Source organism: Sinohyriopsis cumingii, chromosome 11 (assembly GCF_028554795.1).
Source record: "Sinohyriopsis cumingii isolate HCF-2022 chromosome 11, ASM2855479v2, whole genome shotgun sequence".
In the NCBI taxonomy this organism is placed as follows: domain Eukaryota; kingdom Metazoa; phylum Mollusca; class Bivalvia; order Unionida; family Unionidae; genus Sinohyriopsis; species Sinohyriopsis cumingii.
Window position 1 is genome coordinate 72359604 of NC_142971.1, and position 72089 is coordinate 72431692.

General features: G+C 34.2%; 2 protein-coding genes across 14 annotated transcripts; one reads left to right on the forward strand and one right to left on the reverse strand.

Annotated features, from left to right (window-relative positions):
- The first annotated feature begins 17542 nt into the window (after positions 1 to 17542).
- On the forward strand, positions 17543 to 32899 carry LOC149788715 (uncharacterized). 13 transcript variants are annotated; one of them, XR_016424230.1, is made up of 6 exons: positions 17764 to 18312; positions 18735 to 19361; positions 22709 to 23717; positions 27441 to 27542; positions 29113 to 29189; positions 29433 to 32899. XR_016424230.1 is itself a non-coding variant. In XM_089974815.1 (5 exons), the coding sequence occupies exons 3-5, from the start codon at positions 23706 to 23708 to the stop codon at positions 29484 to 29486; spliced, it is 168 nt and encodes a 55-aa protein (XP_089830941.1). In that variant the 5' UTR covers positions 17764 to 18312; positions 18735 to 19361; positions 22709 to 23705; the 3' UTR covers positions 29487 to 32899. The 13 variants fall into 12 exon arrangements, 5 of the variants coding, with proteins under 5 accessions (XP_089830941.1, XP_089830936.1, XP_089830940.1 ...); XR_016424228.1 differs by lacking the exon at positions 29113 to 29189; XR_016424229.1 differs by having other exon boundaries at positions 27441 to 29189.
- A 7079-nt stretch (positions 32900 to 39978) lies between these two features.
- Positions 39979 to 44777, reverse strand: LOC149788716 (uncharacterized). The gene has a single exon (XM_089974809.1). It carries the CDS (start codon positions 44671 to 44673, stop codon positions 42706 to 42708), a length of 1968 nt encoding a protein of 655 aa, XP_089830935.1. The 5' UTR covers positions 44674 to 44777; the 3' UTR covers positions 39979 to 42705.
- Positions 44778 to 72089: the final 27312 nt, after the last annotated feature.

The following is a 72089-nucleotide window of genomic DNA, read 5'->3' on the forward strand; positions in this document are numbered from 1 at the left end:
AATTACAAGTTAATTAGTTTGGTTTAATAATAAGGTATGCACATATGAAAAATCGGTATAATATATAGGTGGCCAAACAAAGCAACGATAATAATATACATGTTTCATAGGTACTTCTAATTAGCAAACAAAACTATCTCTCTAAGTAGTTTTATCTTTATAATTCAAGTAAGATTTATTAGGTAAAATAGAAAGATAAATAAGTCTACCAACAATAAGAAGGTTCATAATAAGACTTGGCAATCATTACTTATATTTGTTTTTACTAACAAAATGAACAGGCACAGTATGGATCGATGACTATACCAGGAGAAAATGGGGTCCATTCCAATGTGGTGAGTGTGCCCATGAGGACTCAAATTCAGAAAAAAACAGTAACAACTTCAGGAGAATAAAATACAACTTTCATTTATTATAACAGAACCTGAGTATGCAAGACTGTTTTCATTATTGCAAGACCTTGAATAATTACCTTTCACTGTAACAAGGCATGGAATAATCAATTCAGCAATCGCTGTAACAAGGTCTTGAATAATCATGTCAGTAATCACTGTAACAAGGCATGGAATAATCAATTCAGCAATCGCTGTAACAAGGTCTTGAATAATCATGTCAGTAATCACTGCAACAAAGCCTGGAATAATCAAGTCAGCAATCACTGCAACAAGGCCTGGAATAATCAAGTCCGTAATTACTCTATCATAGCCTGGAAGCATTATATTGTATTGGAGGAGGGATGAGGAAGAGACAGGTCACTTACTGCACTGTTATGTTTATTTAAATTTGTGTGCTGATCAGTATATGATATGTATATTTATTTTCATGGGGTGACTGACCCTTGTCCATGACTGGGGGTAACAAGTTGGGCCTACCTGACGAATGTCTTTGTGATAAACAACATATTACATAACTAATTGTGGTCTGTGGTTGCAGGTTATATATTAAAATTATTATTATTTGTGTATATACATATTTATTTGGTTCTGAGTTCAAGACACAGCCTTGATTCTGATCTCACTAATTCTAAAGCACATTTTACAGCTTGATGGAAAATTTGCACTAAGATAACCCCCATTTTGGGCCTCATATTGTGTCTGGTGTATTTTTGTAAAAGGTAGAAGTAGGCAGAAATTCTTAATTCCCATCTTTGACTTAAGTTGTTTTCAGTTTTAATATAAGGATTTATTGTCGAAATTATTAACTGGAATTACAGAGTGCTCAATAATATTGTCAAACTAAATTACTATTTAGAGATTATTGTGAATTCATGTGGAGACATTTTTGGATTATATATGTGCGATACATCATGATTGATAGCACATAAATATAATTTTAGGCTATTAAAGGCAGTCGGTACATCAGCACTTTCAAGATTGGAAATCATTTGGAACATCACTGGAATTCATTTGCAATACTTTTAAACATTTGATATAACTGTTTGGCCCATTTGCAATTTACTGACAATAAAGTAAAGTTTTTTTTTTTAATTTTAAGTGTGTATTTTAGGAAAATAAATTTGTGTTTGAATTTTACAGAACTGTTGGTTTTCACTCTTTTCTGTTACTGACTTTAAGACTACAGAGTCCTAACAGTACATCTTGGCATGTATATGGATATATCCTGAACGCAGTACTTTGACACCTTAAATCACCTTCTCATGTTTGATAAAATATTTTCAAGCAGCTATTATTTCTTCATTAGCTTCAAGGTACTGATACATATGATATAAAATGCTGAAGGCATCCCCATCTTGAGGCTGAGGTCATCATACTGGAAAGTTGTAAACACAGAATTATCTCATAATATGTGGATTTCTTGTTCGTTTGATATTTACAGAACTATATATAAAAAAACACACACAAAACTGGCATTCAGAAAATGAAAACCGTAAATGGGAAATATAGCCCTACTGGATGATAGTTAGAGTTATTTGAGTTATTTAATATCTTCAAGATATTCATTGCATATGCAAAATACTCCCTTCAGGACCGTTCCTACCTTTACGACAGTCTTTTTAGTACTACATTCCAGAATATGCCATGCTGCAACTTGGGATAATCTCCATCGGGAAATGGAACTCTATAGGGCAATAAAAATAACACCTACATACCTTTAATATCTTAAAGATATTCCTATTCGGCAACAACTATCTTGAAGACGTTTCATAGCTTTACAATATGAATAGTATTTAAGATAATTAAGTTTGTAAAATATGGCATGTATGCATCGTGCAACATCCACTGGAACAATCCTAATAAGTGTGGAATACAAGTCTACGGAGCATAAGTATAATTCATTTTAGACAATTAATAAATTCCTACTAGTCATATCATTCGACATATCTCCTATAGGTCTATCTACCTTGAAAATGGTCTTATTTAGAGCTAAATGTTTAAAATACGGTATGCCGGCATAATGCAACAAACACCCTAGGCTGTGAAATATAACTCCACGGGGCAACAGTAACAGTCCCTTTAGATTTGCAATATGTTACATATATTCATTTTGTGCTACATCTCCCTTATGGGCCTTTCCTACCTTTAAATCCATCGTTCCAATAATAATTCTAAAATGTTGCATGCAAGCATCATGCAACAACGTGGAATAACCCAACTACACTGTGTTGGATAATAGTAATATGATACATGACCTTTAATATCTTCCAAATATCCATTTTCTGTAACAACTACCTTGAATAATTATCCTACCTTTGCAATGGTTTTAACATTCCGTGTATTAAAGTTCCAAACTTGGTGTGCATGCATTTTGCTGCAACTCATAATAACCCTCATAGCTGTGAAATATATGTTATGTTGGGCAATAGTAAAAATACATTTTAAAGTTTAATATCTTTTAAATATTCATTTTATGCAAGAACTCCCTCAAGATCTTTCTTACCTATAAAATTGTCTTTTCTACAAAATTCCAATATAGCATGAAAGCATAATGCAACAACTTAGAATAACCCCCATAACAATGAAATATAACTCAGAATGGAAATTTTCAAAATCCATTTAGACCTTTTAGAGCTTCCATATATTCAATCTCTGCATCAAATCCCTTGAATTTCTCGAATCCCTTTCTTACCTTTAAAATGGTCTTTAAATAATTAAATCTCCGAACAGTTCACCGATGCATCCTGCAACAACTTGGAAAATAATCTTCATGAAACGATTCTCTTTAAGACATCAGACAAAATTTTGTAGCATGTTTCATAGTGGTAAAACTTTGCAATGGTCCAATTATATCTTTCCTACATTCAAGCTATTCTTCTGGGTCTGAAAGTTTCCTTACGACATCATTGAACAGATAGGTGTAACCTTCATTACTGTTAAATATTTACCTACCATCTGATAAAAAGTTTCCTCATTGACTTTCACATTGCACCAACATGTCATGAACATATGCAAGGTTGCATATCTTGAGCTGAGATGCATCAGCTCAATTCGCAAATATCTTTCAGCTGATGCCACCAAAACACTTGTGTGTTCATTAGTACTTTCAAGACTGGCCTATTGTAACTCAATGCTGGCTGGTTCATCTCAATATCTGCTCCAGAAATATCAAGAAGTTCAAAACACAGCTGCTCGGATCATGCTTAGAGTACCACGATCAGAACACACCTTACCGCTGCTCTGTACCCTACACTGGCAATCCATTCCATCCAGAATCAAACACAAAATTTGTTCTCTGTGCTACGTTTCACTGTCAGACTCTTGTCCAACATAGTTATTCGACCTCACCTATGTGTACACACCAGCAAGATATTTACGCTCTTCTTGTGACAATCGTATAATCATTATTCCCACTATGAAAACAAAGTCATATGGACAGCGTTCTTTTGCATACCAGGGCCCAGCCACGTGGAATGAGTTGCCCACTGAACTTAGACACAAATACACATTGATCCCATTTACATGTGCTCTCATAACTCACTTATTTCGACTGCAAGAACAAACTTAAAGACCTAATAATGTTTCTTACCTTAAGTATTCTCAGCATGTTTTTTTATGTTTTCTAATTTATTGGTGTTTGTTGTTTTTTTTTGTAATCATATCATTATATGTTTGTTTTTTTTATCTTATAGATGTGGTCTACTGTTGTAAAGCGCTTAGTGCTTCTAACGATTAAGCGTTATATAAAGTCCGCATTATTATTCTTATTATTATTATTATTATGTAACTTGCAGTGTTGTGAAAACAGTAAAGGAATGGTCTGTGGGCATCTGAATAATGAATATAAACTCTGGATAAAAGTATTTAGGTTCCGTGTATCGCAAAGAATTCCAACTTTTCATTTTCAGATTACATTTCAACCACAATTTTGAATGATCTATGTAGTATTCATAAACCTTTGTGATTTATGCATTTTGTTATATTTTCAGATATTACTAACCTATAACAGAGTAACTGGAACGTATTTGAAAGTTGTGACGGAAAAGCAGTTAAAGTTATTTCAAAGATATAATTTTATTACGTGTTTATAACTTAAAATCAAAAGTATATATCATAAAGCTTCAAGAAACAGTAGAACATTTAATGTCTTTATTAATTATTCAAATGATACCAGCTATAACTTAACTGAAAGAAAGATAAATAAATTCATAAAAGGTAGGCAACGGAGATATCACCAGCAAATTTTACTATCAATGTCATATTTCTCTTCGACTCACTACGTTCATACAGTGACCCTTTTCCGACAAACTTTCAAAGAAAAAATACAAATGGTAAAACTGTTTTTATGTTCGTGACACATATTGGTGAGATATCACATAATAAAAAGGCCAAACTGAATGTCAGAACGCAATAAGAAGACGTGTGTTCTTCTATTAGACTCTCATTATAGTGCCCTAGCTTAACCAATTAACGCTAAGTGATATTACCGCTGTATTTTTGGAAACTTTCTTCTCTGGACTTTCAAAGGTCATAATGAAGACTATATTTAACTCAGACTGACATAAACATGTTTCCAATTTCTACTAATCGGAATATTTAAAATGTAATCATATAGACATGCCACACATATTAAAAATACCATGGCATTTAAGGAATTGGTATAAATCAAATTGATATACCAATACTATTAATATATCAAATTGTGATCCGCCAATGGCGCAATAATACGAATGTATAAACATTATTTCAGCTGCAGGCACAAGGATCAATGATGAATTTCTATTCATTCATTAATCATAAATGACATATGAAAATAACGATAAAAACTATCAATAGTCAGTTTTTTCTAAATGAAATTAAAATGGTACACAATGTCATCGGAATACTTTCTTTTCCATTCCCCTCTCCCCTCTTATGCATAAAGGAGAATAAAAGAAAAAACATCTGAGTGGGAGATATGGCATTGGACGAAAACATTAAAACTGAACTTGTACCAAGTAACCTACAGTAATGTGGTTCATCGTAACGGTATGTTTACGCTTTCCTTGTGATCTATCCACATTGTTCATAATACCAATGATACATAGTTGCAATCGCCAATCGACATTAGGCCTACATGTTAAATTTGTCGGTTACAAGCTTACGAGGCACGCATACTTTAGCGTATTTAATGCTATGTTGTTGTTGACTCTTAAACATATTATAATGTTACAAAGCTGACGCACGATCATTTTTTCAGTCTAATGTCAGCGTGCTCAGAATCGACCAACGTCAAGATTGGGCCATGCTTTTTTACGACACTTACCTACAAAAGCCACAAGGATGTCAGAGGAAAGATTGGGGAACCACCAATAATGTTGGGGCGTTCAATGTTAGGTTTGGACGGTGGTATGTCTTCTTATAACATATTGTTGCCCACCAGAATGGAAATGTATGACTAGAATTGACTAAAATATAACTACTGATAATTGTTACTGATGATGAGAAACCAAAGTCCAATGCCATTAATATGACATTTTCCGAGGCGCAAAGAAACTCTACTTATTTTATATAAAGAACAACACAGCAAGGCATATCATGACTAACAAAATACAAAAAAAAAAAAAAAAAAAGAAAAGAAAGAAAGAAAAAAAAAAAGAAAGGACTGCAATTGCAAACGAAATACTTGGCAAATCCGGAGTGCCATATGCAAACGATAACATGAAGTTCGATAAAAAAAATGACATTAAATGAATAATTCAGATACGACAATGAAGACATTTGTGAGTATTAAGAGATGTGCGTAGAAAGAAAAACTGAATCGATAACAAAAATGAGCTATCGACTCAAAATAAGTCTATGATTCACCAGCTGAAACTTGGCAATAATTGGATAAACTGTGTTCTGCCCAACACATCTCTAACAATAAAAAACAATATTTGTAAGAAGCTAGTTATTATGCGCATATATATATATATATATATATATATATATATATATATATATATATATATATATATATATATATATATATTCAGGGATGTAGTGCTATGGGAACGTCGTCCTCTCACTTTTATTTCTCTTCCTCCTACTTTGTTTGGCTCACCCTTGTCCATGCGCATATGAGTAGCATGTTTTCCTGACTTCTTTATTGCATTATCCCACTTCGTTTTTAGCATTACACCACTGTATATATTTTGACTGACTAACTTCACGTTCGCTAGCCAGGGTTTTGATGTGATAAACCTATCTACGCTTAGGCGTATCGAGCAGATATTTCAGTGATTCAGGTCTGTGAATTTCATCGGATGCGGCTGCAAGCCATCGCATCCAATCAAAATTAAGTTGTTCAAATTTGAACACTGTTCATACATGATCGAAACAAAGGGAGCACACAACTTGAATGGACTGATAAATAAGCAATGTTCCAGTGCATGTCTGTATTTGAACAATACCTTTCACTCAAACACACTGTAATGGCTCCATAATGGTACACAGTCATACTATGTTTAAACTTCCAAAGTATCCTTTTTATGCCAATTCCCCATACCATGTTTAGCCAATGTGGAATGCACTACGTTATTGGTTAGCAGGCATTACATACTAGATGGAAACTCACTCGAGTGCGATGAAGGGAACTTTAATCAAGGTTTGATTAATTTGCAGGAAAATATGTTAGTATCCTTAACTTCATGTTGTTGGATCTTGGTGCCCTAGAACAAGAATTAATCATTTCCTTTTTACGTTTGAATTAAGGGTTATTGCAATTTGTTTGTTTCTATAGGTGTGGGTTTAGGGTTAGGCTAAGTACTTTCTGATCTATCTTTATTTTGATTTTTGTTTTTTAATGAAGCTATTAGTATGTTGTTATTTTATTTTCAGTCTAACTCTATTTGATTAAGACATATATTTGCATAATAATCGGGTCGCTAAGACAAGAAAAGTAAGGATAATGTTTCTTAAAAGATCAAGCGAAAGAATATTATTGATCAATATATAAAAATTATTTGCTTGATTACAGGTTTTACCTTTATCTAACAGAGCTATTCCGACGTCATAAAAACATTCAATTACTGCCTTACGATAGAGGTATATCCTGACCTAAGATACCTTTGTTTGTATTTCTTTGAAAATACTGCTTTGGTTATATTATTTGCAACACAAAAGGGAAAACATTCATCTCCAAGGAGAAAGAAAGCTACAGAGTTTTATCCATTCTTGAGGTCATTCGCAGTAACAAGCGAGGTAACTACTGAGTTACGCTACAAAAGAGACAGAGTTATCTCCCAGCAACAATGCTAATATTTTATAGTCATTTATATATTTGTCACACCAATGATACAAGCCTCAGATTAATCAAATAATAGTTGTATTCAACGATGTAGAATATAACAACAAAATGTATTGATAGTAATTATAATAGTGGTAGCAACTACCGGATATATCTTAGCTTGACAGACTTATATTCCTTCAACAATAATGAGAGCGCACTTTTGGTTTATATTTTTTCGAAAAGGCCGATAGGGTAGTATTCTCTGCGACGTGCTGAACCGATCGCTAGCAAATATTAAAATATCTGCCAACTGCATTCATTGACTGAAATGGCATTTCTTCACCAGTTTCTGTATTTACAGCTTTAACAAGTCTTGCAATTTTTTTAACGTTTGCCAGTATTTCCATATCTGCTGTTCTGACTTCGTGTAATGCCATGCAAATTATCTAAAGAGTTATCGAGTTGCTGGTTATAAATATGATCGATCACAAGACCGTATTCGAGTATCCCTGAAAAACATTCGTTAACGAACCTTGACTGGAATAATGTTCATTCTCTTTAGCACTGATTGTGAGATAACCAGTATTAGTGACAGTACCTACTGGTTTTATTTTTTAGTCGACAGTGCCTGATCACACCATCACGAGATGCTTCATAATTCTTGATGATGGGATGTCACACAAATTCATTTTGCTCCATTTCTAAATATTATCAATTATTTAATTAATAATTTGCCTAAATCATTCATTTTAAAATCTAGCTAGTTAATCTTTCACATTTTTTATAACTTTATCGTTATTGTCGTTTTTAATTTTTTTATCATAATATCGTTTGAGCTCTCTCTATCATAATATCGTTTGAGCTCTCTGTATTTTTTACCACCACATTATAACTATAACACACTTCAGACACGGTTTAGGTCCTAAACTCCCTCTCCGTACACTTTGTAAATGATATCTGCAGAATTCAATTACACAAGCTCTGTGACAAGGAGTTACAGAATAATTGTATAGTTTGAATAATTGTATACATATATATTATAATTTTAGTATGAACGAAATGACGGACATTAAAATTAAGCTTAGTAAAAATAAATTTTATCTTGACAAGATATCTCCCGACTTACCGAAGCAAGCTCTGGTTGATCCGATGAACAAAACGTTTGATTAATACTATTCATGACGCAAATACAGAATTTAGCCGGGATGGTGCATCTCATATGTGGTCGACGTTCAAAATAATCAGCAACACCGATGGCATCGAGAATATCGTCGATGCTACAATAAACGACAAACGAGGAGCAACAATTATTAATTATCTCGACGATCAAATATTTTTTTTTTAGAGTAAAGTTTATTGTATTAGCAGAAACAAACAATACTTGGATTATTAGTGACAAACGTGACCCTGTCCTTCATAATGAAAAAAATGCCGTATTAAGTAACATTTCCAAACCAGGAATGTTGACTGGTGACAAACCGTCCTATGAAAGAGCGTATCCTGTAACCATGGTTTTTTATGGAATTTATCTCATATATGATAAACCAAGTGCTAATAATCTCAAACCGATAAAATGTTCAAAAATAAATTGTGTAGACAAACAATTAACTGAACATTTTACAAATGCGGTACGTGGAAATAGTTTAACGGATAAAAGACATAACAATAATAAACAAGTGGGGAGAAATAGTTAATGATACTGGAGCATCTGTCAAAGACGTAGCTGAATTAGGAAATAAATAAAAAATTCTAATCACAATAAGAATAATAACTGGAGAGAATTGATACGAATCAAAGTATAAATCGAAAAGAGCTTCAACTGAAATTATTTATCATAATGCGCATCCGTGGCCTAATGCAGTAACAATATTTCCACCAAATCGAATTCTTAAATTTTACCAATGATACATATTTCATTTTTTAAAAAAGAAATAAGTTAAAGTGATCCTGTATGAGTATTTCAAAGTTCAGATAATGGAAATTATGATCAGTTTGTATGGCCCAATGGCGTTATTTATCTGACAAAATCTCTCCATGGAGAAATGAAAAATCTTGTACTGAAATATACACACGACAATACTGAACAATTACTGAGTAATTGTTTTACTGTTACGTCAGTTGTTGCTCAGTTTGTTAGAGAGAAAAATACATGGAAACCAACACGATTGGATTTTGTTGAAGAAATACAACGCAATTGTGTCGAATAGGGCCACGGTGGATTATGGAATACTTAATATGATTATTGAGCAGTTATTTCAGTTGAAATGTTACATGTCATCCGGGAAGTTTTCTTGGTATGAGAGAGTGTTCAAAGTATTTTGGGCGATTTGGACATCCCACACACGAAATAAGTAGAGTATCGATAAATGGACCATTTTCATTTCAGTTTGATGAAAATCTTGATCTGATTTGTTTGGTTTGGTAAATACTTTTCAGAAAAAATGTGGGCACCAACATTATTATTACGGTATATATTCGATGTAAAAATACTATTATTGTTAACAGTAAGTGAAACAGTTATGTCGTATCGTCCACAGAAAGAAGTTTGGTTACCACAACAAAAGAAATATTCTGATAATGAAAATCATGATATCACTGATTTTGAGAATAATATCGCAAAAGATCTTGGCAGAAAAATAATCTGTAAATTCACCCAAGTTGGATCATATCATCATAAACGACATTGAACAAGATCAATTATAGATTATGCTGAACTAGATTTTATATATGCTGATACAACGAATACAAATACGTTTATAAGTCAAAGTAATGTTAATTTATCTATGAAGCCAGTAAGAAGAACATTATAAACATAGTCCATGCTGTGAAATCAGCCCACTACAGTACTAAGATCATGGAAAGTTCCAATTGCAAAGAGCTCTTCGAGATTACTAACAAGCTAATGTCAAGGAACAAATGTACACCACTTCCAACTACCTGCTCTCCAATTGACCTTCCCGACCTGTTTGCAAATTTCTTCTGTGACAAAGTAAAAACCATTAGAGATAAGCTTGACAACACAATTTCAATTGACTCATCGTCACCATATAGTTGGGATACAGAATTCCAGCAGCTACCTTTAGCAGCATTTGAACCTGTCTCTACAGATTTAGTATATCACTCATGACGAAGAGTGCACCAAAGCCATGTGAACTTGATCAAATTCCAACATCACTGCTGCCTGAGTGCTTAGATCCAGTATTGCCTTCACTAATTGATGTTGTTAATACCTCTCTCTCATCCGGGGAATTCACATCATTTTTCAAAACTGTCATTGTAAAGCCTCTGCTTAAGAAACCAACACTTTACCATAACGATTTAAAGAACTACTGCCCAGTTTCTAATCTCCCATTCTATCCCAACTTGTATCTCATCTGAATTCAGTCTTTTTAGCAATGTACATGTACCATCGTCCTTACCACAGTACTGAAACTACTCTTCTAAAAGTAGTTAATGACATTCTCTCTGCTTTGGATACAGTCCTCACCCTTGTTGATTTGACACAATAGATCATGATATATTACTTCACCATCTCCAGCATGTAGTTAGCATTCAAGACCTACTTGGTCAACAGGACACAAATTATGTCCACAAATGGAATACAATCCAGCCCAGTTGATCTACGTTGTGGTATTCCACTGGGGTCTGTTCTTGGCCATGTTGTCTTCATTATATACACTCAGCCACTCTTAAGTGTCATAGATCATCATCCAATGTCTCACCAATTGTATGCTGACGACACCCAGATATACAAATCTAGCCTCCCAACTGAATTTGATGCTACCGTCCAAGGTGTAGAGAGGTGCATTTCTGATGTGAAATCATGGATGACATGTAACAAGCTGCAGATGAATGACGATAAAACCGAGGCCATTTTGATCACAACACAAAGACTTTATAATTCACATTCTTTACCTCAAAGAATAAATATCTGCAATACCAACATAAAAGTAATGCCGTCAGTATGACATCCTAGGTGTTACTCTGGTTAGTACTCTCACAATGCACCAAAATGTCATAAACACATGCAACGCTGCATATATCTTGAGCTGAGATGCATCGGCTCCATTCACAAATATCTTTCAGTTGATGCCACGGAAACACTTGAGTGTTCATTAGTACTTTCAAGACTGGACTATTGTAACTCAATTATTATTATGTATGGTTCATCTCAATATCTACTCTAGAAACATCAAAAAAGTTCAAAACACAGCTGCTAGGATCATCCCTGGAGTATCACGATCAGAGCACACCTCAACACTGCTCTGTACCCTACTCTGGCTATCCATTCAGTCCAGAATCAAACACAAAATTTGTTCTCTGTGCTACGTTTCATTAATGGACTCCAGTCCTACATACCTATCTGACCTCACCCATGTGTACACACCAGCAAGATACTTATGCTCCTCTTCTGATAATCGTATACTCATTATTCCCACTATAAAAGTGAAGTCATATGGACAATGTTTATTTGCATACCAGGGCCCAGCAACTTGGAATGAACTGCCAACTGGTCTAAGACACAAAGACACAGTGATCCCATTCAAGAGTGCTCTTAAAACTCACCTATTTTGACTGCAAGAACAAACTTAAATACCAAATAATGTTTCATAACTTAGATATTTTCAGCATGTTTTTATGTTTTCTAATTGCATGGTGTTTGTTTTTTGTAATCATATCATTATATGTTTTTTTAGGTGTTGCCTAATGCTGTTAAGCACTTAGAGCTTCTAAAGATTAGGTGCTAGTTATTATGTACTTTTGAGAGAGTGACGTATGTAAGGTGAAGTTGTTTGCATTTAAAACATGCACAATGGAGAGAATGTTGGCATACGTCTATGCTACATTAATGTAATGTGGATATTTCTTTAGATATTGTACTTTTGGAAATTGTACATGATTTAAACACACTGCTAACTAAAATGACTGCTCCCTTGTGCTAAAAATCAGCCTGGATTAGTCTAAAAGACACTATCTATAGCAGCTGTTAATATAGGGAAAATGAATTTGCCACACTAGACAATACCAGCTTGTGAAAGTGCAATGAATGAATTACCAAATCTATAAAATGTAAGAAAGGTTATCAGCTCTTTTTTTTATACAATTTACCTCTGAAGTTCAGAAAGTGAAAAGGACCAAGTGAAGCTAGCACTTTTTTGAAAGGTGCACATTTGAAGTAAGGCCAAGCTGTATACTCTTTAACCCATAGTACATCCATCAACCATACACCAAAATAAAGGGAATTAATGGTTCTTTCAATTATTATACCTAAGATGTACAAAGTCTTTTTTAAATAGCCAGTATAGGGTCCCCGAGTGGCCGAGTGGCCTAAAGCGCTCACCGTTACGGATCACTGCCATCTCACCTCTGTCTGCGTCGGTTCGAGTCTCGGATTCGGCTAATGTGGTTATGCGAGAAAGTTTGCCAGTAGCTTCTCATGGGTTGGTGGTTCTTTCTGGGGTTGTTCCTGGTTCTTCCTCCACCATTAATACTGGCCGCCATGTATAGCCTATCTTGTGCTGAAAAATGGCGTTAAGCCCTACAACAACAACAACAACAACAAATAGCCAGTATAACCAGTGAGGAAAGCTGGGGAAATTCTTTTTCTTTAAAATCTGAACCCTATGCAAAATATGAAACTGTAGAGCGCCATCTATACAAAGTCCTCTTTGTTATTTAACCCATGGAGTTCCTGGTAACTTTTCTGATGAAGCAGCAATATCAGCGCCAATTTTATGTGTGGACTGTGTCCCTAACTCATTCAGGGAAATAAATTTATATTTTATTGTACCACATTTTACACATTTATCTGTAAGTGCAGACTTTTATTTTGTTGTTATCATAGTTGTTAATCCACTTGTGGGGGTTGATTTTCTGCATCTAACGCAATATACATTCATATTATTTATTATATTTCTACAACGACGATGTCATTGATTTCTCAGCAACATGAAAGCAAGAACCAGTCAAACATATTTCACCATTACCAAATTCCACCAGAATGATATTAATAGGTCCATCTAGGTCTGGTAAAATGCAATTATTACTTAAATTGATAATGAGATGGCTCAAATGGGATAAGTTGTATTCAGTAGCTCCTTCAGTTTATGATCAGTGATGCTACAAAGTTCTTAAAGATTTTAATAAAAACACAAAACTGTTAAATGAGGATGGCAATGATATTTTTTTAATTTATTACCGATATTGAAGAAGCCCCATCGATATATGAACTAGATGGATTTATTAATAATTTAGTATATATGACGATGTAATGTTAGATATACAGTCAAATCCAGCTATAATATTTTCCAGATTTATGTTACTCAGCAATATACACAAATACCAAAAGTGATCAGAGACAACAGTTCAACTGCAATATTTTAGTTGTATTTAATGGAGTTGATACACATACTCTGCAAAATATTCACCAGACTTGGTGTAGCGGAGACATGGATATAATTAAAACTTATTTTCATGAGCAGTTAACCCCACACAGATTTATAACAATAAATGTACACGATCCTCAATCACGATATCATATAGGCCTTGATAAAATCTTTGGATGAGAGACTGATTTAATTATAGCAGCAAAGAGGGTGTGACTTCAATGAAACATCCCATGGTAAACGAAAACACACAAATTTAGAAAACCACTATTGACAACAATAAAGTAACAAAAAAACCTAACCCAATTAAAGAAACTCCCTGTAAAGTTAAAGGCTTTGGTTTAGCATTAGTGACCTTGTATTATTTTTTTCATATGCGGTCTTAGTTTTCAAAATGACATTTCAGCAAAAGGTCTGTTCACCCTCTCTGCTGCTGGTAATCATCTATAGCCTATCTTGTGCTGAAAAATGGCATTAAACCCTACAACTACAACAACTACCATCTTTGTCAAAACTGCTGAAAAAAATTGTACTATCCACCATAGGTTTTACCCAATGTTTTTTTCTCTCACAAGGACTAACATCATTGAATGATATATCAAAATGGATTTCAATATCATACATCATTTTAGAGAGTCTTTCAATATTTCAGAATACCACATCATAAGTTATTTTGAAAAGACCTTACATTTTCCAAAATATTACGTATAAATATAATTTATTTATGATCATATGACATTCTGCTTTATCTGACTGTTTCTATTTATATCTGACTAATTAATCTTTTGTTTCATTTGGTCTTGATGACATCCTGTTAACCATCGCTGACCTGCCAACTCATGTTCAGCTGACCTGCCAACCCTTATAAGTCTTTCTCAATAAGGCAATCAATTTATTTTCCTCCATTTTTCAGTAAAATAAAACAAAATATCATTTACTGTTATTGTCAAGCTAAACAACGTGCATTTAAAAGTCCAGAATTGTGGTTCAAGACTGATTCAGCAACAGTAAAGATCTAGGCCTAAAAAAATCTAACGTTAAATTGAACTTTAGTTACATCCAGTACAGTAGAATTTACTCTGAAACAAGCATGAGTGTTTACATGATCATTTCATGTTGCTCAGCCAAGATGTCATAAGTTATTCATGCGTAAAAGACACTGATTTTGTGATGATTGGAACATGGTTCTTTGAACCTTGTTTGAACATGAAGCCTGCCAGGATAATGAGGATGACCTTCAACATTCATGCTGACAGTTTTACTCTGCACCCGTTTACCCTAAGAACATTCACATGCTCCTTGCAATTTCAAGGCTAAATAAAACAAGACATCCTAGTTCTTCATAATGCTTAGAAAAAATAATTTACATAAGTTCACCCTCCACATTCAGTGAGGATGCTTCCATGTCGGTCAACAGGTTGTGCTCTGAATATTTATTTTTCCCTCCATTATTAACCATTTGCTCTTATTCACCTTCACCCTAAGCTGTATAATGTCTAGAGTAACTAAAGGAGATACTATTGAACAAATAATTTAAAAAACTCGAACTTATAGCATTTCAATAACTTATGTAATCTTTCTCTGGTATACAGCAACAATCATTCTAATGTATCTGTTACTTGCAAAAACATTATCTTGAGGTAAATAAAAAATATTTTGACTCAAAATAATAATCCCTGACCATGTACCCGTTGCATAATTTAAATGAATTATTCCTATTAATCGTAATCTCATTACCTTTGAAATTATCATTCTCATCAATTGCTTTTATTCACAATTTTAATATTAATTTAAATTTACTTAGGGGTGGGGGGCATTATGTACTCTCAATGTAGTCTTGAAAGAATTCTCTTAACAAATTTTATCAAAATTTACATTAAATGCAATGCTTTTTCTCAATTATGTATTCTCTTTAAATGTCTCATCAAGCCATAGTTGTGACTAAACAGCAAGTAGCATATCTCACATTTGTATGGTTTTTCTCCAGTGTGTGTACCCTTATGTGCCTCTTTAAACTCACCATCTCACGAAATGTTTTATCACAAACTTCACATTTGAATGGTTTTTCTCCAGTATGCACTTTCATGTGATTCCTAAGGCATAACTTTCGCAAAACAATCTATTGCAAACTTCACATTTGAACGGTTTTTCTCCAATATGTACCTTTAGGTGTTTCTTCAATGTACAATTCTGTGTAAACATCTTGCCACATGCATGGCACTTGAATGGTGTTTCACCTGTATGTATTCTCATGTGTACAGTCAAATGTGTAATACGCTTAAACATTTGATCACACACTGAACACTTAAATGGCTTTTCTCCAGAATGTATCCCCATGTGCACCTTCAAACTTGCATTCTGGTTAAACATTTTGTCACACAGTTTACACGTGTATGGTTTTTTGCCAGTATGTACTCTCGCGTGATTCTTATACATACTGCTCTGACTGAACAGTTTACCACAAACTTCACATTTGAATGCTTTTTCACCTGTGTGGATCCTGGTGTGCATCTTCAAGCTTGCTTCACGTTTAAACATTTTACCACAAACATTACACTGGACTTGTGTTCCTCCAGTATGTATGCCACCGTGCACTTTCAACTGAGAAATGCGTATGAACCTTTCATTACAAACTTCACACTTAAACGGTTTCTCGCCTGTATGTAGTCGCATGTGCACCTTCAGACTTCCACCCTGGTTAAACATTTTGCCGCATATTGAACACTCGTATGGTTTTTCTCCAGTATGTATCATTATGTGCCTCTCTAAAGTGCAACTGTCACTGAAGTTCTTAGTTTTCATTCTAATATACTGCTTTATCATAAATCCACAAATACAACTTTTAAAACAGCTGACATAACTGTACACGTGTTCACCATTCCAGAATGAAAATGTAAACAATGCGCGCACATACCGGATGGCAAGGGTCAAGTTTAGTCTGGTTCCCTGACTTTTATGATCTCTAAGTTGTAGTCAGATTTAAGGGCAAATACATGGCAAAGATACCAAACATGGCCGATCCGGGACTTAAAAGTACTTACAAAGCTTACAAAGAATAAATATATGAGAAAATTCAATGTTTGCTTTGCTTCTTTTATCATAAACATAACATATCAAATTTGCAATACTGGAAATTATGTACTGTTTATATAAAATGTATGGTATACGGTAGGATAGTTACACTATTATTGATTAACTGGTGTCAACACTTGTTTAACATCGCACGTAGTGAGTAAACACGCATTAGAATGACAATTTTGGCATCATAATGCCATTACCTATGTTAAATCTATGATTCGGCCATGGTTTGAAAACGCTCGAACCACTTAGGCTACAGTTCCTGTCCCCAAATGTATTAGTAAAGTTCGCATTATGTCTCAGACAAATATAATCTTAATGTAATGAATTTACCGCGGTTGTATTACAGGACAGGGATTTTCCAATTGAGCTCAGTTGTTTAGATCACGTGACAATTCGTTGTCGGCTTTCGCTTTTGTTTTCGTGTAAATGCTGTGCTGTACAATTTCGTATTTTGCATAGAAAAATATCTCAGGAGTAAAACAAGCCATATAATTTGGTCGTATTTTTTTAAGGACGGAAATATCAGAAGAAAATCGGGGGTCATGGGTGGAACGAAGTATTTGGAAGTTACGAAGCTTCTCTCTTATATAGCATGATAGAGAGGGTCCTCTGTCAGAACGGGTCATGGGGGGTAATCTAAGGTATTTATTTTCACTTTGTATTATTTTTTCCTTGACATTATTGTCTTTTTTTCCTTTTCAACATCATGCTCGCGTCGAGCACCTGTGCTCACGCTCTAGTAAGTTCATATGGTATAGAGGGTGTTTCACGGTGACAACGGAGTTACTGGTCGTAGCACATAAATTTTACCTCCCTTAGCTTCAATGCGCATGCCCACAAAAAATTCCAGTTCCGGATAGTTCAGAATTTTGTAAAATTTCGCACCCTTTTATGTTTGGTATGCGAAACATAGAGTTAAGCAAATAGTGTCAACATGGGGAAAATATACTGCTGTGCGCAAGGCTGTTCCAATTATTCAGGAAAGATTGTCGATGAGAGGACAGTTTCACTGCATAGGTTCCCTGCTAATGGTAAAATTTCGCGTATTTGGAAACAACGAGTTGGATGTTTTAGAAAGGACTTTCGCCTGAAGTCGACATCACGACTATGCAGTGATCATTTTGTGGGATTAGCAGGACCATCAAAGACAGCACCAGTTCCCAGCATATTTCCTCAGAAAACTTTCCAGACTTGGACGGTAATTACATATGTTACATTCAAACGAAATGTTTAACATTTGACATTGGTACCGACAAATTAATCTCGAGAGTGGTGCGGGGTACATGTACCACCCCCCTCGAAAATTACATGGTCAGTGTTTCATTACTATAAAATGTAGTAAAACTTTTTTTCAGGTGACATGCCATTACAAAACAATTGTTACCTTATTGCTGAAATTATGTTGGCAATGATATGTTTAATAATTCAGTATGAAGAAACATTCATATCAATACAATTATGAAGTACTCAATGGACTATATAGAATATAAAATTAAATGTGTACAAATATATGTCTTGGAATCGATGAAACAAATAGGTTATGTAGTATTTGTTTTAATTTAACATAATCAGTCAAATATGTGCACATCATTTCCTACAAATGGTCTGTTTATATTCCAGGTTGATGATATCTCTTTACCCCAGACCATTTCATCAGATGCAAATGCAGATGTAGAAAGAGATGACTGTAACAGCTCTGAAGAAAATGAATCATTAAAACTTTCTCTTCAAGAATCATTTTCACTAAATGTTTCTTTGCACATGCATGATTACATAGGACCTGTTTCAGTGATAAGTAGCAAGGTTAATACATGTATACAAACTTGCAAAGTGCATGTAAGAGACAGTTCTAATCAAATGACTTGCCAGTAACATGCAACACAAAATCAGAAACAGTGAATGTTGGGACACAATACAACAAACCTGATATTGCAGTGGAGGATATCAAAGATACTGATGTGGAAGTACAAGTACACAGGCATTCCATCATTTGTGACACTAATGTTACGTTTCAATACCATCAAAATGAAAGCCCAGAACATGTCTTATTCGAAAGGCGAAAAGTCACATGGTGAGAAAGACTACCTACTAAATGGAAAAAATAAGCCAGGGCCAGCAAGAAAGTTGCGTTTGATCGATGATTGTTGGTTGGTGCTCATGAGACTTAGACGGTGGTTATGTGAAAAGGATCTGGCACATAGATTTCACATTTCAACTGCTCTATGCAGTAGCATTTGGAGGATGTGGGTAAGGTTTTTATCCAATAAGCACGTACCATTACTGTTGCTACAGCCAAAGAGAGAAGTAGTATCAGAAAACATGCTAGAATCTTATCAAAATACAAGAGTCATTCTAGATTGCACTGAAATTTTAACGGAGACCCCAGAGTCACTAAAAGCGAAATCTCTTATGTACTCTAACTACAAATCTCACATGACATGAAATATTTTGTATGGTGTGAGTCCTTGTGGTGTTATTAGTTTTGTATCTAACTGCTATGCAGGAAGTATTTCGGACAAAAAAATTACAGAGCTGTCTGGTGTAGTGGATCTCTGTGAGTCAGGTGATTCAATAATGGTTGATAAGGGTTTTTTTATTAAGTGATCTGACAAGAAATTGCTCTTGTCATTCCTCATATCACGTAAAAATGAAACAGTTTCCATGGAGGCAGGCTGAGGAGACACGACAGATAGCCAGTCTGAGGATACATGTGGAAAGGGAGATACAACGAATTAAAATTTTTAAAATCCTTAATGGGGTGATGTCAATTTGTTGCCATTTAACAGCATCATATGTTTTCTTCAAAATTTGTGCTGCACTAACAACACTCCAGCCATCACTTGTACAGGACTGACTTTGTATCCATGCAAACTTGTGCAAAGAACAGATTATTATGCATAAAATTGAAAAACAAAGAATGGTAGGCCAGCATGCAACTTGTAAAACAACCCTGCAGCCCAGTTTACAGAAGGCACTTTGACATGAAAATGGTACCTTCTAAGCTTTTGTTGTCATAGTTTTGGTAATATTTTGCAGTTGATTAAGGAGTCAAGATATACAATAACTCACTATTTTACCTGAAATCAACATAAGGCAACCCAAACCCATGAAACAAGATTTGTTGGACCCTGCTATGTGTGCATTTTGGCTATCAAAGTGACATGATTTTTTGGGACATAAATGTTAAACATTGGTGCAGCACAAGGTATACAGTTGTCATTTTTCGTTACCCCCCCTTCCTTATATTTTTTAAAATTTGTCTTATGTATTGATAGCTCTCACTCTCTCTCTCTCTAACATTTAACCTACTGTAATGTACATGTGTTGGTCAATATTTCTTAATTATATGTAAAGTTATGTGCAAGTACAACAATTTTGTCTTGCCCAGAAAAGAAATGTAAACTATTATATATACATATACATACACAGAGGTCGATATCAAACTGTAACTGAATCCATAAAAAAGACTTTAATACTGTGGGTGACTAGAATAATACTATATTTCTTCTGTTCTTAACTTAAGCTTTAAATGATGACAGTAATTTAAAATTGTCCCAATAATGAATGGAGTCAGAATCTTGAGTACTGAATTAAATTAATTTTTGTGGGTAAAGAAGCAGGCCTCTTAATTCTCCTAGAGAACATTTCTGGTAGAATGCTTTTCATGAAAATGGTCTTCAACTTAGGCAACACTCTCTCCTCCCAGAGTTTGGTATCAAACCAAATCCTCTCTACATGTATCCCTTTGGGTGTCCATAAAACAAAGTCACACCACTTACGATTAGTCAAGGCTAACTGTCCTTGTACCTGCTAGTACACTGTAGTACATGTGTCTGCATTTTAATTTTATCTTGCCATTTTTAACACCAAAGAAAAAATCACTTTATTGTGCTGCTTCATGGGTGTCAAATGCATGTATTTCGAGGGGCATTTCACTTCAACAATTCCACTTGTTTCTTTACAAGGTTCACAATGAACCAAGAAATCTGGACTAGCTGCTATAAAAGGATAATCAATTGATACAATAAGACCACAGTCTTTTGTACTGATTTTATGTTCATTTTTATTACTAAATTGTACATAGCTAACTAATGCCTTCTTTTTGCTTTTCTTTCTCCATTCCAAAGAATTGGAATATGGGTCCTTATTATATCCAGCAAAGCACTTCACAAGATTATCTGGTGGTGTTTTTTCTTTCCTAGCCATGACACTACCAAATTTTGAAGCAGTAATTCTGTTCTCCCACACCTATTTACAAACAATATTTTGCCTCTGTCCTCTAGTGTGCTCCTCTATATTCGCAGAATTAAAACCTAGACTTGAAATATAGTCAGAAAACTTGTCTGTACACATTTAGTCGTTCAGATCCACAGTATCTCTGAACATAATATCCTGGGAGTGGCATACAGCAGTCCTTTAGTACCGCGTCTGGAATATCTGGCTTGGAGAAATGTTTATGATATCCTGCTAAAGGGTTTACAGCAAAACAACTGATTCTGGAATTCTTCCCTTTTTAGTGGACTGCCCTCTCCAGATGGGCAATACTCGTTGTATGACGAAGTTTCGAGAGTGCCAGAGTATTTCTTCAGCTTCATTTCCTCTGCCTTCTTCGGGTATAGTTTCTGAGGCCGCGGTGTATTCCATTTACATCCAACACTATATATATTTATTCTTTGTAAACTTTGTAAGTACTTTTATGTCCCAGATCTGCCATGTTTTGTATCTTTGCCATGTATTTGCTCGTTTGATTTAACCTGCCTTTTTCAGTCTTTGTTCAGTTATCACGGCTTTTTCCTTGTTTATGTCCATATTTTCCCTGTCTTTGCTCATATTTTCCTTGTGTTGAGGTGTGAAAATGGAGAAATTCTGCCAGTCATTAAATATTTATATATTCAGATATGCAAATGTACCCGCTAAAAGCAATGGTTTTGATTCGTTTTACAAATAATCTCTTGGAAACAATCCCATAAACCATCAATTCTACTTCCTGCTTCCGCTTGAACCAAAATTCGTGTGGACACCTTTTAAATTTGAGCAATAACAATTATTAATTGCTGCAGCTTAGTTACAATTTTCTTCATTTATATATATTTAAAAATTATCAGACATCAGGTAATTATAACTGCTGACACTTTGATTTATTTGACAGTTTATCTTAGTGCGCAAATTGAACAAACTAGTTTGTATAGACCATAGTCACGTTACCAACTGCTAGACCAATTTGAATTTTCGTTTCATTCTTTTATCAGTTTGACTTATTTTCTCTTTTTTCTGAATATTGGCTGAATTTATTTGATATTGTACTTACATTGCTAAGGTTTTTGTTTAGTTATATGTCTTAGCGTTTGATTACTTCGTAAGTAAGATGTTTTTAGCTTGCTTATTCACATACTACTAGTTAAGGTATTATTAGAACTGCTAGTGTGAAAAATATACTAGATATTATTTTATTAGTTATATTCATTTGATGCGTTTGTATCCCAAATAGTTGTTTGTTTTCTGAAGTGTTTATTATTAACTTCATTTTGATTACACTTGATATAGGGTGAAAAGGTCATATAATTTCATGTTTGTCATTGCTATTTTCTTTTTAGAAAGACAGTTACTTCTTTTAAAGGGGCCCCAAGTGGCCGAGTTCTCTAAAGTGCTCTCTGTTACGAATCACTACCATCTCACCTCAGTCTGTATGGCTTCGAGTCTAGGATTTGGCTAACGAGGGTATGTGAGAAAGCTTTCCAGTAGCTGCTCATGGGTCAGTGGTTCTATCCGGGATTTTCCCGGGTTCTTCCTCCACCATTAATACGGGCCGTCATGCATAGCCTATCATGTGCTGAAATATGGTGTTAAACCCCACAACAACAACAAGAACTTCTTTTAAATAGTTGATATTAATTTCATATTCATTGTATATTTTGCATAGCCGCTGCATACTTGCCAGAGTGTCAAGGATCATTTTCATTGCATGTGATTCAAATTTGAAGCAACTCTGTGGTATTCCGAATCTTCCCAACTTATTCCTGTTGTGTATTCCTGGTGCAAAATTGGTTGTAGATACCACCAATTTTGAATCCAAAGTGTTACATGTTGTCTGAGCCCAAAAACCCGACCTGCTGATTCTTTACATAGGTTCCAATGATGTTGGAAAAGATATGAACATATTTAGAAGGTATTTTTACTTGTCAGTTTTACTTTAAAAACATTTGTTATTATTTGTGCCCAATATTTGCAGCAGATCTATTATAGATTTGTATTGTATATTTAATTTATTATATTGATCTTACGGAGTAGAACTGGCTAGTGATGAATTCCAAATAATCTCTCTCATTAGAATAAGACCATCAGTTACCATGGTGGTGATTTTCTGAAATTTTCACCGATTTATTAGTCACATTTTAGTTAATTCTTTTTGTGCATTTCTTGCTTTCATTTGTTACAGAGACTTTATTCATCAGCTGCTGGAAACAAATCCCACAATGTTGGTCAATGTTTGGAATTATGCCTCGAACCACCAGTAACTTTAAATCTTTGCACTGAAACTGGACTGTTTTACCAGACTTACAAAGAGGATGTGCTGCACTAAATGATAGCATTATGAGCTTACCGGTAAGCCAAGAATGTGATAAGTGCCATTTTATTGACTATAACCCATTGTTTGATTGAAGTATGCATTTGCCACTTGATGGACTCCATGTACACAGAAATGGTGCATGTGTATTGAAAACAGTATCGGAGTCATTTGTTGTTTGTGTGGACATGGTGCAGATAAATAGCGCTGAAATTGTTTTATTCTCGGACCTGTGCCACCTTGTCGATACCCATATGTCTTATGCAGATGTAGTAAAGCAGTTTCCATGCAGAGAGAAACTTAAGTTGATTGATTACAAGGATAAGGTGATTAACATAAATTATAGTTTTTACTTAAAACTTGCTTTTAACATGAATAAAGGTCACATAGTCATATCAGTCTATATTCTTTAAAGGTCTTTGGTAATTATTTCATTTTAAATTTTTCTTTGAATGGCATCTCCATTAGGGAAATATGTCCATGTTAAATCATAATGTTGTGCCCTTATTTATTTTTTAAAAAGTCCAAACTCATGTTTGTCTTTTTAAGGAGACAGGTAAAATTATTAATGTGTTTATTATTTACTTGAGGGTAATTGGACTGGCCTAAGTACAGATTTATTTGCTTAAATTTGTTTACATATATTGATAATGTTTTATAATTATGATATCCATGTTCCACTTTATGGTTGATAGTCATAGGTTAGGTTAGGCCTACCGCAGGCTTGTCCAGGCTCCGACTTTTAAATAATGTCTGGGTTTTCACAAAGATTTTATGGAATTGTTCCTATGAAACATGATTTATGTGATCATGTCATATCTACACCCACCCAGAAATTGTGAAAGTCATTGACACATCTATTGTTCATAGATCAAAATTATTATACTTTAGCTTTATCTGTGCAGTAACATTCTTTGCCATAGCTATCTAATGCCTAATAGTTGTGCACTAATATAATATGTCTTTGGCATGTGTTAGGCATCACTATAGACCATGGGTGCACAACCCCTGGCCATATGGCCGAATCTGGCCCACAAACTTGTTCTGTCCGGCCCTCAGGACAAATTAAAACAACACAGAAATCTGGCCTGTGAACAGTAATAATATTTAAAAAATGTGTTTGTGGCCCTCAAGTGGTCTTAGAAAATGCAATCTGGCCCTTGGCTGAAAATGGTTGTGCACCCCTGCTAGAGACTATGACAAGGAAACCTTATAGTTATGTAACTGATAATTTGGTAAACCTTCATTAAAAATCCAATAAAACAAATAAACATCATTCTCAGATGACTCGAATTGCTGTCTATCAGTTACAATACAGATGATGACATAAATCATGCCACTTTATAAAGTTAATGTAATATAAGAATGTGCATGTTAATTTACAGTAAAATTATACTTGTCAGAATGTACATGTTAATTTACCATTAAATTATCCTTTCATCAGCATATAATAAAATCATTAAGTGTGGCATATCTTTATTCACATTACGAAAGCTCAGTATGTTCACTACCTTCTATATGGGTATTATTTCTAAAATTACTATTTATTATTCAGTCATAACAAAATGTGTTTGTTATGAACCAAACGGGTTTCTTTTTTATTTTAATTCATTTTAAGAATGTACAAATGTGAGAAATGAAATTTGTTATATTGTTACTACTAACAATATTTGTTTAAATTAAAAAAAAACATTTGCCTGGCCTGCAAAAGTCTAAAACCACTAAAAAGAATATATACAACACTCATGCAATGGGAATTTTAAATTTCTAACAAAGGTATAAAAATCATATTGGGGTTCCTGTGGGTATTCATGAAAGCCAGAGGGTTTCAAAATTTTGAGTACTTAACCTTTAAATTAATTTTATAATTTATAACCTAAACATTTCTTGTTTTTACTTCATTTGTACATTAAATATTCAAACAATGTTGTTTACTGCTTTAATAATTGATTTATATTTTGCCCAAAATTTACATGAATCCTAAAAATTACAATATTTGGCCATCTTAGAAATTAAGGTTTGGTACTGTGCATGTAATCTATTATGCAAAGCCGTGTTTGCTATATTTTCTAATTATAGAGATTATGATCAATCCTGCAGCTTAGTTAAAACATATATTAACCTATTCTGCATGTCTATTTATAGATGATAAAACTGAATCTGTTGACTCATACAAAAACAAAATATGCGCACTGATTATATATTTGATTCAAGTTTATTCAATGTGCATGTGTTCATTAATACATACATTATGTGTGTGTTTGTGTGTGGATTGTTACAGACTATTGGAACTTGGATAAATGCAGCTTAAGTTTACATACTTTGTTAAAGTTGTTACTGTTTAGTATTGTTATTTTTCTTGTCTTTTCCCTTTTTCCATGTGATATTTTTACTTGAGCAGGAAAATAATCATCAGTGATGCTATTGTTGGCTGATAGTAATTTACTGATATCTGTATAGCTACTTTGCTACATTATGATTACTAAGTCATCTGTGAATTGTTAACTGTTAGTGATTATTTACTGAACATAGATTGAGAACGGCCTATTCATTTCTGTATGTGGAAAACTAACATTGCCAGCAATATGAATCTATCTTACACTTTTTACATAAACTGCATATTTGCAAAATGGTACTAATAATGGAAATTACATTTGTATGCATCTTTATTTCACAATAATTTTTTTATATTAAAGTGAATATTCTTTACCAGATTCCACCCCTTACTGTGTGCAGCCATCATTATAATATTGATTGCATATTCTTCTTTTTTTTTTTTTCTCGTGTAAGACATGTACTTAATTTTACAGCTGTAATTCCAGTGACACATTTACATGGTCTTTTATTTAACTGTAGCGGGATTTCTTTTCTTATGTGTCAAGAGTTAATGCTGATACTTTTGAGAAATTTGTTTCTATCAGAAAAAGCATTCTCAGGAAGATAACCATTTAAATGTTTTTGCTGATATATACTTTGTTATGCAGATTTGAGCAGCATGAGATATTAGTGAATGTCAGTGAGGATGTTGCTGTAATTCTGTTGATTTTAATGCATTTTTAAGGTTTTTGCTACTGTCAGCACAAATTGGTGACATCACAAACAAAAATTAAATAAGTTATGCTATGAAAATTATTTTGTCTAGAAAAATCTACTGTGGCAGGTAACAGTATTTTGGTCCTTATGAAGACCTTAATCATGATTATATTAACTTTGTAATGACAATATTACTGCTTCATTATTACAGTTGTACTTATTTGGCTGAAATATTTAATATACTGGGTAACATATTAAAATAATCTTGTGCACAGTAACAGTGACAACAAGTTGTTTTTGTTGGTTGCTAACCATAATTGAAGAAATGTATTTCAGCAGTGGCACGTGAAGCTGGAAGAGGAACTTTCAAAACCACCTACTGCATTTAGTCATAAATAAAAAACATTTATTTCTGGTAACCTAACCATGTTTTTGCCTACTTACCATGAATTTCTTTATGTTTAAGTTGTGAAAACCTGACCATTGGTGAATGATAACTCAACCCCCCATTATATACCCAGATTTTTTTATTCACTTTTACGTTTTTAAGGCCATCTTGATTATCATATGAGTAATTCGTGGAGAACAATTGAATGTTCAAAATATATTTTGTTTTCCACTTCTTTATGTAATGTTCTCTGGAACATACATGATTTTTAAGGTTTTGTTGCAATCAAAATAATTACTTATTTAAACATTTTAATTTTTTATATTTTTCACTTTTGCAGGAACAGTTTTCTTTTCATTCCATTGACAAATGGGAACAAGCTTTACCTCTAAGACAGTTATCAAAAATAACTACTGATCTGCATTTATGTCCAGTGCCATTGGTGAGATATTACAATAATTGTCATTACAGATGCGCCTTGAAATTAACAGATGCATGTTTTTGGTTCACTGATAGTTCTATATATGACCTAGCTTCCATGATCCATATTTTATGGCATAGTTAAACTTATGATTTTATTAATTTTCTGTAATTTAGTTTTACCTTTATTGAACACGGTGTTTTCCATTGGTACACCATCCTTGAATCACACTTCTGGACTTCTAAAATGAATATTTTCCAGATTGACAATAGCAGAACATTATATTTTATTACATCTTACTGAAAACTGACCTAACTTATGGAAAAAATCGACTATGATACTGACACCTTGTTAGGGTTGGCAGGTCTGCTTCCTGGATGAATCCATTTTACTTCCCCACCATTAAGACTGTCAACCATATACGACAATTTGTGTCAACATTGGTATTAAAACCTCGATTCCACCACCATTACACCATTGCCTTGGTACCTAGGAAAAGTTTTTAATATTGTCAGTGCTAACAGTAACTCAATTTTTGTATTTAAAAAAAAATGCCAAAAATTGGTCCAAAGCCATGGCCAGTGAAAGTCCCTGTGATTTTACTTGAGTAGGAAAATAATAAGAAATGAAGCTAATGATGGCTGATAGTAATTTACCAATGGCTGTGATGCTGCTTTGTTACAACATGATTACTAAATCATTTGAAAACCATTAACACTTATGGATTATATACTGAATATAGATACCAACATTGATAATGGCTTATTCATTTCTGCTAGGAGAAAACTGAAGGTGCCAGTAATATCAATGTATATTATAGTTTGTTCATAAACTGCATATATATTTGCAAAATGTTTATAATAATGGAAATTACATTTGTATGCATATTTATTAAAAATTAATTTCTTTTATAGATCAACATGAATATTCTCCAAATTCCACCCATTACAGCCAATGGGTGTATTCTTATCATATTGTTGGCATTTTATTAGTTTTTAGTTGTTGTTTTTTCTTGAAAGACATGTTTATTTTGACATTTATAATTACACCAGAGACACATTTATATGTTCTCTTTTTTAACAGGTGTCTTTTTCTTTTGTATCAGGAGTTGCTGATACTCTGAGTAATTTCATTCTGTTCTGGTTTTTTTGTGTAAGGAAGATATCTTTTTAAATGTGTGCACTGATATATACCATTTTATGCTGATCAGATCAGTATGAGATAATAGTGAATATTGGTGTTGACATTCCTGTAATATCACAAACAGCTATTCATAACATATACAAGGTAATTGTTCAGTGTCAAGGTATGATTGTATCAATCAGAAAGATACTTTTTGAAGCAATAACAGAAGAAAAGACTTGATAATTGGAGTATTATTGTTTATTGTTGCAACTGCTGTGAAAGTAATGTCTGTTTTGAAAAATAAATTAAGGATAATGTGGTAATTAGAAAGGTAGTTAATATAAATTTTATTTTGGATGCACTAAATGATGCAGTAGGCAACTTTTATATCTAACCATGTTAATGCTGACATCACTTTTTTTGTTACCGATTGCCTTCATTTCTTGTCATCATATAATTTTTTAAGGATCAACACATTCATGCTGTCATTACGAACCATTAGCCAAAGATGAAAGATTATTCCAGAGAATTGCCTCTGCAAAGGTACATAGAAAATATAAAGTTTGGTCTTTATTTCAGTATCCTATATTGTTTTGTGACTACTGCTTTTACAGTTGACCAGTAAAGGTAAACTCTTATCTTTAGATGTGATCAGTTTTTCAGTCACTATTCTAGAAATATAGTAAATAATAAACTATTATTTGAAATAATGCAGCTTGGTTAACATTTATGTCCTTTTCCTTTTGCAGTAACATTATAACTGTTGAAACTGTTCTTTCATTGTAGGTATTCAGTTGTTCTGAGTGTCCTGTGAAATTTACTAAGGAAGACTTCTTTTAGAACCATTACCTGTGCAGACATATTCCTCATGTAAGGGAAATGGAGGAGATTATGTGCAAGTTTCTTAAGCATTTATGCCAAACTGTGAAATAACTCTTTAGAATTTAACCAATTAATTGTCTTCTTGGCAACATAAATGCATTAAAATTTATGTATTCTATATTTGGAGTTTTTAACTTGGAAATATGTGACATTAAGTTGTATTGGTTGCATAGGTTCACAGGTATTGTTTTTTCCTAGAGTACTATATCAGCTCTTTTGGGTCCTTGGGTTATGGCAGTCATCACCACTTTTGAATGAGGAAAACTGAACATAACTACATCACATTGTACATTTTTAAAATTAAGTTATAAGACATGTGCTGGTTACAGACACAATTCACGTTATTTCTCTGTCTATAGTGATCCAAACTGTATTTGCATTTATGAGATGAATATTTCAAAATGCCACCAGTGTCCATACACTATTGAAGATCACAGCAAATACTTATGAATGCTATACAAATGCAGTGCTCATGAGTTTGAGTAGCAAACTGCAGAATTTATTTCAAAGATACAGCTTCTATGAGAAAATAGGACAAAGTTCTATCTTCCATGTGCTATTCTTTACTGCAGGAAACCTCATTACATCCGCCAGATGTTAACCATACAATTGTAAAAGAAAATGTGATTTATCAGAAGTTACTGTTGCAAAAACTGTGTTTACAACCAATTTGGAAAAATCTCATAAAGCCATTTGCATTGAACATGACATTATCACTCAACTGATAGAGTACCATTTCATGGATTCAAAAAAATAAGCAGCTTCAACTGTTTGAGGATGCTGCTATCAATGTATCCACTTTTCCAAATTGTTCAATGTAGAGGGGGACTTTTCATATTTACATTACTTAAAATAAAAGTGGACAGCAGTGAAGTACCTATTTATTATATACGAACTAATAATTGGATGTTGAAGGAAATGTGTCAAATTTTGTTTTTGGAATTTTAGTTAACGCAGCATTTTTAAACTTTGATACTCATGTATACAGTGTGCATTAAATACTTTCTTATCATCCTTTATTTTAAATTGTATTTGTACACATATTAGGATTTCTTGCTAAAGTTATTATGTTAACCAAAAATTTTGGGATTTAGATAAGATTTATTTGTGATTGTGATAATATCTTCCTTATGTGTATAGTATACAAGTTTTCAGGTTTTTAAGACTCTAGCCATATTGAAGAGTAGAATACTCTTGTCACTGTTTAGTGATAAAATTGTCACTGTTTAGTGATAAAATTGTCACTGTTTAATAATAATAGCATCACATTTCCTTGTATGCCCATTTGATTGTTTTATTAATATTTGTTTTCTTTATTATTATTTTCCATACAAAGGTAGCCATAGTTATGGGATCCATCCCACAAACTAGTAGCTCAACACTAGTACATAGTGTTACATTGTATTTCTAAATACAATACAAAAATAATATTGGCAGAGAGAGAGAACAGGGGTGCAGAACTTTTGTCAAAAACAAGTTGACAATGGGCAAGTAAATTAAAAAGTTGACTTGTCTGTATAAATGCCCTCTTATCTTTGTTTTCATAGTGGAAGACAGGACTGTTAAAAAGTTTACTTTTTTAAGCTGCACCATATAAATACATGCAGTTGAGATCTGTGACAGCTAAAATACACTGGATATTTCAGTTTCTCTTAGTTTTGTACTTTTATTATTAGGGTCTACAACTTTAACAAGAATGCATTCCCAGTCTCTAACTGCTGCATAATCAATAGTAGCATCTGAAAGGACAAATAAAAATTTAGCTCTATATATTATATCCTCGACATTTTTCAGTAGGTCATCAGATTTACAGGTTTTTTTCCTTGTACTTCTCAAAAAACTTTATCATCTGCAAAAGATTTTCTCAGCCTTGCTATAGTATATGCTGTGTTAAACTGATTCTTGCAAAGCTCACTTTGGCTCACATTATTTATTGATCAATCTGTCTAAATCACCCACAACATCTTTATCAGATTTGACCTTTTCACTAAAACATTTTAATTGACATGTGTATTGCACTTTTTGGTTTGTTAACAATGCATCTTTCCTTGTGATAACCTGTCCTGCAAACAATCCGCTGGCTTTCGTTGGTATCAGGACCATCTCTTACATGCATTACAAGCTGCAATTGTTCGATCTTTGTTGGCATCATGCCACAGAAACTTCTGCAGCCAAGAATCTTTGAAGTTCCATTTCTTTATTTATCATATTCCATGTTATAGTCAGGTTTAGTTTTAAGCTTTTTTTAATTGTAACATTTTATTGAACTTTTCTTCATCTTGCACAGGCTTTATAAGAAAGCAATCCATCCAGATGCATTCTGTGGAAAAGTCATCATAGCCGTACATATAATGGTTTCAAGGAATCAGTTGACTGGTTCAAAACAGCAGATTCCTTGGTGGAAACTCTATCCTCCAGTCAGTGAAATTTGTTCTTGTGTAAAACATCACTGACTCCTTCCATTGTTTGTATCTTCAAAATCTGTGGCTGCTTTCAGCTCTAATCCATACATTTCAGTAAATAGACAATGCACTGGTATTGTTTGTGCTGGTAAGAATGAATGACATTTGACCGAGTCATATCAGAAACTTATAAAAATAGTACACACTGCAGATATTATAGCGATATGACTGAAAAATTGTTAATGATAAGTTAAGAATCTAAAACACATACACACATACACTTAATGTCTTTTCTTCATTTATTTTCATGATTGTTAACTGACACAACAGTTGTGGTATTAATCAACAAAAAACTTAATAGATAGTCAAAAATATTTTCATTTCTTTGATGTAATAAATTTGATAGCTGTTCCATTTAAGAATATTTCCATATATTGGACAGTTTGTTTTCCTTTTATTTATTATTTTCTTACACCAATACTAATTCTAGAGAGACTGCAAGTCATTTCCTACAGGACATGATGACATAGATAATGGTTCTCATTGCTCGGCTCCTTAAACTGCAGGTAGTCTAAACAGTATTAGTTTTTTTTCCACCTCCTTTCATCATGGTATATAGTCAGTAATTCTTTTGTTAACCCCAAACTTTTATTTACATTTCTATCCCATCAATAATTGGGTCTTGATTTTGCTCTGTTATATGATGTACATGTGAAATTGACCAGAACTAATTGTCCTTCAAATATTGATCCACTAATGTTTCTTTTTCACATTATCAGCTGTCGTCTATTGTATCGTTTATAGTGAAACTCATCAAACGTCTTCATGAGATGAACAGTTGTAAAACTTTATTTTCAATATTTGTATTTGAACCGCTCTATTGATGTTACCACTGTTGAAAATTATTAACATTTCCTAAATTATTTTATGCTGTTCTTGTGGCTGGGAATAAATATTAAAAGTTTCAAATGGCTATTATTTGTTTTTCTCACCCATGCGACAGAAAAATCTAGCTGTTTTGCTGACCTTTTCTTATCTCAGTCTAGTCATCTCAGACCAGTCGTCTCAGTCAAGGTATTCACGTGCTCAGAACTACTTTTTAAAAAAAGAAACCCTTGTTGTCTTCTGCTGTGTCTGATGTAGTTCTAAAATCAAACAACAACACTATATAACAAACAACATAGTAACTTATGTCCATCCGTCTTTGAGAACACCATACAAAAACATTTTGAGAGAGAGACAGAGATACACATGCATACAATGTCGAGCTTTTTGATATTGTGCTAGTTTGTTCCACACAGCATAGTAAATTTTATCCTATATGCAGGCATTGCTCAGTACATTTTCAGGTCAGCGTCATTAAATATAGCTAAAGCTACATAACTAGTTTTAGATACTTTGTGTGAAACAGTATACTGTTTGCAACAATTAATGACGCTGACCTGAAAATTTACTGGGCTACAGATGGGACAAAATTCTCATTACTGTGTGAAATGAAATATTATAGAAAACACTGATCTGTGCACACATACTATAGACCTATACACTTCATAGCCTCCCAACTCTCTTAACAACTACGGAAAACTTAGTAACAGCCAGAAATGTGTTATGTGAAACATGCTTTATTCTAACTTTGTTAAGCATATCCATTGTGCCTCAGTTGGATCAAAAATACACTTACAATATTTAATGACAAATATTGCACTTACCAGCTAGAAGGAATCATTTATCCGTCGACACATAGCCTCTACTACTACAACAGAGGTTTGGGCCAATTATCATTCCATTATTTACTGTGTAATTTTCTAAATCGGATCTGATGAAAATGAAACATTCACTTGTAATAAATATTAGCTAGTTCTTGTTAATTTTGTATAACATCCATATATTAAATGCAATAATACCTCAATACTATGCAACATTTTATGTTGTTGCTGTTTTTTGGGTTTATTTTGCTCATGCATAACTACTGTGTACTTCGGATGACACGGTCATGCCACAGTCCTCATAAACATGTTTGTATTAATGCACCGCATGTAAATATTTGCGCGTAAACTATACTGCAAAACTGAGAAGTTCCTTTTTACTTTAAAGGAAATTATTGGGTGAGAAATAGAATCTACGTTGGGAGAGGGATTGAACAAGAGAGACAGAGCAAGAGATAAGGAGAAAAATATTCAGATATACAGAGACAGCACGAGATGTACATATGGAGTCAGAGTGAGAAAGAGACATATAGAATATATGTTGGGGTTTGGACCGAGACAAGGAAATCTCCCTTGGTAAGCCTCATGGGGAGACAAATAATGTAATCCTTTGACTGGGATTTACTTGTCTCCAACATATATTCTATATGTCTCTTTCTCAGTCTGACTCCATATGTATGTCTCGTGCTCTCTCTGTATATCTGTATATTTTTCTCTCTATCTCTTGCTCTGTCTCTCTTGTTCAATCCCTCTCTCCTTCTTGATCTGTCCCACTTCCTCTTTCTATCCGTCTTCTTCATGTATCACTTTGTCTTATGTTTTCTCTGCCTTTCTTGCTTGATATGTTTCGTTCTGTCTCGCTTGCTCTCTTGCGCTCTCGTTTTCTCGCATTCTGTCTCGTGTTCTGCGTCTCGCTCGCTCGTTCTCTGCACCTGTCTCAAACTGTCTCTCGCTCGCTGTCTTTCACTCGCTCTCTCTTGCTCTGTCTAATGCTTTTTTTTGCTGTATCTCTCGCTCTCTCTCTCGTGCTGTCTCTCACACACACTGTCTCTCGCTCGCTCTGTATCTCTCACACTGTCTCTCTCTGCTCTTCTGTTATCCTACATTTTGAGCGTCTGTGTACTGTATGCTGTGTCCTGTTAGTTCTAGTGTATGTGCACAATGATTTTGTTTTTATTTTCTTTATCCATTTGACCCAGAAAAACATAGTTGACACCAACTCTTCACTAATTGTGTTGCACCTAGGTAAATACCAGTTCACGCCTTCCAAGTGGTAAGGTGCGTAAACAAACACTGCAAGCACGTACGTTCAGAAAATGACTATCATCCATCCTGTATAAATCTTTCATTGGCGACTGCCACCCCCCACCCCCCGGTCATATAAACTGCGGTCACTTTTCTAGCCGCATGGCGACAAAGAACAGTTTTCAATACACCAGACGGGTAATCTCAAGTTCTGAGCCCCTGTACACTAATCATTTACAAATCCTCCAATAAGTAAGTATTTACATTTATTCAATAAAAAATGTATTTGTTCATAACTAATATCGATGCAATAAACATCCGATCAATAACATATTTTAAAATTTAATTTCCTTACAAACCCGCATAAATATATACACATATGTCCAAGTAATATATATATATATATATATATATATATATATATATATATATATATATATATATATAAGAAACCGATACAAGAATTTTCTTGACAACATCGTATTCCTGAGTCCTGGGAGTGTTGACGATATTAGCAGAAGACAACATTTAATGGTCATTACCTGTATGTTACATATTTTTCAATAGGAATTATCAACTGCAGATTAATTGAAATTTTATAAAACAAAAACTTTGCATACGTGTAACTGGTGTGAACACCACCAAGCAAGACTAGTACTTGACGTGTCATCAATACCAGAGATAAAACTTAGTTCCATATGATTAACTATGATAACAGATTTACCTTTATCCAGGATAGGAAACCTCTTATGACAAAGTGGACGTATGTATCGTGGAACTCCGATGATCCGTCCACCCGAAACAGCACCAAACACTCATTTTACATTATAGGGTGTTCTGTACAGACATACAGACGAACCATTTGTAATTAGGCCTCGCCAAGGCTGATCTAGCAAAGCAAACCACATGACAAAATCCCATGAGTTACCGAAATTTTGATATTACTTCACAAATAACCCTAAACCTAACTCTAAATGACAAAATCCATTTTCCTACACAACTTCTGGACTGATTTTCATGAAGCAAATACATGTCTAACAGGCTCCATGAGACATGTATGGTAGTGAAAACTGCATTCAGATCGCCCCATCCGTTCGTAGACTATTCACAGAAAACTGTAACCCTAACCCTAACCTATGCTACATCTGTGGGAAATCACAAAAATCCGAATTTCTCCCAAACTACTAAAAACAATTTTCATGAACCAAGTACTGATCTTTCGGGCTCCATGAGACACGTATTGCTGTAAAAAGCGCATTTAAATCTTGTTGTCCTTGCGTTATTACCAGAAGCACATATCCCTAACCGTCTTTGGACATGGCATTTTACACCAATTGCCTTGATGTCTTGGACATGGCACACCAATTGCCTTGATGTCTTTGGGCATGGCACTTTACACTAATTGTCTTGATGTCTTTGGACATGGCACTTTACACCAATTGTCTTGATGTCTTTGGACATGGCACACCAATTGCCTTGATGTCTTTGGACATGGCACTTTACACCAATTGCCTTGATGTCTTTGGACATGGCACTTTACACTAATTGCCTTGATGTCTGTGGGCATGCCAATTTACACCAATTGCCTTGATGTCTTTGGACATGCCACATTACACCAATTGTCTTGATGTCTGTGGGCATGACACCAATTGTCTTGATGTCTTTGGGCATGGCACTATACACTAATTGCCTTGATGTCTTTGGACATGGCATTTTACACCAAGCCTGCATGTGTTGCTCTGCTTTAAAACAATAAACCACATCAAAATTATTTTGGCATCTCCACAAATCCATATATATATATATATATATATATATATATATATATATATATATATATATATATGAAAATTTGGTACTTTGTTCATTTACAGCTGTAATTCTGTCTTTTTTTGCAATGATTGCTTTGATTTATGTACATGCACATACAATAATATACTTAAGAAAAGATGTAAGTTGTAACATCAAATTAACTTAATATGATGAGAAAATGAGCATTTTCACAGATGTGTATAAAGGAGTTTGGATGTCACACATTAGTTTTACATCTCAGCAAATATATTCCTTCTTTTTTGCAATTCCATTTAATTTTTCAGGTCTTTCAAGCCTACACATATAAACAAGTGGACCGCTCTGGTGGCCTAAGTGGTTAGAGCATTTGACTCGGATGCAGGAGGTCACGGGTTTGAACCATGTCCGAGTCATACCAAAGACATATAAGATATACCCACACCTATAAACAATAATCCTCATACTCAAGGAAATGGGGGGGGGGGGGCAGATGTTACAGTTTTTCTAAGTTAATGTTCAATATTGACTAAGCCAGTGTTTTAATGATTATACTTGTTTTAGTTTCATTGCGTGCCAACAGCAAATAATTGAAAACAAAGAATTATTTTTGAGCTATATTATCGTTTTTCATTTTTTAATACCATTTTTTCAAACTACGGGCCTTACTTAAAGGTGACAAAAACCCCGACCTGCACAATTTTATTGTAAATAGAAGGATATTTAGTAGTTTGTGTATATAATCTATACCCTTTTTTTTCTTTGCATCTATTGTATTTGCACAGACATTGCATACAAAATATTGTCCTGTATTCCGAGATCAAACGGAAAGAACCTGCCCTGAATTTGTTAGCTCCCTTCCATACAAACAGGATGTGATGTCATTTGAGACAATTAACATATAAGAGTTGTATTCAATTTGTGCAGCAAAGTGTCAGTTAGAAACTAGATGGTTCAATGTGCATCTCTATATTGCTTGAATAATAGCAGTTCTGGAACAATCCATAATTATTTTACTCTTCCCCCCCCCTCCATCTTTGAAAAGTAAGAAATTATCAACCAAATGAAATAATATTAAAGAAATGTTTACGCTTTTTCATTCAATGTTTCCAACATCAATTTATTATGGCTAATTCTCCAAACTTGCAGGCTGCATCAGACCATGTGAAATGTTTTTTCAGTTTAGTCTGGGATTTAAATTTGACATTTAATTTGTTTTTAAAAATGATCTTCTCATTATGTCCCAAGTACATTGAGCAGTTCAAATATGCATTTAGAATAACAAAATCCCTTTCGTATGCATGATCATGGTATTGTTATATATAATAAAATAACGTAATCATGTTTATTGTGCATCAGCAATTTTTACTGAGAAATAATACAATTATGAACACTGATGAAAAAGAAGAAATAAACTAAATGATGGGCGTAGTACATGACAGCTTTCAGAAACCGTCTGAATTCTGTGCATTAGCCATGATGTTGAACTCAGTAGCGACTGCATTTCCTGAGTAGACGTCAGTGATGCTTTTTATCGAGTTCAAGTATCATTCGTCAATGGTTAGCAAATCTCAGTGAAAAATCAGGTTAAATTGTTCAGTTAGAGAGATGATACTGTAACCCTTTGGATTATTGATGGTCAGCAAGAATTCAGTCGATTTCGGGTTATAGAGGTCCATGCCATAAAGTCGTCTCAGGATGACTTTAGTTATTAGGTTGGAGCCCTTTCATGTATAAAACTGCAGATGTCACATCATGCTTACACCCACTCTATTTTTCCAATTAAAATGCATTTAATGATTTGAAGAGCAGAGCAAAAGGGATAGGTACCACTTCTTTTTCGTTAAGAACAGAAGCGAAGTTGATCAAATTGAAAAATTGCAAATTTTATAGATTTAATAAGTTACTAAGTTGAAGAAAAACAACAATAAATAAAGCCTTAACAACCACGTGGCGACATCTCAGAATTAGTATATATGATCCTTGGGGTGACTTCTCCAGACGCAGTGGGACAACGTCTCCAACCACCATGGGGCCACTTCTAACACCTGGGATGAGTTTTCACAGGGCGAGTTCTCCATAATTCGTTATCAACAATGCCATTGTGTACACAGTGTCTCAAATGACGTCACACCCGCTATTTTTACAGGGGGAGGAAAGCGTGTTGTTCTATTCAAGACACACTGGGAGAGATGATTGGTTTTTCATAAATTTCTTTGTAACGAGTAAGAATAAAAGGTACAAATTGTCAGAAAATGAACCTTATACATATAACAAATTGTATATGAAGTTTGCGCAAATTTCAGTTTTGCATATTTGTCCCCTTTAAGTTACATGTGTATGCATGTACTTTTAGAAAAATTGCCACAAGCAAAAGACTACTCATCACATATGGAAAATCTGTTAATCAGTAAACATCCCTTCTATGAAAAACTAAGACACAATTTCAGAACCTGAGTGTGGGTGGAATAATCATTTCAACTTGTCAGTCAGATCAGGTCCTTTAGCAGCTAACCAGTCATAAATTAGGTCATCTAGTTTTCCAAAGGGGAAACCCATGACCTGTACTCTGTGTGTGAATAAGATATCTTCTACACCTTCCAAGGTCGAAAGGCAAAATAACGTTTACCAAGCAAAATAGATATGGAAACAAAAAAATCAAAACAAAAACTTACAAACTTGGAATGCTCATAAAATGATAAAAGAGGTTTTTGAGAAAGTTCTATTATGTGAACAGGAATTAATTGCTCCATTTTGTCTAAGACCTACCTATCCTCAGTTGCCTATGAAAATTCAGTGTTAACTGCAAATGGCATGTACAGTTTTACAGACTGTTGCAAATAAAAATTGGTTAATTTTCCAGAACTCCATGTGACTATATATTCTTTGTTTTTAATCCATTTGGGTGGAATGCATTTTATATTTGTTTTTATACATCAATTTATTTCTTTGATATATCATTTTGTCGTTTTCTAAATAGTAAGAGTCTTTTACACAGTACTCCTTAATGAATACATACAGTTACATGGTGCTCCTTTCTAAAGACTTGTGGATGCTCAGTACAATTACGTAAAGACTTAGAGATTCACAGTGTATAAAAGCCTACAGTGTTCCTGTATAAAGACTTGTAGACACACAGCACATCTGTATAAAGAGGTGATGATACACAGTATTTTTATATAAACTTTATAAAGTCATATAAATAAACAGTGCTCCAGTACAAAGACTTGAGTCATCATTATGGGTAATTACCATCAAAAATATCAAAAACAACATCACTAATAAAAATAAGCAAAATATCTATATTATTAAAGTGACTTTAATAATCTTACAATACATTGATCACACAAGGCATGATGATTGGCTTGAAGTGACTTTAGTCATCTTACGATACATTGATCACACAAGGTATGATGATTGGCTTGAAGTGACTTTAATAATCTTACAATACATTGATCACACAAGGCATGATGACACAATGATTGGCTTGAAGTGACATTAATTATCTTACGATAAATACATTGATCACACAAGTCATGATGATTGGCTTGAAGTGATATTAATCATCTTACAATACATTGATCACACAAGGCATGGTGATTGGCTTGAATTGATATTAATCATCTTACAATAGATTGATCACACAAGGCATGATGACTCGCTTGAAGTGACTTTAATTATCTTACAATATATTGATCACACAAGGCATGAATTTTGGCTTGAAGTGATATTAATCATCTTACGATACATTGATAACATGATGATTGGCTTGAAGTGACGTTAATCATCTTACAATACATTGATCACACAAGGCATGGTGATTGGCTTGAAGTGACGTTAATAATCTTACAATACATTGATCACACAAGGCATGATGATTGGCTTGAAGTGATATTAATCATGATACATTGATCACATGATGATTGGCTTGAAGTGATGTTAATCATCTTACAATACATTAATCACACAAGGCATGGTGATTGGCTTGAAGTGACGTTAATAATCTTACATTAATCACACAAGGCATGGTGATTGGCTTGAAGTGACGTTAATAATCTTACAATACATTGATCACACAAGGCATGATGATTGGCTTGAAGTGATATTAATCATGATACATTGATCACATGATGATTGGCTTGAAGTGATGTTAATCATCTTACAATACATTAATCACACAAGGCATGGTGATTGGCTTGAAGTGACGTTAATAATCTTACATTGATCACACAAGGCATGATGATTCGCTTGAAGTGATATTAATCATCTTACGATACATTTATCACACAAGGCATGATGATTGGCTTGAAGTGATATTAATCATCTTACGATACATTGATCACACAAAGCACGATGATTGGCTTGAAGTGATATTAATAATCTTACGATACATTGATCACACAAGGCATGATGATTGGCTTGAAGTGATATTAATAATCTTACAATACATTGATCACACAAGTCATGATGATTGGCTTGAAGTGATATTAATCATCTTACAATACATTGATCACACAAGGCATGATGATTGGCTTGAATTGATATTAATCATCTTACAATACATTGATCACACAAGGCATGATGATTGACTTGAAGTGATATTAATCATCTTACAATACATTGATCACACAAGGCATGATGATTGGCTTGAAGTGACGTTAATCATCTTACAATACATTGATCACACAAGGCATGATGATTGGCTTGAAGTGACGTTAATCATCTTACAATACATTGATCACACAAGGCATGATGATTGGCTTTAAGTGATATTAATCATCTTACGATACATTAATCACATGTTGATTGGCTTGAAGTGACGTTAATCATCTTACAATACTTTGATCACACAAGGCATGATGATTGGCTTGAAGTGATAGTAATCATCTTACAATACTTTGATCACACAAGGCATGATGATTGGCTTGAAGTGATATTAATCATCTTACAATACATTGATCACACAAGGCATGATGATTGGCTTGAAGTGACTTTAATTATCTTACAATACATTGATCACACAAGACATGACGATTGGCTTGAATTGACATTAATCATCTTACAATATAATGCAGATTAAATTGAAATTTTTTGCACCATTAAAGAAATCCCTAAGGCCTTTTACTTCACAAGACATGAGGCATGATGATAGACTTTTCAGTTTCTTAATTTTTATTTCAGTTGATAAATATATAGCTTTTGACTTCTAACAATGTCTGTGATGATTAAAGTATTCCAACTGTTATCAAACTGTAGGTATACCCCTTGTGCCTTCCATATTGGAACATTAAGAAAATTTATTTTGCACACAGTAACATAGACTTGTGTTTTAGAGTTATTCAGAGCTATGTAGCTGTGGAATCTAGTGTGGTATTCTATAAGCTCTGAATACCTCTCAAGGTAGTAAAACTCATTGGGAAGCTTTCATGAGTACTTTGAATGCAGCATTATCCGTAAAAACACTCGTACTGATTTGTTCAAAGTGAAGTCTTGTGTTAGGCAAGGTTTCCATTATGTTCCTCATCAACACCAACTAGATAATGCATTAAACAACATATGACCATGCTAGAGAGATACAGTTGAAACTCTTCTCACACCTTGAAGATCTGAACTTTGCCGATGATCTGGCCATCATTACATCAAGGCACTTTCATCTCCAAGAGAAATCTGACAGACTCAGTGTGCTAAACAGACTGGCCAAGGTAGCCCTCAGATGGACACCAGCTGGTAAACATAAATGTAGATGGCCAAAGATAACCTGGCAAAGGACAGAGATGCCCAAGATGGAAGAGATGGGACTTTCCTGTTGCAAGGCACAAACCTCAGGACTGACCTAGATAGTTGCAGCCTTATGTCCAAAATGGAATGAATAGGACTAACTAAGCTGTAGAATCTAGATGGTGAGTCATACTGATCAGAAGAATTTATCTCTCTCCCATCTCTCATCCAGCTCCAGCAAAATTTGTCGTTACCACAGTCCCCAACTTGACACTTATTAGCACATGATGCATGATGGTAGTGATTACTGTTAATTGTTTATTTAAGTTGGTAAATACACACCTTTTGACTTTCAGAGTTGTTTGTGATGATAAAAGTATCCCTAATGTTATCAAAACAGATAGCCCATGGATACTGTGGCACTCCAGTAGTTATGACCTGCAGGCTGTAACCTGCTGGTGATAACTGATGAATGTTATGAGATACGTATCCAACAATATATATGTTGTCATCCCTGTCAACAGCTACTCCCATGGGATGTTTGAGGTTGTCAGGATTGTAGGTATACTGCTTCTTGCCTTCCATATTGGAACAGTGAAGGGAATGTTGAGTAGGCACAGTAACATACACTTGTGTTTTAGAGTTATTCAGAGCTATGTAGTTGTAGCGTCCAGATGGTGAGTCATACTGATCAGAATAATTGACCTCTCTCCCATCTCTGATCAGACTCCAGCAATACTTGTTATTACCACAGTCCCCAACCACAACCATCTCTCCCTTCCCAGATGATGTAATTCCACAGCACTTATGTTTAGTTGTTATTGTTCTGACTGGACTGATGATGTCATCCCTGACTGACAGAATCTGAATTGTATTCTGATTATACACAGATACAGCCACCTCTTCTTCACTCACCACACAGATATCAAAAAGCCTTCCTGTGAGTTCATAATTTGTAACGACTTGATGTGAATTGTTAAGAAGAATGCACTGACTATTGATGTCAGCAACAAGCATCACCCTGTCTCTAGGGAGAATAGCAATACCACTATAAATATAATATGATGCATCTCCACTAATATTAACATCAAATGTTTCAACTTTCTCAACCTGACATTCCTTTGTTGGTTTCCTCAAACCAGGTATAGAAAGAGTTGAGCCAGTCATGGTCACAAGTTTTCCAATATCGGATGATGAGAATGATAAAATAGATTCTACCAGTGGAGTGAATTTCACCTGCACTGTCGGTGTGTCTGACCTCTCATATTTTTCTCTGACCTGAGAGTAATATAAATTCAGTTGTGACTTTATTTTTTCTGCAGTCAGAAATTTTTGTATATCAATTCCATATTTGTCAACTGTTTCACACAGAATTTTAGAATTTCTTATGGCATGAATCAGTGACAAGCATCGATGGTTCTCTTCTTGTGTTCTAATAGCAACTTCTTTGTGGATTCTCCTTCCCTCTGTCTTCACTTTCATCTCTAATTCGTCCAAGGCTGTATTGATTTTGTTTCTCATTTCTTTGATTTGATCAATCAGTCCATTAACTTGGGACTCGATGTCATTCAAATTAGACTCTTTTACATCGATAAACGTTTTTAAGTGAGTTTCCAGTTTCTTCAACTCTTCTATGATTTCACTTGGTTTTGTTTGACGTAGCAGAGCAGGGAGTTCCTCCTTCAACTTTCTCACATTAGAACAAATGTTATGGCTATCAAAATAGCAAATACCACAACAGACAACTTTGTGGCTGTTGCAGTAGAATTTTAGATCTTCGCTTTTGTGTTCAAAACATGTAAAACCTTCAGCAAATTTCATCACATTTTGTGGGTTGTTCAATACCTCCTCAGTTGTAAGAATAGTGTGAGTTTTTGATATTTTCTGTTTCCTGTGAACGTTTAGACAGTTATCACACATTGCTTCCTCGCATACTGCACAGAACCCCGTAGCAGTGACAGAGGCTTCCTCAGAATTACAAGCATCACATACACGATCAACTTTCGATTTCGTGCCTAACATGGATTGTATCACAGTGTCGACTGGAAAGAGAGACGCCCAGTCACTAGCTGGTTGATTCTGTTTGAACTGGCCAGCTGTTTTTCTGCATACCGGACACTCAAAGAATCTCTTTTTCTCATGTTCTGTAGCCTTGCTTGTGATGTAGGACTGTAGACAACTCTGACAGAAGGTGTGGGCACACGGTAACTGTCTTGGTACGTTGAAATGTCCCAAACAAATCGGACAAGTTGGTTCCTCTTGAATATGTGTTATAGCCGCCGCCATTGTGAACGATGCCCCGTTATTTTGCTGTCTAATATTGAGGTATAACTGCTTCTTATGTACTCAAATACAGCTTAAACTGATCGTGTTTTTTATTTCTTCCTGTCTTGTGTGGGCACGTTTGAAACTTGACTGGTACACGAAAAAATTTCGCATAAATAATACTAAACCGCTGTCGGGCATTTCTGCGCACCTTAGGTTTTCGTTTCCAATATTGAAGCAAAACGCATACCGAATTCGAGCGATTGGCAAAAATAAAATACAACAATGCTTACCATTTGAAAAGATGCAATTGTCACCATAATATTCTGTTCAAAATAATATTAATTTTGGACACGGGATACCACCCACCTGTTTTCATGACTCGTGATATGTCGGCCTATTCTGCGCATAGCTTTGAAAAGATGTAATATGTTTATCCATCTGGCTATAGAAATGAAATTCATTACTTTGGACTGTTTCTGTCAGCAGTTCAGTTGAGTAATTAGGTCAGGTTTATAGCTAGTTTTACAAAAACAAACGTAAAAATGCCAATAAATGGCAAGAGATATTAAGCAAACTAAACCGATCTTCTAAAAATGTTAGTAAAGTTTAACATTATATGAAAAATAAGCTATTACGTGGAAGAGAAACAACAATGAATAGGATGTAATGTGTTTACAACGTCTTGTTGATGAGGAAAAATTGCTACAGAATTTAGAAACAGACTATACCCCAGGGAATTTGTTGAGAATTTATTTTCTAGCGGCAACTTGACACGTTGGGTAGCAGACGATTTTGTACGTGTATGATCACTTCTTGCAAAATGGAAACTTGGATTAAAATACAGTTTTGTTTTAAGGTGCAAATTTCCGTCTTTTATATAATTTATTTATTTTGTATAATTCTGAAAGATGCATAGTAAATCGAATTTTCTTGGTTACAGGTTCAAGAAGGTCATGAAGTGGGTCTTCACGTTGCCATTTAGAAATCACATTTTATGTGCATTTCGAGTCTAAATATGGGATATTTTTGTACACTTTATGAATATCACTTTTCTTAATTAGGTACGATTCTTCTTTCTGGATACAAAATTGATTTTTGACCAAAATTGCACGTGATCAAATGTTTACAGAAATGACATATCGTTGCGTAGAATTACCCGACGCGCAGAATAGGCCGACATGGCGGGTATATCTGAAACTAATATAAAGAGACTTAAATATTAAAAAAAATTAGTCCGGCCGAAACAGTCCCAGGCTGAAAATATGTTTGTCGTACTGTGAATACCATAGTGGTTTTTGAAATAGGGAACATATAATCAAAATCATCTCCACTTTTTTTTTTGGGAGGGGTGCACCATACAGATGCCCCCCCCCCCCCCCCGACAAAGATAGTAAAGTGTTTATGTTTGTTTGTGTTGTTTTATTAAAAAAAATTGAATTATTTATTATTATTTTTTAAAATAGAAACATTTGGTTGGGGTATATCCAAGAAGTCCTAGTGTTTCTATAGGGTTGTTCATCCGAGAACGATTTCTATCACCTGCTCGGAATTCCTTCCCTGGTTTTCATGGTTGACCCTTGGTAGGGGTCACCTATGTCCCGTGTGTGATATATGGTATGACTGCTATATATGTTTCCATATTGGGACAGCAAATTATCAAATTATAACCCAGTTGTCTTATCTTTTTCTATTGAGTATTGTTCTCAATAGACGATTTATAAAATTTAGAATTTTGGCGAGTCAGTGGTGTGCTTGTATAAAAATAAAACATTATCCTTATGTGTATGCTAATGTGTGTCGCTCTGGCATTCTATATCATGAGGTTAGAACTCTGTACTCGAGGTGAGGTCCGTACTTTGTTTAATTATTTGTATTTCTCCCACCTCGAGCAGGTTATCTCTTATTTATTTAGTTGTCAAATATTCCGCCAGATTTTTACTTCTCTAGGGTGAGGTTTAAGATAGAAGAAGATTCCTTATAATTGTAGTTTATAGACTGTTGTGTGTACGTGTGTGTGTTTGTACGTGTCATATAATTTCTGTATGGAGTGGTTTCCAATCTATTCCTTGGACCTGTCCACTTCGCGTGGCGCCTTGTGATATAGCCACATGACATCATCAATAGTACTTGCTCCATATAGAACCCTGTCCTTCCCTCTCTAATACCCATATTGCTATCCTTAAGGTTTGTAAAGGATCTTCACTAGCAGATGTTCAGATAACCCTATCTACACCTTGGCATATCGAGCAGATATTTCTGTGCTTTGGGTCTGTGAATTTCATTGGATGCGGCGGCAAGCCACCGCATCTAATTAAAAATAAGTTGTTCTTATTTGAACAATTTACCACACTATTTGGTTAGTTGACATTACATACTAAGGGGAGCAATGCATGAAATCCAGTAGATGTCGCTAGGACAAAGCACCAATATAGCTGTTTGATCCGCTAAGGTTTAGATAGGGTTACTGGAACCTTGGGTAGCGAAGATGAGTCTAAATACTAAATTAGATATATCAGAACTGTGGACCTGTCAAAAACAACTTTGCCTTCTTCAAAATGTAATCGAAAATATTAAACTTTACATTCCAGTCATTCATATAAAAAATTGATTTATTCTGTATTCTCTCTCTCTCTCTCTCTCTCTCTCTCTCTCTCTCGTGCTTTATGGGCTCTATTGAGTGCGTAAACATTCTTTGTAAAGTTTATTTTTCTAAAATGTTGAGTTTTGCCGTTTATAGGTATCTGCATTTTATGGGAAAATATGAACGAGGGTGTTTTTCTTTTAAAGAAATACTGCACGAACTTGTGGAGTTAAGTATTTTTCTGACAAAAAGAGTTCATAAATAAATGGCATTATAAGAAACATCGTGACTGAATTTATGATTTATTCCAAAATACATTTACACCCGTAGATTCATCAATATTGGATTATTGGGTCAATTCATTGCATACACATGAATGGATTTCAGTTGGAAAGGTAGGCTACTCGAAATAGTTTCGATGTGTATCAAGTTTTGCAGGACATGTCGATCGAATTTGAAGAACTAACTACAGAGGTATAATTTGAGGAAATTCAAGATGCATAAATGTAAGTATAATTATTGTCATTTTTATTACCAGCTTAAGAAAAAATGTTTTTCCTTTGTCACTTGCATCGCGCTGTTGGAGATACCCTAGCTATGACCTTTATCATACAGTGTCTTCTATCACCAGCTAACATTTTTTCAAAATAGTTGCACGGTGAAAATTGACAAGTAGCTGTTTTGTGACACTCCATTTACACAACGGAAATAATACTTTTTCGTGGTCTTGAATTATTGGCTCTGATGCTCATAGTTTCCTACAAGATCCTTCAGTAGCATTTTTTCTCGAAACTAGTATTTTGACAGACTTGTTAAATGGTACGTCTCTGACAAAGAGATGTGACAGTCCATGGCCTCAATATGTTTTTGTATTCTTTATTTTTTATATATATTTTTTATTTAGCCAACGGAAATAGTACTTTTTCGTCGTCTTGAAATATTGGCTCTGATATTTCCTACCAGAACCTTCAGCTGCATTTTTTCTTAGAATCTAGTATTTTGACAGACTTGTAAAATGGTACGTCTCTGATAGATGCGATAGATCTTGGTCACAATAATTTTCTATGCTATATTTTTATAGACCCTATAGAGCACTGGTCATAGTCTTAAGCATTCTATTTATGAAAAGATCTGAATATTCTCCTAAATAACTATTTCAGTGATCAGAACGGTATTATCAATTAGTGCGTCTCTTGTTTGTTGTTGACATTGCGAATATCACGTTGGTTCGTTTACTTCTTTGATATTTTCTTTTCTGGCTCAATAAACTCGTCCACATTGTTAACTTTATCATCCATACTAGCAAATGAACGAAACTTCTGCTGTAGTACGTCACAAATCTAATCAACGGAAACCTAAAACGTCTACTACACGAGTGTACGTGGTTTGTCAATAAAGTAGTTACTAATAAACTATACTGTCTTTAGGCACACGTTTCGTGCACGTGCGTGCAATATGAAGGTGTTGAGCATCGTACAATACTTCACAATTTTGACAGTGTAAAGTTAACGGAGACAAAATTGAGCATATAATAATATCTTTTAAATTCTTATGTTACTCTTGTCAATCGTGTACTTTCATCGCTTAGTCTGCATTTCATCTATTCTTTACAAATATATGACTAACGTTGTATTATTTTCGGTGTAAAAGTAATTTTTTCTCTATCCGTCTTTGGTACTCCTCTTAACTGATTTTTTAGAATTAGTCGCACCCAACCAGCTGTCAACCCGTTGTTAGCACACCGGTTTATAAATGACGTAAGCTGCGCTTTGGTCTTTATGTCTTTTGATCAAATAATAAAACAGACTTTATTCCAGTGAACTCTGCATATTATTTTCGCAGAGTAAAGTTACTATATTAAAAAAATTACTATTCATTCTTTAACTTGAACAAAGTATCAATTAACAGTAGGATCGCTGGTTATCAAGAATACATATTCATATAGCTCTATTTATTTATAAGAGAATCGTTTTTACGAAATGGCACACAAAAGTTCAGTCCTGACGTTTTTATGAAAAATGACGATAATCACTTTTATCTATATACTTTTCTTTACTTTCACAGAGGAATTTCTTTTCAGCAGTAGGTTCCATGCGTCAGGTGACTTATATAATATCCATGTCGTGCTATAGGCAGCCGTCACCGCCAAAATTACATTAATCAAACGATGTAGTATGAAATCAAATGATTTAACGCAGCAAATGAAATGATAAATCCAGATTTCAAATGATACGGTGTCATATGAAATGATTTAACGAACTATCGTGCAATACATTTGAATACTCATAGACTAAAATATAATTTTTCTCAATATGCTGACTGGAAGAAAAAAAAAACGTATTTTCACATTTATTTTCTTGCACGAAGAGTTGACCAGGTTCCAATTTAAAATATCAAGCTTATTCCAATGTTAAAAGACATCAGTACAATATTAAATAAGTAATTTTAATCACAATAAATCTTTAGAGATATAATGACGATCAATCTTGCAGGAAGTGAATAAGCATAGTATATTAAATTGTACATTACTGAATCAAAACAAAAAAAAGAAGAAAAAATGAGGCACACTATTGAGAGATTTCTTGGTACTTAACTCTTGAGTCAGATGAAATTAGAAAGAACAACATCTGTATTCAGTCAGGTATATTAAACTGGAACAACATCCGTATTCAGTGAACTTCATTACATTGGGATGACATCCGTATTCATTTCAATCAACTTTATTCAAATGAGATAACATCCGTACTAAATCAACTTTGTTTGAGATAATATCGGTATTCAGTCAACTTTATTACATTGAAACAACATCAATGATTTCTCGGAGGACAAGAAACCGTTCCGTGTCTCCACCTTCAATCCTTTTCAAATCTTGCGGTTAAGAGATTTTGTTTTTATAATGATTTCGGAATGTTTTAATCGGAATTGAATTAGCTCTCTAGGTTTTGGTAGGGGACACGTTTCGTGAATATCGTGATTGCTATAAAAGAAACAAGAGACGTATATGTGGAAAGAATAGGACCGGAAATCCTTCCAAGAATATAAGTATCAGCTAAAATATGATTTTATTATAATTTCAAACGTCTTCTCCAAGAAAACGAATTATTTCTTGCTAAACTATTGAACACGAAGTCTGACATACGGGGTAATATTGAAGATAGATAACTCCGCCGAAAATATGATGCGGAAAGACTCTCATACAATTGGGTAGTGTCCCTTTACTCTTATTGCTCTTTTATTTTGGCAATGTCACCAGTTGTGGCAAATGGATATACTCCATAACCCGTATCTAGAACTGATGTGCCTGTCATTTTCAATAACTGACGTGTAACAACATTGTTTCAAAATTATGTAAATGTATCTGGTATCTATACACATTCTTTATTGTGTCGTAAGTTTTTCTAGGATTGTTGTGAACAAATTTATTGGTTTCTTTAAGTTTGGTCTCTCGATTATTTTACTATTGTATTCAGATATAATTTGAGACTAATCAATTAATTTGAGTTATTCATATAAATTATAAGGTGCTCATTGGCATCTTATACAAATTCACAATTTGGGATTATTGTGAATGTATTCAATTATATCGGGATTATATCATCGTGATACATCGATACTATCGGCATATCTGCTCATTCACGACTATTGGTACATCAGCATATTCGATGATGGAATTAATTTTTTTTAACTTTCTAACTTGGAGAAATAAATGTAATTGTTCATTCTAAGAAACCTATTATTCAGGTAAGTAAACTTCATTTGGTCTAGATAACGAAATATTAAAGCCGAGCAAGCATATTTTCTACTGTGAAATTCAGGTTGGAAGTATTACGAGGAATTGCCCATCTGTGTTCAAGATTAGTATGTAAAAAAGTGGTTATGAAGATAGTCTCTTTTATAAAAATTGGATGATTGCCACTTGCCCTTACTTTTTGAACTAACAAGAGCTATTGACTCAAGTACCAGCCAGGTGATGTGAGAATGAGTTCGGTTGGTAAGTAGGTCAGCCATGCTGTGAACCCATTTTGTGGTGTATAATCGCCTTTATACTTGTATTACTAACAAGCCATCAGAAGTTGTTTTGATGCAATGGCTTATGCCGCTATATTGAGATTTTACATAAAACTGCTTGCCACCAGAAATGGTGTCGCTCTATTTAGAAAAAGACTGCATGTTAGTTGTAAGAATAACTTATCTATATGAATAAATCATTTTACATAAAACGGATCTTGGGGCCCCGAGTGGCCAAGTGGTCTAAAGCCCTCTCCGTTACGGATCACTGCCATCTCACTTCTGTCTGCGTGGGTTCGGGTCAGGGATTCGACCAATGTGGGTATGTGAGAAAGCTTGCCAGCAGCTTCTCGTGGGTCGGTGGTTCTTCCCAGGGTTTTCCGGGGTTCTTCCACCACCATTAATACTGGCCGCCATGCATAGCCTATCATGTGCTGAAAAATGGCGTTAAACCCCACAACAGCAACAACAACAACAACAATAAAACGTATCTTAATAGAATTTTTGAGTCGTCGGTGAAAGTGCACAAGATAAAACAAAGTTACCAGAATGCCAACCAGTGTTGGTGGCTTCAAGATGGCCACGGTCCATGGAGTATGTGCATTTGCTATAGCTGGTGGCATTGCCAAAAGAAAGATTAAAAATAATATCTTTGACATATCTGTCGAGAACACCTTCTGAGTTAGACATCTGAAAATACGTGGAGCTTACCGCAAAGGAAATTCTCACTGAGATTGAGGACAAATCTGCCTTACAACTTAGTCATATAAGTCTGAACACAATTTGAGCTAGTCATCAGAAACTACGTGAAAATATCCACTAAGGAAATCGCTACTGGGATAGATATCTGCATTCAGACCATAGACGGTTTAGATACAACCCATATGGATACATCGTTGATGACAATAATATTCTTCGTTTGTAATTCTTGTACCCATTTGTTAGCAATTTGAATAAGTTGACACAATATTATCTTCCACAATTTTTATTGGATGTGGACGTTTCAGATGTAGCTTCATACGGCATGTTGGTCTACACGGATTGTCACAAGTGCTCGCTACTGCGTCTTGGATTTTATCCACAAATGAGACAGACGTTTCAAGGTATGTGAAAGATTCAGTCGCGTTTGTGATCGTCAGATGGTTTGGTGATGATGGCGAAGTTGCTGATATGGCAGAATACACAGAAGCAGAACTAATTAATTGTATGAGGAATATAATCTGCCGAAAATGTTACTACATTATCCCGGACATCGCAAATTTGTTATGCGGTCGGCATTATCACTAGTAAATGTCCAGACAAAAGTTTCGTCACTGTTTCATCGACCTCTCTTTTGATGTACTTTCCACTGCGAATTCTGCTAACAAATACTGCTTATATCACCATTAACTTTGCTCTCTTGTGAATAACGGGATTTTACACACGTATCTTTGTAATGCTATGCTCCACTATTGCTCGAAAATAACTTAAATCGGAAATATTTATTTTGCTAAGCATGTTAATCATTGTGTCCAATTAGTACATGACATTGCTGTAATCACTAGTCGATCACAAGGCATGGTCGTCGTCTATTAGCACATGACATTGCTGAAACCTCTAGTCGGTCACAAGGCAGGACCATCGTCTATTAGCACATGACATTGCTGTAATCAATAATTGATCACAAGGCAGGGTCATGGTCTCTTAGTACATGACATTGCTGAAACCACTAGTTGATTACAAGGCAGGTCACCGTCTATTAGTACATGACATTGCTGAAACCTCTAGTCGATCACAAGGCAGGTCAGCGTGTATTAGTTTACGCTACTCGTCGTCATAGCATGGTTTGTATAGTATTTTGTTTTAGCTGCATAAGGTGCATAAACAAACACTGCAAGCACGTACGCTCAGAAAATGACTATCATCCAACATGTATTCGTAATGCGACAAAGAACAGTTTTCAATTCAACAGACGGTAATTTCAAGGTCTAAGCCCCTGTACACTAATCATTTACAAATTCTCCAATCAGTAATTATTTAAATTTATTCAATAAAATAATTATATTTGTTCATAACTAATATCGATACAAAATACATCCGATCAATAATGTATTTTAAAACTTAATTTCCTTACAAACCCGCATACATATGTACACATATGTCCTGGGAGTGTTGAAGATGTTAGTAGAAGACAACATTTAATGGTCATTACCTGTATGTTACATATTTTTCAATAGGAATTATCTACTGCAGATTAATTGAAATTTTATAAAACAAAAACTTTACATACGTGAAACTAGTGTGAACACAACCAAGCAAGACTAGTACTTGACGTGTCATCGATACCAGGGATAAAACTTAGTTCCATATGATTAACTATGATAACAGATTTACCTTTATCCAGCATAGGAAACCTCTTATGAAAAAGGGACATATGTATCGTATAACTCCGATGATCCGTCAGCCAGATACAGCACCAAACACTCATTTCACATTATAGGGGGCGCTGTACAGACATACAGACGAACCATTTTTAATTAGGCCTCGCCAAGGCCGATCTAGCAAAGGAAACCACATGACAAAATCCCATGAGTTATCGAAATATTGATGTTAGTTCACAGATAACCCTAACCCTAATTCTAAATGACAAAATCCATTTTCATACCCAACCTCTGGACTGATTTTCATGAAGTAACTACCTATCTATCAGGCTCCATGAGACATGTATCGTAGTAAAAACTGCATCCAGGTCGCCCCATCCGTTCATAGGCTATTAACATAAAACTGTAACCTTAAGCCGAAACTATGCTACATCTGTGGGAAATTACAGGAATCCGAATTTCTCCCAAAACTACTAAAAACAATTTTCATGAACCAAGTACTGATCTTTCGGGATCCATGAGACACATATTGCTGTAAAAAACGCATTCAAATCGTATTGTCTGTTCTTGCGTTATTACCAGAAGCACATATCCCTAACCGTAAGTCACAAGAATCCGATTTTGTTACGAATGCATCGACCGGTTCTCACCAATGAGGTAGTGTAGGATTACTGTCATGAAGACGTGTCTTTGGACGTAGGTATCATAGAATTCCGATGATCTGTCCGCTACTTTAGTACCAAACTTTCGTTTCAAATTATGGGGGCGTTGTAGGTCGCAGACAGGCGGGCGAACCATCCTTATGTTTGTCTCACCAAGGCCGATCTAGCAAAGCAAAACGTATGTCAAAATTTCCAAGGCGGTATCGAGATAATCAGAAAATACTGATGTGGAAACTTGGCCATTTTACCTCCAGCAGACTGTCTTACGTTGCCAGTTTGGAAGACGGACTTGTTTCCAATTTATGCTGTACAGGGTCTGTTTTGTCACTCGAATCCAAGTAACTCGATAAGCCCTCAAGCTACCTTCATAGGCTAAGTGTCTCGGCATGCGTCTTTACCGGGTTCATCTGGTAGGGCCAATGTCAGCAAGCAATTCAAAGGGGTTACCAAAATATTCACCTAAAAAGAAGAAATTCATCTAAAAAGGACGCAGTCAGAACTTTATTGGAAAGCTATAACTTAGCAAAAAAAATCAAGCTCTCTGTCTCATCAAAGTATTAATAGATTTATCTCCTTAAGATCCGTCTTTGGATACAGGTATCATAAAACTCAGATGATCCGTATGCTCACTACAATACCAAACACTCATTTCGCATTATAATGGGTGCTGCAGGTCGCAGAAAGACATACGCGCCATCTTTACATAGGTTAACCACGGCAAATCAATCAAAGCAAACCGCATGAAAAATTCCCAAGATGTTGAGAAAATAGCTACTTCATGGGTAACCCTAAATCCTAACACAACATGACAAAAAATTAATGTTTGCTCCAAAATCTCTCGACCGATTTTCGCGAACCAAGTACCTATATATCGGACTCCCTGAGACACGTATTGCAGTGAAAAGGACATAAAAATCGCCGGGTCCGTTCTTACGTATCATTTTAAAACTGCATCACTAACCCTAACCTATGATAAACATAAGGGAAATCACAAGAATCCAATTTTCTTCCTAAGCACTTGACCGATTTTCATGAAAGAAATACCTATCTATCGGGCTGTATGACACACGTACCGCATTAAATTCGCCAAAATGGTACTATCTATTCGTACGTTACTACCGGAAAACCGTAACTAACCCTAAGTCATAAGAACACAATTTTCTCACAAATGACTCAACTGATTTTCATCAACGATATACCACTGGATTCGTCTCCTCAAGATGCATCTTTACATTATAAATTCTCTACTTGGTTATTTCGATTCCAGTCTCACTGCTTTTACCCCAGTACATAGTATTAAAAAAATATCAAAAAGGTGCAAAATGCTCCTTTTTTGTCAATGAATTCCCATCAGTGAGTACTTATCTTCTATGCGTGGCATCCTTCACAGGCTTCTGGTCATATCAAGGATTAAATAAAAAATGACTTCTCTGTTACAACATTTTCTATATGTCAAACCCTAAGTACATTGTTGAGTTCATCGTGTATACACACTTTCCAGACACTTGCACTCATCTCCTGTATTCAAATCATCATTATTCCCAATGTTAGATTGAAATACTTTGGAAAGCATCATTTTGATTACCAGGGCCCAAATTTCTGGAATAGTCTGCCTCTTCAACTTAATCATAATGTAACTGCAACACGATTCAAGAAAGCTCAGAGAACTCACTTTTTTCTGCAGTGAATCGACTTGAGCTTTTTTCACATGTATTCTTTTTCTTAAGCATTTTGGTCTCAGTATGTGGTATTTTCCATTGATACATTTATCCAGACTATAATAATACTTGGATTTCAATTATTATTCTATTATTATTATTATTAGTAGTAGTACTTGTGTATAATACTTACCTTTCTGCTTTACATTGTACGTGTTCTTTACTTGTTACACTGTTATCTTATTTTGTGTACAATGTAAGTTTTGGTGTATATTTAACAAGATCATAAAGGAACTAATTGGCATCTTGTTTATATTAAATTTATATTTAGATTAAGCGAGATTTTTATCATTGAAAGATGATTTATGTATCTTTTCACAACCTCTTCTCTGCTTAACCATTAATGTTATTATCAGTACAATGGTAGCTCACCATGAAGTGTATTAAGTATTAAGAAGGAAAGATGTAAGCCGAGTGTAACACACAAACATGGCATTAGTTCTATGAAACATTTAGTTTGTTGAATAAATCTTCAAGCCTCTTTCATTTAACAAATAACCATAATTGCTTGTTTTACTTGATTGATATTAATGTCATTGTCATTCACTTAGTCAACAAATAATATTTTCTCAATCTTATGTCTGTTAGCATGATGATTGCCTTCATGTTTCAGTCATTCTCCTGTTCTCACCATGAAAGTAAGACAGCATATATTAATTGTATGAAGCTGCTGAAATAGACAATGTATTTTTCTGAATACAGGACCCGCATTTGGGGGAAGTAGACAGTTAAGGTTTCGTAGTTTCAACTTGGGGGTTTGGTTGGGAAAGAAATGTGCTGCTCTTTGGGCCATTTCTACATTTGCAACTGTACTGAACTGAAGAGGAAGAAAAACAAATGCAGTTATTGTTTGTGAATTTAGCATGGGAATTTTGTTTATAGTCATGCCTCCCGACTACCAATCCAACATAATGCAAGAAATTATTTTGTCAAAAGACTTTCTATGAAGTGCCAGGTGGGGTGGGGTGGGGAATAGAAACAATAATGGTAGAATGATATGCGAGAAGGTAAAGAAATCAGCTGACGATGTCAGTCCAATAATTCAGAACCCTTTATTTACCATAATTCCTATGATACAAATTTAGGAATTGAATAGCGATGGAATATAATTACAGAGTTACCCGGGTTTCTGTGAGTTATTCGGATTTCTGTAGTTTTATGGGTCTTACATGTTGGCAATATTAATGAGATTGAATAAACCCAAAGCTTGTATGGTGATGTCTTAATGCAATCAGCCACAGGGGCCTGTTTATAGTGGTGCCATGTAATGGGGCATCACGATGCAGACATGTGGCATGATATCCCTCTCAGTCACATTACCCTGACACTGGGCAACCAGACCACCAGAGTAGTCTGTGAAACTAGTAGTCTTGAAATATATATATATATATATATATATATATATATATATATATATATATATATACACACACACACACACACACATGGAAATGGAAAATAATTTAACGAAAGGAAATTATTTTGCTTTAATTATCATTTCCCATTATTAATTTGATGTGTTGGCCTGTGCACTCTATATATAGTGACTAATACTGATTTTAATTTTGATGAAAAAAATACATTTGATAATTGTGAGAAGATAGTAGATATACAATCTAGAACGGAAACAGATAATTCATTGAAAATAATATATCTTGATTCCATTATTTCCCTATTTGAAGAAACATACTGTGGATGCTTAGAATTATGACAATGTGTGGCCTGTAAGTAAGGTCTCATGTACATGCAAGTAATAAAAGAAATATTGTATGATGTTAAATCTTTCATTAATTTTTTTTATTTCACACAGAAACATTAAAGACCACAAAATCTGAATACAAAATGAATTTCAAATCATGCAATGAAAAATATTTCAAACATAACTAAGATAGACATTGCTATTTTTTTCATTTCTTTCTTTAATACTTATTACAAGACCTGTAAACATGTGAAACAAGTCTTTTTATAAATGCAAAAACTCAAGCTCCAAAAATGCAACTTCTTAGTATATAAATCTGAATTATGGTTACAATGAAATAAATGGTGTTTACAAATCACAGTATAACTCATACACTCGTCAGAGGCTGTCCAGGTGTGCAAATTCTTGAAAAACATTTGGGACACAATGGGGGTCAATGGAGGTGGGAGACTGGTAAAAAGTGTTTGAAAAGCAGGACATCTTTGATGGACAGCATCTTATCTACTTGAAAACATTACTAAAGCATATACTGAATGAAATGGTAGCAAATTATGAAGAACACAATGCAACTTGCCATTCATTTAAATCACTGTTGTAGACCTAAAACATTCTAACATGCAAGTACATATTGTTCATTTTGCTACTTGACAGGAGGAACACATCCACTACCCACCATTTCGTGCCCATAGGCAACTACTTTCTACCCAGATAGCCACCAAAATATTTTACGTGAATACTCTTTGGACAACAATTGTTGCCCATGGTTTGATGCCTGTTCATGTTTCATATATTTATGAACATATATACATATCTAATGCTTTAAGCCAATTACTGACACAAGTACAAGATATAAAGCATGCACATATGATAATCTAATTATTTAAATAGTGGAGCTTCCCCACCCCCAGATTCTTTCAGATTTAGCTTATTCACTATATGTTCCATATTTGTAAGGTTTGCTTTTAGGGCTGTTCCATTTAAACATACATAGTACCCAGGGAAGGCAGTTTAAAAAAAAATATATGTACATTGATTTCATTGATTTCATATTAAAATAATAACAAAATTCTATACTGCATCAATGGATGAGTATCCCACTTTGAAAGTGCCTTCCTCGGTCCCATGTATGTTTTAATGGAATATAAATTAATCTGGCTGCCATCATTTAAGTGTATTCAGCAATCAGAAGCAATCCGTAATATGCTATTTACATTTCTCTTACTTTTTTTACCAAGCTGAAATAATAAGCAACATCTTAACCATTACTCAGTTACACAATCGTGTAAAATACAATTGGAGCTGATGCCTGTGCTAAACAAGAAAGGTAAACATTAATGAAAAATGGAGCTCTATTAATTGCTCTTGCAAAAGAGCAACATTGTAACATGAGTAAACCAGTACTGCTTTGTTAAGAGTGAAATCATGGGAACTGCAGAAAGTGTGCTCAGAAATGTACATCCCTTTCAGTATTACTGTATATTGAATTAGCAATACAAATAACATGTTTAGTACTAATAATTTGTGATTCTTGAAAATTTGTGCTGTTGAAGACTGATTATGTCTGCTTGTGCTCCGACAGACATAGAAGAGGTTGCATTCTCTGTGTAAATCTGCAATCTGTAGCAGGTACATGGATTTCAGTGGAGCATAACCTTGCTCCTCTCAATCATGAAAATGACATTCAGCACTGGATCTGAAAGATAAACTAACAATATTTAATGACAAATAATGCACTTAGCAGCCAGAAGGAATCATTAATCCATAAGCAGCTTTCACTGTATCAGTTGCAATATTTCCAATACAGAAGAATAAATTTTCAAAGAATCAGTGAACTTGAAAGTTCTAGCACATGTTTATCCGCTAGTGTCCGTATTTGGAGGGTCTTTTATACATAGGGGTAATTTTACAATCAATACTAAGGACAACATAAGTATGTCACAAACAGTTTCACCTCCTACAAAGAAAAGGAGAGTTAAATACGATAGCGACACAGATCTCTAATTACCCATGAATGATCAAAAGCAAGATGTTACTTGTCGTTACAGCTTGTACTAAGTATAACTACAACTGAGACTGATGAAAATTAAAGTTTCTTGTAATAAATATTAATTATTTGTTGTCAATTTGATATAACATCCATATATTAAATGTGATAATACCTGATTACTATGTGACGTTTTATGTTGTTATTTTTCTTTGCTCACGCGTATGACCTGTGTACTTCGGATGCAATGGTTGCGTGAAACAAATAATCTACTTTGGGATTTGGACCGAGAAAAGGAAATCCCAGTTGCAGGGTTACATGATATGTCTCCCCAATGTAACTCTTTGAATGGGATTTACTTGTCTCGGTTAAAACCATAACATATATTTTATACGCATTTCCCAGAAAGGAGGAATGGACGGGTGAAAATAATATGAACGAAGTAAGAATGATTTTATTTAGCAAATGAATTTCTTTTTTTCTGAATTTCTATGAAGGAATGAATCACTTGAAATTTTTTTTCTTTCAAATCATTCCAGAACAGTTTTCCTTTTACAAATATCATAATAAATGAAAACGTTATGGCAATTAACATTTCAGATGAAATGTTACTATTAGGAATTGTTATGTAAATATATGTCAGTGTAGATCCCATCAAGAAAAGGAAAAACATTTTTTCTGCAGTATAATTACAGCAACTTTTTTTCTTCACCTTTGGAAACATTTTGGTGAAATTTGCAACAGTTATAGAACTTAGTGAACTGCATCAAAGTGTGTTGAAAAATTAATTTTATGCTGCCAAATAATAATATAAATACCATAAAATAAATATATCACTCTTTAAATGACTAGCAAACAATTCATACAGTGACAATGTTATTACTATTTGTATGTAAGAGCATGGAAGCATTATGGCAGTTTCACTTACATTTAGCTATGCAACTCAGTCAACAGTTTGTTATTCATAAATAGTTATATCTACCGTATTTACCATATATGTTGAGACACCATAAATCAATTCTGAATGTACATTTTTGTGTACTGATGTTTTGGTACACAGTTTATTTCCAGTCTTAAGTTGTGGGCACATTTTAAATCATTTGAAAATTACACGTCGGAAAATGCACTCAAACTTAAATTTTTATTTTAAAAAATATAAAACTGTGTACTTTTGTTTAATCCAATGCAGCATCATCTCATCAACCCAACCCTTCTCCTGCACACATATGATCCATTCTTTCAGTGCATAAATATCTTTTTAGCTTTGTCATACAGTGAAAATGTATTGTTGGAGGCAACACGTCTCCTTAAGCGGAAACTGCATGGAACTAAGGTCATTTTATTTAAGATCTGCACCAGTCATGCTAATTCTCACACTTTCAAACACCATCTTAATGACCGTCCATCCAGGAATGAGATCAAAGCACACTGGAATTTCATCCATGTTAAAAATCATATTGTCTGCAAAATCATCTTCTCTTCTGGCCTTTACAAATTCATCAAATGATTTTATTTTCTCCAAATCATCTAGGTGACCCTGGATCATCGATGTCCATGCATGAAATACTATATTGTCACTTTAAATATTGTTTCATTATTTGAAATTATTTCCAAATTTCCTGTGAATACTGGTCAAGTTTCCCTATGAGGGCCGAATTTGTGTATATATGTGTGTGTGTGTGTGTGTATATATATATATATATATATATATATATATATATATATATATATATATATATATATAATCAGTACACTTAAAAGAATCCAAAGTAGGCTTGCTTTGAGAGAAAATAATTAACCTTTTTATTGATTTCTTTTAAAAAATAATCTGTTTAAAAGTATCCAAAGTCGGCTTCCAAGGTCAGCTTGCTTTGCAATAAAAAAAATAACCTTTGTCTTCAATATGCTGTTGGCAAAATGACAAATAATGATTTTTGTTTGCAAGATACTGTCATGATAATTGAACTGGATATAATACAATCTTGTTTATTTTTGCACATAACACTGCGTCATGTGTAAATGGCACATACCTTCAAGCAATGATTTCACTTGTTCACTCTCGTTTGTGATTTTGTTGGTTCCAGTTTTCAATCAGATAACACATTCAAACCTCTGAGTACAACCAGACACGATTTGTTTCTCTATGTTCATGTCAGTAAACATTGTGTCTTGTGTAATCTGATATAAGTGAAACATGCTACAGTATTGATGTCTATGCTGCATATATGGAGTTTGTGGATACATCTTCTTTAATGCTCATGATGGAAAAAGGAGAGGAATAAGTGATAACAATACAATGTTAATTTCTTTCATTGTATTACCAAATAAGCATTTTGTTTATCAATTTTAATGCAGCATGGGGTTACAAATTAAACACAAATTTATTTCATTTTTTTAAGTTTTGGAACATATGACCTAGGTGTCAAAAAGTTTCACCAAAAGTTCTAGCAAAGGAAAAAATAATTATTTTATTGTGTCCAATATAAAGAGTTATTATTAAAAGTCAAGTAGCACTAATTTATAGTAATATTGATAGCCTCTGCAATAACAATAATGTATATGTTCAAAATAGATCATCCATATATTAGAACCACCAAAATTTTCTGTCTAAAATGCTGCGAAATGTAGTATATTTTTCATATGTTAGTTTAATTTTTTGATTATATATTACAGAGACAACAAGTATGTCATAAATATATACCTTGTAATGAAGCAGCATTGAACAATGATAAACTGAACTATTTTGTTTCAGCAGTTTAAACTATAAAAATTGATGTTTAAAAAGTAAACTAATATCAAAGTGCTGTCAACAATGCTCATTACATTGCTATTGAGACAAATGATGCCTCTAATTAGAATAATCTAATTTCAGACCAAAACTTGCTTTAACTGCATTCATATACATGAAATAGGAGTGTTATCCATACAGCTGAAACTGAATGACTGCATGGAAAGTGTGCAGTATCCAGTTTGTTCAAGAACAAAAAAATCTTAACATCCAAATCAGCATTCGTCATTCTGAATAACTTACCCAAACAATCGAATGTAATCTAGTAACGCAGCATTTCCCTTTACATTTGATGAAGAAATCCTTCTGGAATTGCCCACTGACTTTATTGGATCACTGAACAAATGAAAGAAAAAGAAACATTTTGTGTTAGATGTCTGAACACCTTGCATACCGTTGGTGGAAACAAAAAGGAATCAAAACATACCCATCTTACATAATTTATTTCACCAACATAAAGCAGAGGTCACATTTAATTGCATAAAGAGGTACCAAGTCTATTTGTAACTATCAGAAAATTTAGGTGATTAATATTTACATCTGAGTTAACATTAGGTCACTACACAGAATTTAGTGCATACCTTTTTTAACAAATACCCCCCTCCTGCTGGCCCAGTAGTGTAATCATATTGTTTGTTTATTGACTGGAAGATATTTTATTACTCTTTGTAACCGTGTCGCTTTGGTACAGTTGTCTGTAAGTTAGAAGCTGTGCACAGTCAGTGATAAAGAATCTTTTTGAATCACAACTGTGTTGCTACATGCAGTTTTATCACGATACTTTGTGCTTTGATTTCATCTTGGACTTATTACAATATTATCTATTTCTAAGCTTTTTGGACATAGTACGAAAGAGTTCTTTGTCTCTGGAATTAACACATGATATATTTTCGTGACTGGCAATTGTAAGATTCTTTGCTAGACGGTAATCTTTTGGGATACATCATACTAAGTTGTTTTTTGGTTTGGCCCGTGCCTGTGAACTCTCTCTCTCTCTCTCTCTCTCTCTCTCTCTACTTATTACCTACAATGTAAAATTGCTTTCACTCCCAACTTTCGGTAAAAGTTTGTTCTACTTGTGATACAGAGGCTATTAATATACTAGAACAGCAGTAGTTGAAAGCAACAGCGGTTTAAAACTCATCTGCATACCAAGCATGTAAAGCTGATTATTAAATGATACTAAATCATCACTACGAATACCACCCCCCATAAAGATTAAAATTAATACTGCACATAATAATACAATACGTGTGCAATAACTTACATTTACATGCGAACAATTCAAAGTGAAATATCTAAGACATAATGGAATTAATGTGTTTAATCCAGAAATGCAGCATGTGATGCCTTGTGTGTATGTAGGAAAAATTAATAATTGTTGCTCAAAGAAGGTTAAACCATTTAGTGTATTGGAGTAATCACAAAAATATTGCCAATTTTTCATGTTAATGTTAAAAATAATACATAATTCAAAATGTCGATCCATAGCTTAAGGAAGGAAAATGTACCATTTGTTATGACAAATTAAAATGTTCCCACTCTATTACAAAATAAATAATATTTCCCTTATACACATTAATGTATAGCATATATGTTATGAAATGTGGCAAACAACTTTAGATAGCTTTTTCTGTCTCATGCAGAATATGGGATAGTCAGTCACACCAATACTTCTAGCATGGATGCTGATACGAGTCATCTATGATATATTAAATGGAAAATATACCTTTGCAGCATCACATTTCGCAGCCTGTCCTTAGCCGCTGACTCATCTACTCACCTTTATCAGAGGAATGGTCACGTGAACATCTTTTCGACTATCAGGTGACAAGGCCCATTTGTAAAAGTCTATATAATTACCAAAATCAGTCGAAATCTACACTAATCTGCAAATAACGTTAACAAAAAGAAGAGAAAATAGTTATAATGTAGAATGATATATCATGCACAAATGAACTATAATGACATTATGGTCAGTTGTTAAAACATTTCATCGATCCAATTACTTTACTCAAGAACAGTTACGCTGGCAATAATAATATTCTGATAATGATGTTAAGGGTTGTCCATAAAGCACATATGCAAACAATTGGTGATTGTTTTATCCCCTTTCCCATTACTCATTGCAGAGCATACATTTTTGTATCCCACCCTTGTGTATGTACATTGCTGAGTCACCACCCACTTTCCAAGAATAGTTGGGACAATTGAATTTTAAAAGATGAAGTTATTAGAACAGTCATTAAAAATAAGCAGAGGTTTAATTTAATACCATGTAAAACAAACTTTGAAAATGAAAGTAGGGAAGTATTAACATCAACTATAATAGTAATACATAGGATGAATTTTACAGAAATCGTAACCTATGTTTTCCTAAGGCAAATGTAAATATTTGTCTCTAATAATAGTTTTAAACAAGTCACAGCAGCTAATATTTAGTAGACCTTAACTTTAATAATCAACTATCAGCCAGTGACTAAACTTTTGATATCAACTGTGGAAAATTGGAATATTATCAGCCTTATCAGCATTTGGAATGACTGGACCTCAAATTGTTATCATCAGCTTCGATATCATCCAAATCATGAACCATAGCAGTTCTTTTCTCGGGTGACAATATTTGTAACGTGTGTGCGATCATGTGACATTTGATGTTGGCCTAGGATGAGTAATAAATTTAAGACACGTTTCTGAATCTCACTCTTATAAAAGTAAAGGACAATAGGTGTTCAAAAGGCAATCCACGTGTCTATCCAAATACAATACTGTCCCAGTCTGGCAAGGTATGGCTTCACAAATTCGCATGAGGTACCGGGGTCTAGAATGCATGTGATACAATAACTGGTCATGTCAGAAAATGAAGAAGAAAATATGTCTTCTGCAAAGTGCACCATGTGCAATAAAACTACAACATATCACACTTCATAATTCTAAGCAGATATTGGCTCTGCCTGCCATGGCATAACAGCCACTTTAGATCTAACCCATCTGCTAGTTATGTTTCTGACTTGACTACTCTTCATAAACATCACAGTTATCAAGGAATATTAACCCCTACCACTGCAGTACATACTTAGCAGTCACCCTGCCACATACACAGGCTAATGCTTTTTGAATTTTGTTCAACACCTCCCAACTCCACTCAATGAATACATACTTTATGCACGACCTATTAGTGTCACAGAAAAACAAAAGCAATAGAATGAACTAATCATGTCATTATTACAAGATTTACCAGTACATACATTATTATATAATATACAGGTGACCGCTCTGGTGGCCTAGTGGTTAGATCGTCCGCCTCGGATATGGAAGTTTGTGGGTTCAAACCCCGACTGCGTCATACCAAAGACTTCAAAAACTGATACTAACAACTGCCTCGCTTGGCGCTCAGTATCAAGAGGTTAGTGTTAGGACCGGTCGGCCTGGTGTCAGGATAATGTGACTGGGTGGAAGATGATGCTACATGTCTGGGGAATGATGCACCAGTGCTAGACATCACTATAATCTGCCACTGCAGACATCATAGCCATGTGACTTAAAAATTGTTAAAGCTATGTTAAAAATCTAAAACACATACTATAATATATGGGCAAATGTACATTTATATGGACATGTTATTCGAAAAACTCGAACAGTACTGATTGTTACTATCATCAGATATGGATCATTCAACTTAATGCATCCGCTGAACAGACTTCTGATGTCAATGATCAGCTGACTGTAAAATATCAATACGATATAATCAAGGTTGTAAAATGTTTGTTTTAGGAGACTGTTGGATGGATTTTGGTATATATAGGGTATGTGAAGATTTGAACCAGTATATAGACCCAGCAAAGTCTTTTCAACTTCTACGGTAACACACATTTGAGTGATGTAGCTGTATAATGTATATTTATCATTTAAGCAGACCAAAAAGGGTCTTAAAACTTGTGTAGTTATGTCACAGAAGTTAAGAATCAGTCAATTCAGTTTTTGATTTAAAATGATTCAAAATTCGAATTATTTCTTTCCTTTTGTTTTGATTTTCTGTTCTCTACTATACATGAGTGCTATTATATCTCAGGTCATAAAGTCTGCAATAGATAATAAGTTAATAAAAACAATGACCCTCAAGATATAATTTAAGTCTGCTTGTTGTTGTTTGTATTAAAATGAATTTATTTTCCACTATAAATCAGATGGCTGTGGGAAACACACAATAAACAGACGTTATGTGCAGTCCTAGTTATGAAAGGGGAGTTACTCTGATATCGCAGTAAGACCAACAACAAAAAAATAATCTGATAATGGCATATACTTGTATTAATGTTGGAAATTTAATGTATGTGTTGCACAAAGTGCAATCATCTTGAAAAATGGATGCTACTTCTATGGCACTCATTATGCCACCTGTGCCCTACAGCAACAGAAACTTACAAGAAAGAATTAAAGGAATGCATTTGTAAATAGCCACCCATGATGAGTGGAGTTGCTCTGGGATTGTTGGTGAGAATGAACAATCAACATGAGGATGAAAGTACATATCAACCTAAGACTGTTTGAACAACAACCCGTGTTCCAACGAAAAGTAATAAATCGTGCACAATGCAGCTTTCAAGTCAGCACCTGCTAAATGCGAAAGCCACCAAAAAACGACATTAACATGTTCACATTTTGACTCTTATTTGCTACCATAGATTCGATCTCCTAGTCCTTGACCATCACAGTAATCATATGATCTAACTCTTGTATAACATCATTGGACATTATCAGACAGCAAACTGGCTAAACAATTTGTTAAAGTGATAGCAATTTTAAGAAGATATTGATTCTATCTGAGAACATAGGTTAAGGATATTATTTTGAAACAGTAATATTCATGGGTTTATTTATCAAATAGTGTACTCGTCAGCAATCCTGACATTTTCCAAAAATAAACTGATGGTTTAGAACTAGTAACATATGGTCACGTGGTACATATAAGTACACGATATGTGTTGCAATAGATAAAATAAATACAGAAAAGTTCAAATATCGAGATACCATAGAACCAATATCGTCGGAAGCCAGGCTACACCATATTAGTTTTTCCACAAATGCTCGTATCATTGCTTACAATTGACCTGTCATACATGTACTATTAGTCAGAATTTCCTCTGAGCCTTGTCACCCCATTTTTGATATTTGGATATTTACGTTGTCCAAATATCAAAAATGGGGTGGCAATGGTCAGAGAAAACTCGGACTAATGCACTATATAATAATTACTATATAGCACATGTATGACAGGTCCAATGTAAATAACGATACGCGCCCCAGTGGGTTTTTCAATGAATTTTTTTATATATATACCAGTCCTCGAAAATTAATAATGGTGATAAACTTAAAGTGGATTAATCAGAAAGAAATGTAATTGCCAGTACCCAAATAAAATGTAACTTATTTCTTAGTAACCGTGTCAGTATACATACTACTGCAGATAAAATATTGCGATCTTATTACTAAACCACGAAAACTGATAACGGTCATAAATGGGTATGAGGCGTATCGTTTAATTTCAGTTATAATTTAAAAACGTGTCTATTAAAATATATAAACGTACAAAGAATTCATAGATGCGGCTATAACAATAATAATAATAATAATAATAATAATAAAACTACTTGCGAAATAAACTTGCAATTCAGCCAATCCACGAAAATTGATAACGCCACCAATGGCGGTCTAATTTCAAATAGTACTTTCAAAATTGTAATAGTAAACAAAATAAAATGTAATTACGTACAATGAATTATATGTAACGGTTGAAGTATATACACTACCGGTCTGATAACATAATAAATACTATATTTCTAGTAGCACAAGTCTCAATGTCAATGTTATTTTTTAAAAACGACAATGTCCAATGAAAACCGTCGTTTCAACCAAAGTCATTTGCATATTTGCATAAATGAATATTTAATGACTGGCATGATTTCTCCATTATCCCAAGTGGTTTGCTCGTATTTGCCATGCACTTGAGTATCTTTCTCAGGCTCTCAACACTTACATTTTTAAAGATGTTGAAGATTTACACGAAGATTTTTATTGTCACTAAAAAAAAGCGTAGAAATATGAATCAAAAGCGAAGAAAATTCAACTTCTATAGGTCAAAATATTTAAATATTTAAAGAAAAGAACTATCCATAAATCAAACAGCTTCAATTCTGATTTATCTATATAAATTGTGTATCAACCGTAAATTGTGTAAGTATATAATATCTCTGCATCGATACTACCCAGTCTTTGCCCGTCTGTGCGTGTCTTTGTACTGTATTTGCGTGTCGTTGCACTGTATCGCATCCCTTCGCTCAACACTTGTTTGTACCTACCTCCTTTTTTCCAACATCTACTATATGCACATAAAATTATATACTTATGGTACGAATCCATGGTCTTGAACTAAGTAACAGAACAGAGCGAAAACCAAAACGTTTTGCAAACTTTAACAAATAATTTATCTCCCTTGAATATAGAAGTGAAAATTCAAAAAAGAACTTGCATTATTGTGAATTAAATCGCAGAGCTGTCCTAAAAGTTCTATCTGACGTCCAAAAGTATTGATTATTCCAAAAAAATTCCAGTGGTGTTCCGAATGGATTCCAGTGGTGTTCCGAATGAATTCCAGTAGTGTTCCGAATGAATTTCAAACTTAGTATGTTTAATGTGCTGAGAGAGAGAGAGAGAGAGAGAGAGAAATGTTCACATATACATACACACATACAAATATATTCAAATACAAAGATTTACATACAGGTAATCGTGCATAAGTACACACATACACTCCTACAGATACTGCTGCACATATATGCATGTTACCGCTAGCTTCAACGGTCACCATTTATTTTATGTTTCATAAATTAACTATTTGATTTACTCACTTCACAATATTTGGAATGTGTGATGGTTTGAAATGATTAGTTTCTCTTATTACTAATTTCCCAAAACAGTACACCAATTATGAGACAAACAGTACTTAAGCAAGTTACTGCATTAACACCCTTCAAATTACTTTACTTTATATTATATACATCTACTACATGTTTTTTTTTCTTCTAACATACCTAGCCAAACATTAAATAAATGAGGCTGTACCTGAATCACTGTAAACATGATTAATTTCATATATGTTTATATCTGAACTTGTTTAAAATTGTAACTGTGATTTGCAAGAATATTACGAATAATTCAGAGATGTTTGTACAGTTGAAATTTGTCAACTTTCTCCATGTACAATGGATATATTCATAATATATTTCTGGCATTTGTTTTTTAAATGGGTCATTTACGGTGTTTGGGGTCTCAAGTGGCCGATTGGTCTAAAGCGCTGACCGTTACGGATCACTGCCCTCTCACCTCTGTCAGCGTGGGTTCGAGTCTCAGATTCGGCCAATATGGATATGTGAGAAAGCTTGGCAGTAGCTTCTCGTGGGACGAAGGCTCTTTCAGGGGTTTTCCGGGGTTCTTTCTCTACTATTAATACTGGTCGCCATGTGTAGCCTATCTTGTGCTGAAAAATGGCGGTTAACCCCATAACAACAACAACAACATTTGCGGTGTTTCATTGCTAAATCTAAATTAATAAATATCTTATTTCAGTTACAAAAGAATGAGATAATTCACTGTATTTATTACCATGAAAAAAAGTCTCTTTTTGAAACTGGAAAATTGTGCAGATGACTACAATGACTAAAACTAGGAAGTAATGACCCAGTTTCGGAACAGTCCCAAATAAAATGAGATAAAGTCTCGAAGGAGTCATTACACAAAGTACGCATGTTTGAAGGGAATTTTGCAATTTTGTTGAAACAAAATACTGGTTGATAAAATTATATCCATTATTTTAGTTTGAAAAGACCTAAGTCTATGACAATGCAAGAAATAATATTCGATCTCTATCAGCAATAAATAAAAATTCTTGATTCCATTTCCATACTAACGCTGGACAAGTAGTTGTAAGTTTTGATGTATACTTTTACAACCCCTTTTACCGTAAAGAGCAAAATTACAGATTAATGAATAAATTTGGAAGTAATCAAAATTAATTAAAAACAGACAAAACTGCATTGCTTGGATGAGAATTAACTTAATGGGAATATTCATTAAACTGTAAAAAAAAACAAAAAAAAAAAAACAAAAATTCTAAGGTCAGAATGAAGGGTTTATCTAAAACTCACATCTAATTAACATGTTTACCGCCAAGTAATAACAATCATAATATATAAACTTACAAAGCATAAAAAAGAAGAAAACAAACAGAAATGCAATATACAGTTAGGAATTAACACTCAGTACTAACAAAGGTTAATCACACACACACACACACACACACACACACACACACACACATATATATATATATATATATATATATATATATATATATATATAACACCTAAGAGGAACGTACTGCTATAAGTAAAACATGAGAACAAATCTCTTACAAACAATTATGAAAAGACTGCATTGTTTTGACGAAATAGATGATTGATTAATTCATGAGAACGTAGAGTTTCATTAGACCTACAACGTGAAAGTTTAAAAGGGGAACGCTCATCACATAAACAAAGCATACATTGTTAATTGTTATTTATTAATGTAAATGTTATATAACAGTTAACCATTTTCTTTTCCCCATTATTGTACATTTGAAACGTGTTTACGAAGTATTTGCGTGCCTTCGCGTGTATTTGCTTAGTGTTTGCCTTATCTTAGCGGGTATTTGACCCTGCCCGTTTTTGCAATGTGTGTATGGTGATAATGGAAGCAGAAAGAAGAATCCGAACTGGTGCTAAACCCTTCCAATGTGAAGTATGTGGTAGATATTTTAGCCACAACTGTTATTTGTCCACACATTTGAGGATGCATACTGGTGACAAACTATTCAAATGCGAACTATGCCATAAATCGTTTATTGTGAAATCACGTTTGTCAGTGCACATGAATATACATACTGGTGAGAAACCATACAAATGTACAGTATGTGGTAAATCGTTTAATGTGAATTCTAATTTAACAAAGCACATGAGGATACACACTGGTGAACACCCATTCGGATGTCATCACTGTGGAAAATTGTTTGACCAGAGTTCTACAATGAAAAGACACACTATGACACACACTGAAGACAAACCATACAAATGTGATATATGTGGTAAAATGTACTCCTTGAACTCTTACCTGGCAAGGCACATTAGGATACACACAGGTGATAAACCCTTCAAATGTGTAGTGTGTGAGAAATTGTTCACCCAAAACTCAGGTTTGACCATACACTTAAGGACACACATGAATGAGAAACCATACAAGTGTGAAACCTGTGGTAAATCATTTATTGTAAACTCTCGTTTGAATGTGCACATGAAAACACATACTGATGAAAAACCATATAAATGTGGGATTTGTACTAAGTCATTTATTGTGAACTCCCATTTAACAAAACACATGAAGGTTCATACTGGTGAAAAACCATATAAATGCAAAATATGTGGAAAATGTTTTGGTCAGAACTACACTTTGACAAGACATAATAGAACACATGCTAGTGACAAACTGTACAAATGCTAAATACGTAGTGAAATATTTACAGTGTATTCATATTTGATGA

What these genes read in the sequence shown, in the direction of transcription:
- LOC149788715 (XM_089974810.1), top strand. Translation starts at nt 18,049, where the DNA reads ATGGGGAAAATATACTGCTGTGCGCAAGGCTGTTCCAATTATTCAGGA. An exon ending in AAACTTTCCAGACTTGGACG is followed by an intron (nt 18,313 to 23,550) that starts GTAATTACATAT and finishes CATTTGTTACAG; the next exon opens with AGACTTTATTCATCAGCTGC.
- LOC149788716 (XM_089974809.1), bottom strand. Translation starts at nt 44,673, where the DNA reads ATGGCGGCGGCTATAACACATATTCAAGAGGAACCAACTTGTCCGATT.